The sequence below is a fragment of the Schistocerca serialis genome, chromosome 4, assembly GCF_023864345.2.
Source record: "Schistocerca serialis cubense isolate TAMUIC-IGC-003099 chromosome 4, iqSchSeri2.2, whole genome shotgun sequence".
Lineage (NCBI taxonomy): Eukaryota > Metazoa > Arthropoda > Insecta > Orthoptera > Acrididae > Schistocerca > Schistocerca serialis.
Genome location: NC_064641.1, coordinates 174,867,468 through 174,939,556, shown reverse-complemented (window position 1 = coordinate 174,939,556; position 72,089 = coordinate 174,867,468).

Genomic DNA, 72,089 nt, shown 5'->3' with positions numbered 1-72,089 from the left:
GTGTGTGTGTGTGTGTGTGTGTGTGGGTGGGTGGGTGGGTGGGTGGGTGGGAGGGTGGGTAGGTGGGTGGGTGTGAGTGAATATGTGTGCGTATATGTGTGTGCATGTGGAATTGGAAGACAGAAGATAGATGAAGTGAATGTGTGTGAATGGATACACAATATGCTTGCTCACAAATTGTATATTATTATGTGTATTACTTACACATTTTTGCATACTATGTTTGCTTCTGAATAGTGTGTGTGAATGCGTTTATGTATGGTTCTTTTTTTCGCATCTGTGACAGTTAGTCCCTAAACACAGTAAAGATTGTGTATGAAAAATATCAGTATCAGCTATGATGTACCACAGCTGCTGTATTAAGATTCTACGCACAATCATTCTCCTCCTCTGTTAGTATGATGTAAGTTCATATCTGCAACTCTATTGAAAAATGCAATGTTAGTGCAAATAAAATGTTTTAATTTTTTATATCACTGTTATTATTTTTAAAAGGCTCTGATTGCTTCACCATTAAAGTTGTGTAGGGTGGAAACAATTATGAACAATTTTTCTATAGAAAAGTTTATATACATATTCAGTTTTACTTATGGGCCAAAAATTAATTTTCCATGCATCTAGAACATTGTCTTAATGGTACAATTACATACATAGGTAATCCGCCAGTAAATTCATGCTCCTCAGATTTTACACTTTTCAAGTGCATATTTTGGAGTTTGAGGAACACAGCCATTTGCACAGTGTTCTAATTGATTTATAATCGTACTACGCACATTGTAGTAGGCAATAAAGGAACAATGTGCAGCAGCTTGGTTCAGTCCATCTGCCACATTCAGTAAAGCGTAGCCAACCTCTTCATCGCAGAGTAGCACTTGAAACCTATGTCATCAATTATTTGCTGGCTGTATTCCAGTCTCACTCTTCCACCATATTTTTTGCTCTCTACAGCTCCCGCTAATACCATGGAAGTCATTCCCTGATGTCCTATCATCATTCCCCTTCTTCTTGTCAGTGTTTTCCACATAATACTTTTCTCCCCGATTCTGCACAGTACCTCCTCATTCCTTACCTTATCAGTCCACCCAATTTTCAAAATTTGTCTGTAGCACCATATCTCAAATGCTTCGTTCGATTCTCTTCTGGTCCGGTTTTCCAACAGTCCATGTTTCGCTACCATACAATGCTGTACTCTATACGTACTTTCTCAGAAATTTCTTCCTCAAATTAAGACCTACGTTTGAAACTAGTAGACTTCTCTTGCCTAGTAGTACCCTTTTTGCCATTGATAGGCTGCTTTTGATGTCCTACTTGCTCTGTCCGTCATTGGTTATTTTACTACCTAAGTAGCGGAATTCCTTGACTTCATCTGCTTCATGACCATCAATTCTGATGTTCAGTTTCTCGCTGTTCTCATTTCTGCTCCTTCTCATTACTTTCCTCTTTCTTCGATTTAGTCTCAGTCCATATTCTGTACTCATTAGACTGTTCATCCCGTTCAGCAAATCATGTAATTTTTCTTCACATTCACTCAGGATAGCAATGTCATTAGCGAATCGTGTCTTTGATATCCTTTCATCTTGAATTTTACTTCCCCTCCTGAACCTTTCTTTTATTTCCATCATTGCTTCTTTGACGTACAGATTTAACAGCAGGGAGGGGGGGGGGGGGGGGGGGAAGACACATCCCTGTCTTACACCCTTTTTAATCCGAGCACTTCACTCTTGTTCGTCCACTCTTATTATTCCCTCTTGGTTCTTGCACATATTGCACATTGCCCGTCTCTCCCTATAGCTTACCCCTATTCTTCGCAGGATATCGAACATCTTGCACCATTTTTATATTTTCGAACACTTTTTCCAGGCCGATAAATCCTATGAACGTATCTTGATTTTTCTTTAGTCTTGCTCCCATTAGTAACCGCAACGCCAGAGTTGAGTCTCTCGTGTCTTTACCTTTTCTAAATCCAAACTGATCGTCATCTAGCACATCCTCAATTTTCTTTTCCATTCTTCAGTATATATCATTCTCGTCAGCAACTTGCATGCATGAGCTGTTAAGCTGATCGTGCGATAATTCTTGCAACTGTTAACTCTTGAAATCTTCGGAAGTGTGTGGATGATATTTTTCCGTAAGTAAGCCAGACTCATACATTCCACACACCAACGTGAATCGTCGTTTTGTTGTCACTTCCCCCAATGATTTTAGAAATTCTGAGTGAATGTTATCTACCCTTTCTGCCGTATTTGATCTTTACAAGGCTCTCTTAAATTCTGATTCTATTACTGGATCCCCTATCTTTTCTAAATCGACTCCTGTTTCCTCTTCTATCACTTCACACAAATTCTCCCCCTCATAGAGGCTTTCAATGTATTCTTTCCACCTATCCGCTCTCTCCTTTACATTTAACAGTGAAATTCCGGTTGCACTCTTAATGTGACCACCTTTGCTTTTAATGTCACCGTAGGTTGTTTTGACTTTCCTGTATGCTGAATCTGTCCTCCCGACAACCATTTCTTTTTGGATTGCTTCACTTTTATCATGCAGCCATTTCGTCTTAGCTTCCATGCACTCTCTATTTATTTCATTCCTCAGCGACTTGTATTTCTGTGTTCCTGAGTTTTTCTTTCCGACTTCTGCGATGGCCCTTTTTAGAAATGTCTATTCCTCTTCAACTGTACTGCCTACTGAGGTATTCCTTATTGTCGTATCTATAGCCTTAGCTAACTTTAAGTATATCTCGTCATGCCTTAGTACTTCTGTATCCCATTTCTTTGCGTGTCGACTCATTCTGACTAATGTTTAAACTTCAGCCTAGTCTTCACCACTACTACGTTGTGATCGGAGTCTGTATCTGCTTCTGGATACGCCTTACAATCCAGTATCTGATTTCGGAATCTCAGTCTCACGATGATGTAATTTAACTGAAATCTAAACATGGCAGCTCGATTCTAAGCACTGTTGTTAGACGAGGTCTGTTTGCGAGAGTGGAAAAAGCAGTGCGATCGAGAGCTCAGAGACAGTAGAGGTGTCACGCTGCCCTCACATCGGTGATGGCAGATCTTAACACACTGAAGGCCTGGTTTCATTTATATAGCCAAGAAGATTTAAATGGCTTAACTACACTTGAAGATGGAATTCAGGGTAAAATTCGCAAGCATAGCGCAAAAGCAATTGCAGGATTAGGCTCGTGATTGTTAGTCCGAGTTTGCAAAAATCCGCCTAGCGGTTCTAGGAGGTACAGTCTGGAACGCCTCTTTATAGACACTGTTCCAAAAACCGGAAATGTTGGCAGCTACTACAGTTACGTCAAATTTCAAACCGTGTCCCTCTTTTAAGCAGTGTTCTGCTACTGCCGATTTTTCCGGCTGTTGTAGCCTCGTATGACGTTGATGTTCCATACACCTGTCATGACCTGTGCGAATCGAACGGCCAATGTAAACCTACCCACATTGACACCGAATTTTGTATACACCTGGTTTCCTAAGCCCTAAATCATCTTTCACAGAGCCGAGTAAAGTCCTAATCTTAGAAGGTGGGATCGCGCGGGATTAGCCTAGTGGTCTGAGGCGCTGCAGTCGTGGACTGTGCGGCTGATCCCGGACAAGTTTCGAGTCCTCCCTCGGGCATGGGTGTGTGTGTTTGTCCATAGGATAATTTAGGTCAAGTAGTGTGTAAGCTTAGGGACTGATGACCTTAGCAGTTAAGTCCCATAAGATTTCACACACATTTGAACATTTTTAGAAGGTGGACGGAAAACACTCTTAATGTTGAAATTCCTTAAAATTCGTCCAGTCTTAAACGAAATGCCTCCAGCATAAGGAAGAAAGACCACCGACCTATGTTCCTCTTCATGCATCTCCAGTGATGGTCCAAACTCCATAGCCCGACGAATCTGCTTCTCGGAGTATCCATTTTCCTTAAAACAGCCATCAAATGCGCAAGTTCTTGGGTTAAGCTGTCCGCGTCGGAAATGGCATATGCTCTGCATACCAAAGTCGTAAGGACGCCACTGCGTCTGTGTGCATCGGTTTTCGGTGAACATTGTGTTCCAAAGTATCATCTGGTATTTTTTTATAAACCACAACGTCTAAAAATGGAAGCATCCCATCACTTTCAACCTCCATGGTAAATTTAATGCGGGGATTAAGACTGTTGAAGTGGTCCAAAAATCTATTAAGAGGTTCACGTCCATGCGGCCAGACGAAAAAGGTATCATCCACATATCTCCAGAGGCACGTTGGTTGCAAAGCCGAAGTCCTCAGTGCCATATCCTCGAAGTCTTCCATACATAAAGTGTTTATAAAAAGACGATTGAAATAAGTAGTCGTGTGACTAGGGCCGCCCGTCTGCAGACTGTTCGCCTGGTGCAAGTGTTTCGATTTGACGCCACTTCGGCGGCTTGCTCGTCGATGGGGATGAAATGATGATGATTAGGACAACACAACACCCAGTCCCTGAGCGGAGAAAATCTCCGACCCAGACGGGAATCGAACCCAGGCCCTTAGGATTGACATTCCGTCGCGCTGACCACTCAGCTACCGGGGGCGGACACGATTGAAATAAGGTTGGCGGATGATTTAATTAACAGAGACAAAAGGTTTCCTTTTAGCAGGACGTAGAATCCTGTACTATCCCGCATCTAAATTGAACGTTCTTCGGTGTGGCCCTGAGTGCGATATATCGTTGCCGCGCCGGCCATTGTGCACGTACGCTACACCCTCTAGTCAGGCGTGCAGAATTACGTGCAATTTCAGTCTCATAGTTATTCGAACACATGTATGCGTAAACATTGGAGCGGTTCAAATGGTTCAAATGGCTCTGAGCACTATGGGACTTAACTTCTGAGGTCATCAGTCCCCTAGAACTTAGAACTACTTAAACGTAACTAACCTAATGACATCAAACACATCCATGCCCGAGGCAGGATTCGAACCTGCGACCGTAGCGGTCTCGCGGTTCCAGACTGCAGCGCCAGAACCGCGCGGCCACTTCGGCCGGCGATTGAAATTAGGTTGGCGGATAATTTAATTAACAGAGACAATGGGTTTCCTCTTAGCAGGACGTGGAATCCTGTACTATCCTGCATCAAAATTGAACGCTCTTCGGTGCGGCCCTGAGGGCGATATATCGTTGCCGCCAGTGTCCTACTAAGGACGGCGCCACCTCCCTGTCTTGGAGGGCAGCAACCGTGATGGGCGGCGCACGCGCCGTGTACTGTACGGTGGCCGGTACAGGACGTCGATTTGCAGCCTGGCGTCAGTTCTCAGCGGGACTCATCAGCGAAGCAACAGTCTCCTGAAGTTGGTGACCAGTTGGATCGCTGAAATATCAACTTTATTTTAGGATCCGGCAGCAAACCAGAAGAGACTTTCATGACTTATTACGCCGGGAAAGCCTACGAAGTCACTTCATCTATAGTTCTCAGAATATCGTGCGAGAAAAGGGCAAACTGAGTTTCACACTGGTGATGCTTTCTAAATCCATGCTAATTCGTGCACATAAACTTCTCAGTCTCAAGAAAGCTTATTAAATTCAAATTGATAATATGTTCAAGGATTCTGCAACAAACTGAAGTTAGGGATATTGACCTGTAACTTTGCTGGTCTACCATTTTACCTTTCATATATACTTCGGCACCTGCGCTTTTTCCAATCGCTTGGGACTTTGAGCTGGCGGAGAGATTCATGATAAATGCATGCTAGGTAAGGAGCCAATGCGTAGAGCACTTCTTATAAAAGTAAATCACCAGGTCCGCGTGGAAATCCAGACCTAGTGACTTACTTTCCTTCAAATCCTTCAATTGTTTCTCCAAGCCAGATATGCTTATTACTATGTATCCATACGGGAGTCTGTCCGATGGTATATGACGGTATGTTTGTCGTCATTACATCCGATATATTTCCACCTTTATTGTACTTATTCACAAGCTTTTGTAGATAGTTGTTAAAGAAGGCAGTTAGTAATGTTATAAAAGATGTCTTGTCACATCGACCACTTACGAAACTAGTTTTCCTAACTGACTGTCGGATGATTAAAGTTTCTTCCACTGATGACAGTATGACTGGGGAAATTACGTGCCGTTAACAAAGGCTCTCTCTTGAGTTTTCGGTGACACCTGGAGATTAGCCTGATGGTCAAAAGAAGGCTCCGACCATAAGTTTATACCCACCCTTAATTAGTCTTGCACTTCGACCTGTGAATGGATGGATTTGAGTTTCAAAATACACCATTTTCAATTATCCTGTCCACTTGATATACATTTAAATGTTCTCCAAAAATCTGACCACTATCAATTTCAGGTTTTAAGCAGATTTCTGTATCTATTAGCATGTGAACCCCTCACCTTCACCTTTTTAGGAGAGCTTCAAACTCTGGCGCATTGTTGCGAATGGTCCGGCAGTTAATCACTAGTTTTAAAGGTCTCAACTGTAGAGGGCTTTTCGATGGATCTTATATTGAAACTTGTGGTCCTCTACAACTGTCTTTACCTGGTGCGGATTGAGGGTAGCCCAGTCTAAATTATTCTTATGTGCATCCCCACACACAGTCAGCTACCTGGATAGCACCTCAGAACACATTTACAGTGGCCTACAGTTCAACCCTCTGACGTAAGTCCATGAAGTCGCAGGCTAGCTCGTCAGAGGACCTTTGTTGTGTGTGGTTCAATCCTTCAACTCGACTCTGGACCAGGGCAATGTTCTCGGGGCAATGCTGCAAACCCTGTGACTAAGGCTGGTGGACTTCTCTGTCAGTCTCTGGAACGACCCAACTATGTTTGGATAGCACATATGACAGGCATCACTTGTTCCAATATTCACCACAGTCTGCAATTGGTTGTACACCTTTTCCTCAACGGCTGCTGTACAGTGAGACCCCAGGGCATACACACTAAGTGCATCTCATGTCCCTTCCAATCCCTTGCTTCCATTTCTCCAAGGGATACCATTATTCTCCATACATTTGAATTACCAACGATTAATGCACCCCCACCCTTCCGCGTTTGACTCTTCCTGACAGGTAAAGTGAGTCTCACTGCCTCAGTTTTTATTTCAGTCAGCACCTAGAACTTGTTGGTTGGAGGGGGGGGGGGGGGGAAGGATACATCACAGTGAGTTCTCCATGGTCTGTGTCTCCCTTGTATAGTGCGGATGTCCCCCCGACTCACATGCCACTTAGAGTCAGTGGAATATTATTGATAGGTACTGCACTTCTTGTAGAAACTACGGGATCCACAGGACATGATAGTAGTTGAGGTACCTTTGATATCCCTGGTATACGACTCTTCGGAGCCTCGCAACACATTTGTTGGCCGCAGCAATGGTCAGCTACATTCCACGCTCGGGAACAACATTTATAGTGGGGCTGCAATGTGGCTGGTGCAAAATTTTGCAGAACAGTAAATAAAATTTGAAAATGAAGTACTTAGAACACTAAAGAGATTTTTCTTAGGACAACAGAAAAACTTTGGACAAAAGTTAATAATTTCCCAAAACATTTTTGTAGTTATAGTCTGCAAAAACCCGAAAACAGCGTAAATTTACGATAAGTGTAGACAATATACAGTCGTGTTGAAAGGGGAAATTAAAAGGAACACGATATGTTAGCTACAGTACGTGCTACATTAGACACAAACCGCCGTTTTACTACCAAATATGTCATTGTATACGTTATGCTCGTAACTTCCCAAAGGCATCAGAAATGTATGTTTATTCTTGTTAATGTATGTCAAAATTCAGGGTGAGGGATTCTTTGAACGAAGATACTTCTGCCAAAATTGTATAAAGCACAAATGTTGATTGCAACTGTTGCTACAGCACAAAGTACGTGTATCTCAGCGCACAGCGTGTGAAGATACTCAGTATACGATGAGCATTGGAACAAGCATCATGAGAAGTGCATTCAGATTTCACTTTCTTAGATCTAAGTTTTCGACGAGGATCTATCAGATACATGTGATTTTACATTGACGCGAAATCCCATAAAAGTAAGTAAACAAACGTTCAAATTGCACAATTTTGGCACTTAGCTGATTGCATGACACCTTTTACACTAGTGTGCCATAGATGAACGCTACAGCATCAGTTTATCAGGTCAATACCGTGAACATTCTGGAGCGCCAACGAAGCGCGTACTTCGCTCACTTGTTCGCTGATGTCTTAAGTCCACCAACTCAGAAACATAATATCGTATTAACATCAAGCAGAGACTATTGTGAATGTACCAATAAAATCGACATTTTTACAGAAAATGTGTTAATAAACAGCATACTACAATTATCATATACATATCTAAACAACATTTTAGAATTGTGATATACATATCTAGTGTTACTTCAAAGGAACTAATTCTGAGGAAATTTCTTGGACCACCTCTCAGGATTGACCGTTTTAACGTCGTACTCTCAGAAACAAAATGGTTTGTAACCAACATGGAGAGGTTATCTACGCTGGGTTTCAGGAACAAACAACACCGGCCGCCTTATCTTGTAAAGTCAACATATAGAAGATGGTAGTTAAGTGGATACCACACAAACTTGGTTTTGTGATCTAAATAAACATAAAATAATTTCTCTGAATCAGAAATCGTGCCTAGTGTATGTTCAAAGTGGCAGAATCGGTATTAAGTTATTGTCAAAAGTCAAAAGGAAAGAATAATTTTCTTTCAAGATTAAATCTTGGTCTATTCAATACTTTGGGACACAACCAGAGTTTGTTTACTGGTTTGTTCACCTACCGGTTTCCTCTTAATATGGCAAGGAATGTCATTATCATTTTCTGATAAATCTATTGTTAAAACGTTACTTCACTGTAGGGTACGTCATTTGCTCATAACTAAATCATTGGGAAACACAGGAAAATAGGTCATATAAATGTACACAAAGTTAATATTGCTTGAAGGACAACGATGGGTTTTTTTCTTGTAACTTCACCTACTTAATACAGAAACATTGTCTCAGCCAGATTTCAGTAGGTTCGGTAACGGAAAACTATTTATTGTTAAAATGTGTTTTATTTCTTTTATCTTCATTCCTGTTAGCTTTCAAACAGAAATATTTGATAGTAGAGATATGTTCCTAGCTCTGTGTACAACCAACAGTAATACGTAACAGTTTTTACTTACCAATTATTAAACAGTTCTTGAATGCTTGAGACTCTACAAACAATGGTTTTACTTTGCTTTATACAATAATAGCGGCAAGCTGTCATCAAGTTTGTGGTGTTCTGTAGGATATCGAATCATGCAGCACATTACACAAATGTAATAATAATCAAAGTAAATTAATTGACATAAACTGATCTGGTAATTGCTTTTATCCGAGAAACAAATATCCTAATGCAATATGGCATTAAACAAGGCAGACTGGTTTCCATTAGAACTGCTCAAAGCCATATCAAAACAGCACAACGCTGGGAAAAAATAATCTTTCCTGCATACCTTGAATTCTCATCAACAGCTGTGATGATTAAGCTTTCTAACCACGTTTTTAAGTGTTTACTCGACTATCCTTTGTCTTTACTATAAATACCAACGGTCTGCCATAAACTAGTAAAGTCAGTACTTTCAAGTACGAAATTTCAGTCGAGTCAGAAATACAGAAATAGAATATCCCAATATAAATACTACAAACGAATTCGGATGTACCTGTAGAGAAAGATACATCGATGATTATAAACATATGTTTGTTCACACTACAGCACAGTCACCAAAACTAATGCAGTGGCTCACACATCCCAAATATCACGCTTAGGAAGACGTAACTCAACACAAACGCACTTGATAATGCAAATCAGTTCGCAAATCTCGTCGGTTCTGTGATCGGCAGCAACAAATGCTTAGGGCAACAAAAACAAACAAACAATCTAGGACAAAAAAAGAACGACGCACCACGAAGGAATTATTCGAATGGGACGGACATCGCTAGATGTGATGTACATGTACAGACAAACAAATGATTACAATTTCAGAAAAATTGGACGAATAAATGAGCTTCACATGTTGAGCAAGTCAATAACGCATTGGTCTACCTCTGGCACTTATGCAAGTAGTTATTCCGATGGGCATTTATTGCGAGAATTGTTGGTGTCCTCCTGAGGTATATCGTGCAAGATTCTAGCCAATTGGCGTCTTAAATTGTCAGAATACCGAGCTGTTTGGAGGGCCCTGCCCATAATACGCCATACATTCTCAATTGGGAAAAGATCCGGCGACCGTGCTACCCAAGATAGGGTTTGGCAAGCACACAGACAATCAGTAGGAACTCTCGTCGTGTGCAGGCGGGCATTATCTTGCTGAAATGTATGCCCACGATGGCTTACTACGAACGGTAACAAAACGGGGCGTAAAATATCGTCGACGTTGAAACACGTATGTATTCAGTAGCAGCGATGGCGAGGCATGACAGAATCTCTGACCAGAGAGTTGCTAGTCTGCGCTTGACCGCTCGAGAGTGCAGTAGTTGTACGTAGCGAGTCGCGAGAGCATGTAGTTCAGTTGCGAGTTAGCAGTTGCGAGTCGGAGTTGTGTGTGAGGAGTCGGCGGGCGTCGACATGGAGCTCTGGTCACGATTCGGGACGAGGTATATTGTTATCTAAGGTAATGAAGCAGCATTGCGCTCAGCCAATAATATCTGTTAATTGTAATTAATTTGTTCAAGAAATGCCCAATAATAATTTTGTTTTCAAAGCAATCGTTTTTAAGAAAAGAATCATTCCAATTGAAACAATATTTCCTATGCTTTTCCTCCCAGAATCAATTTATCAGATTAATTATTGCACAGGGCCTAAGGTCAGCGCAGCTGCCCTTATAAAATTTATCTGGCTTATCTTAACGTTAAGTTTTGCACATTTTTATTATCATAGAGTTTTATTACTGTGGGAAGCTAACATTTGGCACTATTAGCAATTCTATTCAATTCTTTTCATTTTCATATTTTTACGGGGAGGTTACACTTAGCACGATGACCAATTCACATTTAAATATTTCCTTTTTAAATTTTTGTGGGGAGGTTACACTTGGCGACATCCGGTCCAGGATCGTATTTCTTTGAGAATCTTCTGAAAAGTAGCCAGATATCTGCTCTTATTTACTTAAATATAATTAGGATTTGGCGCAACGCTTTTACTAATTTTGTGACTTTCTTTCCTCAGATCATCGGCAAATTCGTTGCTCTGTTGTATTTGTGTTTGTTGCTTTTTGCACTGTGCTTATTTCATCTGTGAATAATTGTGACTATTGTAAAAATGCCGTGAAAGACTATTAATAGTGCATCACGAGGTATAATGAGTGAAATAACCGAATTAAACAACTTGACCGATAGTAATTGTGACACGCAGTGTGATGATGACAATCCTGCGTTCACTGACAATCAGTGCGTTCCTACCACTAATGATGATTTTTATCTTAATGATGAACAAACGAACTCAATTGTCTCCTCTGCTAATTTGACGACAATTGATGACGCGGGGCGCTCTATTGTAATGAGCGCTGCCCAGCTTAACACAACCGGTTTGCTAAATTCACATGACGAACAGACAAATTTGCCTAATGAAAATGAACAGGATACACAAAGTTGGACGGATTTATTTAATTCCGAAATAGTGACCGACAGTGTACATTTGACGGGCAAACAATTTTGTAAATTACAGAATGACCAAATGGTCACACAGAACGCGACAATCGCAGGTACGGCACTAAACAGCACAGAGAATAGAAATGCTAATTTTGATTTGGAACAAATTATGGCAAAATTGCTACAACAACAATTTAGTGAAAATTTGAAACAACTTAATAAAATTAATGAAAAACTAGACAACAATGACGAAAATTTCAAACAACTTAGAGTACAGAACAAACAAGATAATGAAAATCTCAAACAACACTTTAATGAAAAATTAGACAACAATTCCAGACAGTTAAATGAAAAATTAGACAACAATTCCAGACAGTTAAATGAAAAATTAGACAACAATTCCAGACAGCTTAGCGAGCAGATTACAGCCGTTGCCGCGCAGTGTCATGACACTAAGGAACAGTTACGCGAGGAAATTGAGGCTTGTTCAAGAAAAAGTAGCGAAGAAATTAGATCTGTTGCTCAAGAATTAAGGGATATGCAAACAGCTACAACAGAAACACTTAGAGAGGAAATTAGCGCAGTCGGTAAACAATGCTCAGAAAAAGCTACACAATTACGCGACGAGTTTAAACTAATGACAGCAGAACTTTCGCGCACAATGGATGCAAAGATAGACACGAAATTCGACCAACAAAACACTCAGATTGACGAACGTTTTAATCACCACATACAAAACAGTGATACGCGTTTCCGCAAATTTATTCAGGATCAAAATAAAGTAAAACGTCAAGTCATGGAAACAATCACTGCACGGAGACAGGAAGACAAACGTAAATTGTTCGCGAAAGCAAAGACATACGTAGACAACAATATTGCTACAGTGTCCGACGAAATTAATACCATCAAACAGTTGAACACAGAATTACGTGATGAAATTTTCGATCTCAAATCAAAAACAGATACACACACAGCAGATATTCAGACAGTGACAGACAGATTTGAACAATTAGAACTAACACAGGATTGCGATGTCATCAAAGCTGACGTTAAAAAATTGAACGAAACCACAGTAAATTACAAAAACAGATTAATACTTCTGACACTAAAAACGATGATCAGGTAAAAATACTGACTGAAAAATATGATGAATTGGCCAGTCGTATTGATGTTATTGAAACCAATAATGACAACAAATCAGACGATACTGCACCAATTTCATTTAACCAAACACCTGAATTCCAAAATTTACAGCAGACAATCAATGAGATCGATTTGTCTAATAACACATTGCGTAGAAAATTGTCAAGTATACAGCAAGAGGTAACAGAGATGAAAAGTATTTCAGTTAATAACACATCACAGCAGACGCCACTTTGCGAACATTTGTCAGACTCACGCAGCGCGTATAATTTAGGTAATCTACAGAGAGTACGCAACTTAGATTCTGAGCAGACACAGACAAATAGATTCTCTTACAATCGTGAACCTGTTCCATCATACAGAGACGATAATTTTGACTACAAACATTTTCTGTCAGTGAGAAAATTTAAATTGTTTAAAAATGACAGAACACAGATTCACCCACTAGATTGGATACAACAGTTTAGCTTTGCTTTTCCACCGACTTGGCCCGTAACACATAAACTTGAATTTATTTGTAGTTTTTTGGAAGGCGAACCGGCAACTCGTATGAGACCGATCGCGAGACAATGTTATTCGGTAGAAGAGTTTCAGAATGCTTTTCTGTCAGCGTATTGGTCGAAGACGACACAGTGCGGAATTAAAGATCAGTTAATTAGCTTACCAAATTACGAGAACTCAAATTTTCTCAGTGTGACGCAATTTTTTGAGCACATGGTGCAACAAAACCAGTACCTAAGTGAACTGTACAGTGAATCTGCACTTACTCAATTATGTGTCTCTAAGTTACCACAATAATTAAGAGTGTCATTTCTAACGGGTCAGCAAAAGGAAAACATTTCAGCGTTCAGAGATCTGTTACAGCTCTTGGAAGTACAACAATCTGATTATTCCTTTGTAAACAAAAATTTTTCATATAATAACCAAGGTCAACAAACTTACAGTAATTACGATCAGTCACGTAATTTTAATAGTAAAGGTAATAGACGCTATAGGAATGATAACCAACAGAACTTTAATAACAGACGAAATTCTAATTATCAATGTCGTCAAAATTATCAGCAGCAGGAACCATATTTTAGTAACAATAGAGCTTTTTTCACAACAACAGCAACAAAACCAGCCGGTTAGCATACCTAGCCAACAATATAATGCACAAGGTCAACCTAACTTTAATGTTTCGCCGCGTGGACGTACAGTCCCTGGTACAACAAGTAGTAACGCACGCCAGCAAGGAAATAACTACGTGCAGAAAACACAGTAGTTCAATTCCTATCGCAATGCACCGTATAGGAATGACTATCACGACAGACGTAAAAACAATGAGCACAATTATCAGCGTACGTATAATGACAGTCGGTCCTACGAGCAGCAAAATGATCAGCAACAACATATTCTCATGAATGAACCTGACAGTAGGTATCATCCCGAGCGTAATACGTCTGGAAGAAATAACAGAACGGTTCAAATAGTCGAAATGCCACAACATCCTCCAGAAAATAACAACACGCCAGATAGAATCTGACTAGATACTGTACAGGTCGCATCTTCCAGTAACACAAGCACTACTTTAGACACGCAGAATGTTATTCACGAAAATGTTATTACTTTCGACGATATCAGAGACACTCTTTTGCAGGAAAGACCAGTTGTTCAAAAAACCATTTCACATCCTGTCATCATAATTAAAAATTGGTTCATCGAAATTTTCAACAGTAATCGATTCCGGATCACCTATGTCAGTAATAAATGAAGAAACTTTCAACGAGTGTAACAAAGAGAATACCTATCCTACATTACCATTAGGCAAAACGAAAGTAAAAGGAGCAGTATCGAGTAAAGGAGTAGACGTTAAATTACAGACACATTTATCATTTTGTATTGCAGGTCATACTTTTCACTCAAATTTTTGGATTGTTCCTTTATTGACAACAGACGTTATTTTAGGTACTAATTTTCTGGTACAACACGACGCAGTTATTGATTTTCAAAATTCCTATTTAATGCTAAAGGATGAAAATGTACAATTGGCGCTAGAATTTCAGCACTCACTATCTGCGGAAGAACAGACAATTAATCGCACAGAGGTCATTTCCGTATCACGTAGCATAAACTGTGATTCCACATTGTTCACGGATACGTACATACATAACTATAACACTCCAGACGAAGCTGACTACGACGTAATGCAGATGATTTCTGATAAAGTTAAACAAAGCAGTGCAAATACAGACGACGAACGCACGCAACTACACAAAATTCTTTTACAGCAAGCTCCAGTTTTCGACAACATTCCTGGTACTATGTCCGGTTTTATGTATGAATTTCAAGTCAAACAGCACGACACATTTAAAGCCAAGCACTATCCCATTCAATATATCCACAGAGAACAGGTTAAGAAAGAATTGCAGGATATGCTTGACCAAGGTATTATTGAACCGGCAGTTAGTCCGTACATAAACCCGCCACATATTCTTAAGAAAAATGATGGCTCACTTCGCCTCGTACTTGATTCACGTCACATCAGTGACATAATTATTAATGAAACAGGTCGACCACAGACATTAGAGGAACTTCTACAAAAATTTCACGGTACTGCTATTTATTCTACATTAGATCTAAAATCGGGATTTTGGCAAATTCAGCTCCATCCGAACTGCAGAAAGTACACAGCATTCCTCTGTTTTGGCGACTGTTATCAATTTTGCAAATTACCATTCGGTTTAACTATTTCTTCTGCAGCCTTTATTCGCGGTTTGAACACAATACTTCCGACAGAACTTAAAGACAGAATCACAACGTACGTAGACGACATTCTTATCGCAGAAGCTAACTGGTCTGAACACAATTTGATTCTTGAACAACTGTTACAAACTTTTCATGCACAAGGACTCACAGTTAATCTCAGTAAATCGCACTTTGGTAAAACTTCTATAAAATTTCTAGGACATGTAATTTCAGCAGAAAGCATTGCGCCTGATCCGGAAAAACTTCAAGCTTTACGTGACATTACTGTTCCTACAACGAAGAAGCAACTACGCAGTTTTTTGGGCTCAATTAACTTTTTTCGTAAATTTATTCATCACTCTGCTTTAGACACACCTAGATTATGCCAATTGACAGGTAAAAACACTATTTGGTCTTGGGATAAGCAAGCACATTCTGAATTTATGAACCTGAAACATGCTCTGTTGAATGCACCACTTTTATCGCACCCAGATCTTACCAGAAATTTTTCCGTTGCCACCGACAGTTCCAACACTGCTTTAGGCGTACATATTTTTCAGGAAATTTAAGAAGATGGCTCTACAATAATTAAAAACATCGCATTTGCAAGCCGCATTCTGTCACATGCTGAACGAAATTATTCTGTTACAGAACTGGAAACGTTATGTGTTGTATGGGCTTTTACGAGATTTGGGCACTTTCTTTATGGAAGACATACCACCGTATACACAGATCACAGAGCGATACAATTTTTACTTTCGGCTAAATTTACACACGACAGACTCAGTAGATGGAAACTTTATTTACAGGAATTTAATTTCACAATTGTTCACATTCCTGGCACACAAAATGTTATAGCAGACGCACTATCTCGTTCTCTCAGCAACAATCAGCAAGAAATCGCAACCAACTTCTGCAAAGCAAATTTCAGCGTTATGTACATTCAACAAGTTGCATTTGAAAATTTTATTTCGTCGTCATTACAGGACATAGCTAGAGCAAAGTAAAGACAACGTGTGGAAAGAAATTAAATACCTTTGGCAAGATAAGAATAATGTTACGATTAGAAACCATTACACTGTACGCAATGACATTCTATTTCGCCGCTCTCATCCTGACAGCAACAATTGGTTATTATGCATTCCTGACGCGCTTGTTAACAAATTAATCTGGTATACTCATTTAAGTTACGCACATTACGGAGCTAGAAAATGTTTTCTTATACTGAGACAGAACTGTTATTTTGCCAACATGGAGAAACGTATACGACGAGTAAATGTAAAATCTGCCAGAAAGCTAAGTCAGACACAACTTCACATATTCCTCCATTACATACAATTGCACCTGTTAAATTGAGACATATGGCCGCTGTAGACATTTTTGGTCCGATTCCCAGAACTAATAGAGGTTTTTGCTACATCTTTGTTGCTGTTGAACTCACTTCAAAATTTGTTACCTTCACTCCGTTACGCAAAGCTACTGCTAAAACTGTTTCAAAAGCATTTGTAAAACATTTTCTATTTCATGTAGGGCATGTGTTGAAATTAATTTCCGATAATGGACCACAGTTTCGATCTACTATATGGACACGTATGTTACAAGCTAGAAACATTTCTCCGATCTATATATCGAAGTACCATGCTTCTTCGAACCCTTGTGAACGATTAATGAAAGAAATTGGTAAACTGTGTAGAATATACTGCCACAAAAGACATATTGATTGGGACACACACATATTCTCATTCCAAGATGTAATTAATTCCATACCAAATGAATCTACTATGCTAACTCCGTCTGTTATACTGAAAAATGTTGAACCACCTAACAAAATTACAGAATTAGTAAACTTTCCTACATCGCGTCGAGTACGACACCATGAAATACTTAACATTGCACTGAACAACATCAAACGTGCCGCAGAGCGCCGGAGAAGACGGCAAAAACAAGTTTGTATACGCCGTGACTTTCACATTGGACAGAAGATATTAGTACGTACACACTATTTATCCAGCAGAATAAAACGTAAGTGCAGTAAATTTAAACTTCTATACGCAGGTCCATATCGGATTCGCAGCATTCCTCACCCCAATGTTGTACACGTCGAAACTCTGAGAACCAGAAAAAGTAAAGGCAACCACCATGTCTCCAATATTAAACCCTTTATTGAATGAAGACACTTTATGATTTAACATACTATGATGCCATTTACTAATTTTTATGATCACTTATGCAATTATATTCACATGACTAATTATTGATGATTATCGTATTTTTTCTTGGCAAGTGCCCGGCAAGGTAACGTTAGCAGATCGCTCTTCTTGTCGTTACATATCAGACTGTACACATTTTTTCCAGAGAAACTTACGTATCTTATGAATAATTGTGCAATTTTATCTAGTGACATATTAATTTTATTAAATTCTCTCTCCATTAAAGTCTTTAATTCTCGCCTCTACTAACTACACAACATACAAGGTGAACTCACAGAAGGTCACATTTCTTGTCATCATTTTTTTTATGTATGTACGATTGTTTTCATATTTTGTTTATATGTACTGTGAAATAATTAAGATATAACACACACCAGTTGACTTTGACATTTTTGCCCTATGATATCTCAACATCGTGACTGTTTTACATTTTTTGCTGCTGCATTGTGATATTCCGTGTACATTTTTGCATTTGAACACTTTCTATTTTTTTTCTGTCATGGTATGCTGTATGCTTAATTATGTTATCATAAACCAGTCATTATTTAGTGAGTATATGATGTAAATGCAAGACATTAATCTTTGTTCATCAATTTCAGGAAGAAATGATGCGTAAAAGAAATAAATTAAACAGAAATGGGAATTTCACCTTCGGAATGAACGAAAGAAGATGCAAACCTCGTGATGAAGAGTAAATGGATCAGGATTAACAAGCATTAACAAGAATATACTATACACATCGTAGAATAGCAGTCTTAACTAATTTTTTCTTTCAGAATACAAGGCGATTGATGCAGGCTGTCAGACAGAACTACACGTCATAGTTTTAGTGATGGAATATGCTAGAGATAAGGAATAGTTATGTAATGAGCAATGAAATGATTTTTTTGGCGATTATAATGAATGCTGATGAATAATGATGAAGAATATGCTACTATGGATAATGAAGTTTTTCTTTACAGGTGATGATAATAATGGAGTTATGATAATGAAGTGATGGATAATGAAGTTTTTTCTTTGCAGATGATATTGTTGAAGTTATGTATTTATGCTATGTAGTTATTTAAGTATTTGTTGCAGTTTGCTTTGACAGCAGGTGTTACATTTCATAGTATAATGACGGAAGGTTTTGGAAAGGACAGCTATGGAACACATTTTTATACACATTTCACTACCTGTTAATTCGAAGTTCACTACTTTTCAGCATAAAATGCATTTCTTCTTTCAGCTTAATAATTCATTTTTTGTATATTTTTGCAGGAGAAATTATTTATGAAATTAATGTGCTATAAGCAGTTGTTCATTAAATCTATGTCATTTATGAATGTGATTACATATACTCTACTTGTTTCATAATCTTGCAACAGCGGACTCATGACGAATGACGTTACACATTTTCATTTACACAAACAACGAGAAGCAAATATTTCTCTCTTGCTTTCCCCTATAATTATCCAACGCAATGCATTGCTAACAAAAAATGTATTACCAGTCCCAAATAATGGTACCAGTTTAAGAGAGTTCTGAGTAACGCTGATCAGCTATGAATAATATGTCACTTGAATAATGAATGCTACTGATTATGCTTTGTAACTTGAATAATGAATGCTACTGATTACTGTATTGAAATGACCAATGATTATTTAATAATGCTTTGTAAGTAGGAAATGAATGCTACTGATTATGCTTTGTAACTGGGAAAAGAATGCTACTGATTACTGTATTGAGATGATTACTGTATTTGTAACTAGGAAATGAATGCTACTGATTATGCTTTGTAACTTGAATAATGAATGCTACTGATTATGGTATTGAAATGACCAATGATTAATAATGCTTTGTAACTAGGAAATGATTGCTACGAATTATGCTTTGTAACAAGGAAATGAATGCTACTGATTATGCTTTGTAACTAGGAAATGAATGCTACTGATTATGCTTTGTAACTTGAATAATGAATGCTACTGATTACAGTATTGAAATGACCAATGATTAATAATGCTTTGTAACTAGGAAATGAATGCTACGAATTATGCTTTGTAACAAGGAAATGAATGCTACTGATTATGCTTTGTAATTAGGAAATGAATGCTACTGATTACTGTATTGAAACGATTACTGTATTGAAATGACCAATGATTATTTAATTATGCTTTGTAACTAGGAAATGAATGCTACTGATTATGCTTTGTAACTGGAAAATGAATGCTACTGATTACTGTATAGAAATGACCAATGATTAATAATGCTTTATAACTGGGAAATGAATGCTACTGATTATGCTTTGTAACTGGGAAAAGAATGTTACTGATTACTGTATTGAGATGATTACTGTATTGAAATGACCAATGGTTATTTAATAATGCTTTGTAACTAGGAAATGAATGCTACTGATTACTGTATTGAAATGACCAATGCCAATGTCGTCTGTAAAACAATTAATGAACATTTTTCTGTGATACTATATCCATGGTACAGAAATGTTCAATAACTGGGCTATGAATGCCGCAAACTACTAATGTAATTCCCAATGAAGACTAGTATGTGACTTAATGTCCTTCAGATTCTGACCTAACTACCCTGAATTACTGCTATATCCATTTGTCCTGTATATCCTCTTGATCATGGAGCACTATATTTGGTTTTTGCACTAATTCTACGTTGGTGTGCCTTGTAAGAGCGCGGTGTTGACACGACATGCTGTCCACCACCGTGAGCGATGGAGACGTTACTATGGTCCCACTGTTTGGTGTACCTGATGTACTGCCAAAATGATAACATGGAATATTACTACGACATTTCAGTGTCTTGGGTACGCTGGTTAATACTCTTGGGAAAAGAACTTCAGATTGTCTCACTTGGTGTTGTACTTCTGTGGAAAGATATGGACTTTCAGTGCAGCTGCGTGCAACCTAAAGTGCTACAACCATGATGCAATCCTTTCCTTTCCTATCCTAATTCTTGTAACATAGTGAAAATCATTTTTTTGCTAACATCATTTGTATTCATGGCCTATACATTTTTTTCGACATATTGTAAATTTCAGTACGTGTGCACTTTTGTCATTTTCTTACATGATTACTACTCGTGGTATGTACATTTTGATTTGCTGATACGTTCTGAACTGCAGTGCATGTGCACTTATGTCACTTGTCAACATGATTTTTTGCCATTATGTTTATTTGTTGTGAAAATGCTAAAGAGTTTTTCAGTGTGTGTGCACTTACGTCATTTGTTTTGTACTCATTGTATATATATTTTGTACTCGGTGCATGTGCACCACATTTACTTCATGATCTACATCTGAATATTCTGTGATTGTAAAGCTAATTAGTTAAGAAAAAAATTGTTGCTCATGGCAAGTCCAAATGACTCACCATCGCTGCCAAATTTTTGCCCTCCCCAGTGGAGGGTTATGAAACACGTATGTATTCAGTAGCAGCGATGGCGAGGCATGACAGAATCTCTGACCAGAGAGTTATTTATCGTTGCTAGTCTGCGCTTGACCGCGCGAGAGTGCAGTAGTTGTACGTAGCGAGTCACGAGACCATGTAGTTCACTTGCGAGTTAGCAGTTGCGAGTCGGAGTTGTGTGTGAGGAGTCGGCGGGCGTCGACATGGGTCTCTGGTCACGATTCAGGACGAGGTATATTGTTATCTAAGGTAATGAAGCAGCATTGCGCTCAGCCAATAATATCTGTTAATTGTAATTAATGTGTTCAAGAAATGCCCCAATAATAACTTTGTTTTCAAAGCAATCGTTTTTAAGAAAAGAATCATTCCAATTGAAACAATATTTCCTATGCTTTTCCTCCCAGAACCAATTTATCAGATTAATTATTTCACAGGGCCTAAGGTCAGCGCAGCTGGCCTTATAAAATTTATTAGGTTGATCTTAACGTTAATTTTGTGTGGACTTAATAACATTTTTGCACATTTTTATTATAATTGAGTTTTATTACTGTGGGAAGCTAACATTTGGCACTATTTGCAATTCTATTCAATTCTTTTCATTTTCATATTTTTATGGGGAGGTTACACTTAGCACGATGACCAATTCACATTTAAATATTTCCTTTTTAAATTTTTGTGGGGAGTTTACAACGTACCGGTGTGCTGCAAGGGTATTGCAGACGACAACCAAAGGGGTCCCAGTGTGAAAATTAATAGTTTCCCTGATCATCACTCCCGGTTTTCAGGCCATATGGTGGGTGACAGCCAGACTGGTATCCCACCCTTGTCCTACAGTGGCGGACTCACAGTAATTTATTCTACTATGATTCCTGGTCCTAACAACGAATGGCGTATTAGACATGAAATCGATATTTTACAATGATTCCTAGTCCTTACAACGAACGGCATATTATTGGTGAAATGTGACCGACCCATGCCCCGGTTGTACATATCGTTTACTTGAAATGCATGATAAGTAATGATATCTCTGCTATTAAAAGCCTCCAGTCCTGCAGCTGCCCTCACTGAGTATCCAGGATACCGCACAATTGCAGCAGTCACCCAACCATTATAATGTTGAGCTGTGTCTTTCTGCTCCAGTGTAAAGTGAACACACAGACAGGCCTTGCTGAACAACTTGCCCTCCAACATTACTAGCCGTAGTAACTTATTTATTATCAGTGGCTTTCTAGACCGTCTGGCGAGAACGCTTAAATCTGCTTCTATAGCTTCAGTTATCGGAGCTGAGTTCGAAGCTGGACTCATCACTGTAGTTCTACTCCAGTCAACAGAATTCCAAGCCAAAGCCACCACGACTAAGTTCCCAGTTGGCTTCAAATGTGGCAGCACCTTGGCTGGCCTATGTTGTTCACATAAGCCGCTCGTAAGAAGTCTAGAAGTAGATGTGTTACTCTAAGGGAGTGACAGTTTCAACCTCATATGAGAGCGTGATGGTTTTAGGACCGCTTTTGGAACGGACCCCTTTCTGCTCATTCATTTATTCTCCGACTCCACGTATAAACAAATACGCCACCACTGTTATTCTACTCGCAGGCATAAACGCAGAGTGATGACGTCATGACAAGTGCTCGTTGTCTGTGAGCGCCGCGCCGGCAGGTAAGTGGGTAGCTGGGAGCGGAACAGTGGCCGTGGCTGTATACTGTGGTGCGTACACCGCAGAGGCAGAGCGTAGCACACAGTCCCCGTCTTCCTTTGTACTCGCTGCTCGTTAACGCGACGCACGACGACACAGGGATGCGAGCCGCGCTCGTTAAGAGCAACCAACCCCCTCCCCACGCCGTAGCAAAGTGGTTGCCGCCTGCAGGCAGAGCGCACACTGTGTAGTGGGAGGCCCGTCTGTTTTGGCCTCATTAGGCAGCGGAAGGCCCTCGGGCCACATACTGCCTAATTTTCGTCCCTTCCGTTTACTGCCGATTATTTCAATTTGTACCGCGGTGTGGGTGCTTGTTTCCCGACAAAAGCCTCCAAAATTCATATTATCCTCTCCGTAGTGGTCGTTGACTATTTTTAATAACGAATGACCCGAGAAAATTGTGAAAAAGGAGGCTGCGTTAAAATAACCTGCACGTGTACTTCAATGAACTATAACAGCACCGAAGACTAATCCGTGAATAATTAACTATGTGCGATAAACGGTAACAAAGCAAGTGGTATGCGTCTAGCAGATATGCTTAAAAATGTACTGCACAGGTAGTGGAATGAACCGGAATAGTGTAGGAGTGTTTGTTTCACATACAATTTGAAACAGAATATCTAATTGGAGCAATAGCTTCTGGATATATGATGATGAGTATTTAATTCCGAATCGCATCATATGAGCAGTAAAGTCATATTTCTTTTGTCAAAAATGACAAAAGAAATATTTTTTGTTATATAATTCTGTTTTCTTTTCCTTTATTGGTACTGTAAACCTTGTTTCTGGCCAAATTTCATGATTCTAGGTCAACGGGAAATACCCTACAGGTTTTGATGAGTATTTGACATAAATGGTTGTATCTTTTGGTTTCATTGACTTAGAAGCTTACATTTGGTTTACCGTCAACGATCTATAGATCTAAGTGTGTGACATAACTTTCGACTTGATACGTCTCAACAGACGGACGAACACACAAGCAGATGAGAAACAGGGAAAGAAAAGTGTGATATAATAAATAACAAATATAAAGTTTTAGCATTTTTTTCCTTTGGCTGTCCTGTGAATTCTTCCTTTTTGTCAAATTTCATGATTCTAGGCCAACGAGAAGTACCCTAAAGGTTTGTTTGAGTGAGTTTGCGAGCGCAAATTGTGTGACATAAATGGCCGTATCTTTTGATTGCAGTGACATAGAAGCTTAAATTTTGTATACCGGCAAGGGACCATAGACCTCAGTATGTGAAATAAATTTGAGCTTAATCCGTCTACCTGTTCTTCAGAAAAAAGACATCTTACAGGTGGACAGACAGACAGGCAGATGGACGGACAACAAAGTGATTCCGTTTTTACCGACTGAGGAACAATAAAAATCACCTCAGCTGCATTATTACACTTTAACTGTGTATTGCCCTACAAAGTAGACAGCACTTCCGCAAAGTTTAGAATGTAGCACATGAGGTACTGCCGAAAATAAAAGTGTGAAGCCAAGTTATGAATCCTTTTGGATAGCTCAATTGGTAGACTACTTGGCCGCGAAATGAAAGGTCCCAGGTTCGACTACCAGCCCTTAACAAAGTTTTAATCTGGCAGAAAGCTTCAGATCAGTTCATACTCCACAGCAGACTGAAAATTCATGACAGCTTTAAAGCAGTTTTTTGCTTCATTGTTTTATTTTATTTCTTATATTTCACTGAGTAACTCCACCGAGCAAAGTCAACCCGTTATGTATTATGAACAGTTCACGCAGTTGGCCGTCAGATGAACACGCTGTGCAAGCCTATGGTCACAAGAGGATCGACTCCACTGACTACAATGTTGTTGCATGTTCTTCTTTGATTGCCAATAAATGAAATACATTATTGGACCTGAATTCAAGATTGGTTGCGATTTTGCGTTTCAGATGTGTACTCAGTGTTCTGACTTTGTGTTGCTGTAATTGAAATTATAATACACACATCGACAAAAGCTTTGCATCAACCCAATATTTCGTGCCGGTGTGTTGCTATTTTTCCAACGGCCTTCACGTCAGATCTCCGAAGTCAAGCGCTTTCGGGCTGGGCTCAACTATTCGCAGATGGCTGCATGATGTGAATCGCCATTCTCTACAACCGTGGCCAGTATCACTTCATACACCACAACATCATCGACTCCATTATAAAGAGGAAGAAAGCATGCAGAATGGACGCCTGGGATTAGCATAAGGTGCTGTTTACTGACGAAACTCGGATCTGTTTGTAGCTTGCTAATGACATACAACTTGTTTGGAGACAACTCGGTAACACTGAACGCCCCCAGCATTACGTCCCACATGTGCAACAAGGTGGTGGTGGAGTGATGCTCTGCGGTGGCCTTAAATGGGGCCACTGTAGGCCTGCAGAGATTGTTGAGGGCAGCCTCACTGCCCTACGTCCCAGGGACAAGGTTCTGCAACCAACAGTGGGACCGTATATGTCGTAGCGGCCCCTTATCGGTTAGAGGGCCCGCACAACAGACAAGAAAGGCGGCTGTCGACCTCCTTTCAAGAGCTCAGATCAAAACATAGCCAGTGGATGTAAACATCAACAGATTTGCTGCATAAACACGGCACTACTTCGTGAAAAGCCATGTGACAGAGATCCACCAATTGGAACTAATGTTATTACGTGTAGCACTCCGCCGAATTGGTGTTATAGGCACGCCGCCAGTGTGTACCTACAGTTAGGAAAGCTCTGGACAATACCTACGCTGGCTCTAGCCTAGTAGGTACTCGCCGTAGTCTTCAGTACAAATTTGTATTTTGTTGGACGTAACGCGACTTTGTAATTGTGTAGAGTAGTGTTTTGGTTATTATTTCTTTTCATTGTCTTGTACCCCATATCTGGCTTTTCTCACCACAAGAATTGTTGTGCTTCTTGTTGTTCTTGCGTTTGGAGATTATTGTACGCCAAGAAGGTGTTTTAGTTAAATAAAGTCTGTACAAACTTGATCGTTACTTCTTTCCTGCCGACTGCAGGACACTACAGTATAGCCAACATTTCGGTAACAATTCCATCTTGATGGATGATAACTCAAGTGTTCATAGTGTTTTTCTCGTGAACACGTTCCTTCAGCGTGCTAGGTTCACCAGAATGGTGTGGCCTTTCTGTTGTCCCAATCGAACATGTGTGGGATCGATTTCAACGAACCGTTGTTGGACGTCGACAACGACTCATGGAGATTCGCCGTTGAAGAGGGAGACAATTTGGACCAAGGCAGGCTTGGTAATCTCATCGATAGTATGCCACAACGGATACGGCAAACGGGGCGTTCCACCACGTATCGCCGTTGCTTAGGAAAGCTCTGAGAAACCTCCCACAGTAAACAGACGATTTTGTCGCTAGGCAAATATTTGTTGTTTTCATCTGGCGATCTGAACACACGGCAGCTGAATATACACGAAGCCAATTTCTGTTTTCTGTGCCATGCATTCTGAAATAAAGGCGTGATGTAAAACGGTTGTGGTTGGGCAAGATTACTGAAACTTCGGCTGGAACTTCTTTCAGTAGAAGTGAATATCACATTCTGCGTAAAATTTATGTGGTACAGTTCAAGAACAGAGTGAACGGATCATAATATAGTAGAATAATTATTTGTGAAGTACATTTTCATGAAATAAAAAGTCGTTTCAGAGATAGTACAAAAAGTACGCTAACGCATAAAAAGCGGTGTTAAACATAGAACTGACTTAATGGAAATATAAGTATTACCAACTCCGTCCTTTATAGCAAGGTTCTATTTCGATCCTGGACAAATAATTCATTGAAATTGAAATTTTCAATCTGTTAAAATAAAGAAAAAGTTGCCACAGGACAAATCGACACATTGTGATTTATGGTCACCGTAATTATTTCCTAGATTTTATACATGATCCCTGATCAAGAAAAAAACGCAATTAACTGCTGCGAAAAAATGATTGTTAATATTTCAATACTAACTTTTGTATTCACGTTGGTGGAAGAAGGAACTCATTAATTAAAAGTTTTTAATTAAATCTGTGCGGATATGTGGTGGATTATACGCTTAAAGCAGCTTCGTAAAGTTTTTCTTTGCTATAACCGTTGACTAATCAAACACAGACGTCACATAGCTCTTGCTTCACGGCGTCAAGCGCTACGTAGCTGTACTAGGACCACTACTCTATATGTAAGGACAACGTACCGACAAGGAGCGTTTCAAATGACAGCGATGAGGCTTGTACTTTCCACAATGACAACAACCCCATGACATACAGCTGACGGAGTGTTACAAGCCAGCGGATGTACTTTGGTGAGTGCTGTAGTCCGGAAATATCCCGTAGTGAGCCAGCTCATCTCACACAGTGCGTTACCTCCTTTGGCGTGGACAAGCCTGTACCAAACATGGCCTGCGTCTTCTGCAATACAGTGGCAGACTGATAATGGTGTTGTTCTTAAAGTTCGTGGTAGAGCACTTTGATAACCAGGTATCTATCTAAAGACATAATTTCTGGGTTCCACTTTCAACCTTGCATTACGGCAATGCTGCTTGTACATCAAGATGCCATCACGTGTGAAATTTAAATTTTTGGATACGAGTAGCGTCCAATTGTACTCATCACCATCAGGAACTGAGATTACAATGAGAATGTCAGTATTTAAGATGGGAAGCACACAGTTGGCTAATAAGTGGGTTTGTCCGATTTTGTTATTGTAATAAATGCTTTGGCTCTATTACCAATAGCAATCTCATAAACACTGTTCACTGTTTCATCATATACAGTTTATCAACAATGGAGTAAAGCTTAAACAATTTCAGCATCAGTAATAGATCATGTTTTACAAACATAAATAGAGAAAATTGCGTTGTACATTTAAAGAGCCTTCACTCCCTATCGTTTCTGCCTATTAATAAAAGTAAAAACTGTATTGGATAAGCCCACCAGATTGCAGGCCTGCAATAGACATCTTCAAAACCCAAAATTTAAGATTTTGCTATGGTACTGTTAAACTAAACCCTGGAAGTGGTGCATACAGAAAACGATTTACATGTAATATTCTCTGCATTTTGTAGAATATTTAAACTACACTTCGAGTAGTCATTTCCCAAAGCATTTACATCAATATTAATGCAGAATCAAAACAAGTTGATAACAGCTGGTGCAGGAAAGACCTTGCAGACCATGAAATGTTTCCATAAGAGAAACGCCTAGTGAGCCAGAGTTCACGAACTGTTATCAAAGATACAAAAAGATTTACCGAGAAACTACAATATACAGCCCCAAAACCAAATCTTGTTCCAGTAAAAAATTACGTGATAAGTACAATAATATTATTGCCTAACACAAAGTATGAAATCAGGAAAACAGCATAAAAATTTAGAAAATAAGAAGTCAGCAGGTATAATTCAAGAGCCAATTTGTGTACTTAAAGAATGCATGGACGCTATACAAGCCGGGTTAACTAACATAGTAAACGAGCCTTTCAGCTCAGATAAGTTTCTGGATTATCTTAAACAGGCTCCAGTTGTGATTCTTCTAAAGAAAGGTGACGTAAAAACACAGAAAATTACAGGCTCATACCTCTGCTGTCTTCATCCTCAAAAATAACGCAGTCCATAATGAAAAACAGACCAATGAATTAGTCAAATAATTATAATCCATTCAATGAAGCACAGTTCTGTTTCCAGAATAGAAGACATCCAGAATAACGTACATTACCGTTCACGAAAGTGGTACTCGATGCGCTAGTCAGAGAGGCATGTACCAGAGGCTTTCGACACTGTCGCCCATAAAATTCTTCTAAAAAATAGAATCATTAGGAATAGGAGGGAATGTTAATGACTGCCTGCGATTATATGTGCAAAACGGGGTGCAAAGGGTGTAGGTAGCACAGGCTTCAAACAAAGCGAAATCTTTAGTGAAACATTCATCAGATCCCAAGCATATTTAGACAGTAGTCCTTAGGGCAACGTCTTAGTGGTACTATGGTTTTGATGCAGAGTATAACAGTGACCTTCTTGACAGTGCTATACGTAGACAAAAAAATTTTTTTGTGACAGCAACATTGTAATTACAGCTAAAATACGCGAACTCCTAGCGGCGAAAGCAAATGAGAACCAAGGATGTTTATAACTGGTCATCACATAACAAACTTACACAGAACATAAAGAAAACAGAAAAATGAACTTCTGTTTAAAGAGAGAAAATAATTCTCTTAAATTAAATGTGGATGAATACTTCATAGCTTGTGCAGCCAAAGGAAAATTTTTGAGAATTATCAGGGACTGTCGCCTGAGGCGGAATGAACACTGAAATACAATAACAAAGAAAAAATCATAAGAACACATCGCATTAGAGTCTTGTCATCAATGAGTAACTATGCCTTATATTAATTCTTATACTCATTCCATCTTTACATTCCATCTTTAGCTTCCATCTTTAGCATTTTCGGGAGTCCCATACACAAAACAAGGGCAAAGTCTTAAAAATACAGAAAAGAGTCACTAGACTAATAACTAAAAATAGTAACCGATCTCCCTGCAAATATCTGTTTAAACGTTTGTGATGAAATCACACGAGAAGACATGATTTTATAACTGATCTGTGTATGAATAAACAGGAACTAACTAGTTACTTCGGATCATCCGTCAGACGAACTTGCACGTTTTCAAAAGATTTAGCCTCAGTTGTCAAATAAACCCCTCTACATGAAGAAAATACCAGGAATACTCTGCAAGTGGATGTCGTCAGTAGCATAGATGTTAAAAAGAGCAAACGCCAATACGCCTCGGTGTGATAATCTATTTTTCAAACATTGCCATCGACTGCCCCGTTCCTGAAAGTGTACATAAAACCATCGTTTCCAAGTAACTCTTCAGTGATTTTGGTAAGCGTGTGGATCTTTTCTAATCAATATTCTCTAACATTATCATAGGTAATAGTTATTTCGTTACATCTGTAATACTGTGTGTTTCCAACACATCATCTACACTCTATTTTAGGTTAAGGATCTCAGATGTACGATTTGGAAGAAACGCCCTTCTTACCCGACAAATCCCCACAAGATCAAGATTTTAACATTTCCAAAATTTGAAGATCAGCCTGATCTGCGAGATCTGAACAATCCACTGTTCATGTGTTCCCGTTATGCAAGTCAGCCACCAAACTCTGTTGGACAATCATCTTACTTAGAATCCTTCTATCCGCAAGTGTTACGAAAACCTCTGTACAGGTTAAAGTAACGGACATTCGACTGTAAATTCCAAGGTGGAAAGTCACCTATTTATAGCCAATCTCATTATTAGATTGACTTTAATGGAACTGGACACTGGTCAAGTAGTGATGCCATTAGGAAATAGAATGATGTCGTTTAGGTATTAAATGGGCATCAAAGTAACACAATCAAGCTTTAGTCTCATTTACGTACCAAGTGATTGATAATTATGTCATTTTTCCTGCACAAGGTATTTTCCATCGCTTGCTAGAGGGCTATCTCAATGGTCATTGGGTAAGTGCTACGGGTTTCGATTCCCAGTTAAATTTGGGATTTTTATCTGTCACTTGTAGCTTTTTTCACCCCAGGTAAATTAAGGAAAATTTCAAGTTGCGCCGAGGTTCTGAGTCCACTGTAACTTCAGTAGAACCATGCCTAGCAAAGCGCTGTGGCATTCCAGCAACCTTCGAGTTGATTGTCTTTTACATATACTGAAAGAAGTAATAAGGAAGTTTATATATTGATGTAATTAAAATGACAATTGGCACTTACGAAAGTTGATAGTTATAACATTGTAGGGATGTGAGTCAACTACGTTGTTTGTAAACGTATTAAATCATTAAAGAATAGCTGGTGAGCTACATCTCATAAGAAAATAAAAACATAGAGAAGCTTTCTGTCAAGTTAAAGCCTCGTGACCGGCTCGGGTCCAAACAAGCTATTTTACTTTACATAAGTAATATTATAACAAATTTCATCTACTAGCATATTCAGCATCAATTTAAAGGCATCGATGTCTCAGTACTTATCTCGTGCCTTGAACAAACACGATAGTGTCAAGTCTGCTAACTTACTAGGAAACACCACCAACTCGACCTCATATTTCAAGGGAAAAAAGCACACTTACGAGATATCAGCAATCGGTCCCGCGCGAAAATTTGGGCCATAATCCTGACATTGCGCGCTAGTAACGTTCAGAACGTGCAGCTTTCAAATCGCGTGCACTCTCTCCGCGTCAAAGCAGGCACTTCACGTCCTAGCGCGAGGTGTTGTACATGGAGCGAATAAGAGCCGTGTGAAATACTATTGTGACAATGGTAAAATGCGTTGTTCATTACGTCAAAGTGCGCTGTTTCTATCCTATACCTTATGCCAGAGACCTCTTTGAACATTTTTATGTTGCGATTCACAAATTCATTGTAAATTAATGAAACGAATGCGTGTGTAAGCAGAGCGCTGTTCCTTTGTCAACACCACCGTTGCGTGTTATTTTCTTTATAATTTGAAGCTGGAAATGTAAAGTGAGGTATAGATGCAAGAGATGCGCTGTTCTTTAACTTGCCTGGCATGGGTGAATTGTAAATCGAAAAGTACTAACTTCATTTCACAATAATTCTTCAGCAGCTTAGGTTTACTCATTTTGATTTTGAGACGTATATAGTATACGTAGTTGCGGAATGTCAGTAAGAGAATATTGCTAAGTAATACTGAATGTTTATGGTTGGGATGTTCGTCTTGACTACTGGATAAATAATGCACACTGCTGAAGGCCACTTACTACCGCAACCAAAATGCAGTCGCTAAAGAAACATAATGACGCTGTCACATACCCAGAAAACATTTACTGAAGGTGCCAACGGCCGCAGAAGTCTACACTCGCCCACAGATTTCCCTAATTCAGTTGTTCGAGATTGTATTCTCACCATCTTACGGGTTTTAATATGCATATACTGCCAATTTTTATGACGTTTACTATCTGGCTAATGACCATAAAATAAGGAATAACTACAAGGTGAATACACACTTTTTCGTGCATGAACAACAAAAAATCCATTAACGTCCGGTTTTTGTCACTACTTATTCGCCCGGAACTACATCGTCCACAGCACACCTTACAAATTAAGGGTTTCGAAGGTTTATATTGGTCGATGTACGTAGCCCGGCGAAGATTATATTTGTAGGTAAACAGTATGTCGTAATATTGTGTTTATATGGTTGTTGCGGAGCAGTAAAGATAATTAAATCATAAACGTGACACCGAAGAGATGAGGACGTGATGGCCAGTTCACGAACAACCCTCATTTGACAGCAGCGCAATATCGTAGCCCATGTATGAGAATGGATATTGCTCTTGGACGTGTAGCGATGCGGAGAAGAACGAACCAATTTTCTATACAATTAGAAAAACAAGATACTTATTAAAAAATGGAAAAACATATTCGAACATTTATAATCTAATTATAACGTGACGCTATCAAATCAAGCGAATATATTGTCGGGAGGAAACTTTCAGAGACCATCATCGGTGATGAATAATGTTGCAATAACCAGCAAATAAGCTGGGAGACACAGTCAAAACCATTAACCTGAAGATATGAGAAATAAAAGCAAAGGCTTTTCGTTTCTAAAGAAAATAACATTTGTCGATGAAAGCAATTTTAAACTTTAAGGTCAGTGGGATTTACATAAAGAGAGTCTGCAGAAATAAATGCAAACCTTGTGTACTTGTACATGAATTTCATTAAGCGACAAAATGTTTCTGATCACTGCTATTCTTTTGTTGCCATAACACATGCTGTTAATGATCCTTTATTCATTGTGTTCTTTAGGGGTGTCACCCTTGTCAATGATAGAAATGGTTCAAATGGCTCTAAGCACTATGGGACATAACATCTGAGGTCATCAGTCGTCTAGGCTTAAAACAACTTAAACCTAACTAACTTAAGGACATCATACACATTCATGCCCGAGGCAGGATTCGAACCTGCGACTGTAGCAGCAGCGCGGTTCCAGACCGAAGCGCCTAGAATCGTTCGGCCACAGCAGCCAGCCCATGGTAAGATGTAGCATTCTTCTTGATATTATATGAAGCATTAAAGCAATTTTTCAAAACTTTCAGTAATTTAGTAAAAGTGCAAGCAACATTGTTTAATGGAAGATACTATAGTTTGAGGTTTATAAATCTCTCGTATCGTGCTGTCTGTTAGACCCTTCCTCCTCTCCTCTCCTAAAACAGGATTCGGTACGAATCAGAAAATTGATTTAACTGTCTGATTTATAATAACCATTTTTGTTACTGTTAGTTTGTTCCGCTGTAATCAAATTCCACTGAATACTGTGAGCCACTGCTCTTAAATGAGCTAATTAGTAATGTAATAAAATCTTAAACCATTTCGTGCGAGTAATTTTAACATCATCGACAGACGAATCATCTCTATGTCAAATTTAGAGAACCGACCAGTACAAGCATTCACTACGACCACTCTTCTCGCCAACGATTCTGACGACCGACTCCTGCCGTCGTACTGGTAGCGACCCTAAACGCAGGGGATGCAGTTTTACTTATTCTCACAGCTTATGAACACATATTAGTATTCAGACGAACACTGAGTAGCATTGCTAATTCCAAGCTTTCTTCGTTCTTCCCTACGTTACAGAAAGCTCAGTGTGGAACAAATTCTTTTAGTGATCGTTAGTTCTTAAATACAGTGACGGTTATAGATTCGAAATTTCATCTAGTTGATGCACCACTGGAAATCAAACTAGCAACAATTGAACATAAAATCGATGTTTTGTGTGAAGAGCAAGAGAAGAAAGCTGTTATATCATGCATGTTGCAAAAGAATGTTTGGGCTTTTGTATTTTCTCTAACAGCCTTATCCATGACCAAATTTGTTCGATCAGTAAAATAGTGACTAAAATATCCGTTATGACACATTTCCCTATGCTTTGTCTTGATGCCAGGATTTTAAAAAGTCCGCAAAATCTCTCAACGGTCTCTCCCTCTGTATCAAAATATCTTAACACAATAATCTGTTCCAAAGTATCTAATGAATTTTTCGTAAGTCATTACAGATACAAACTCCAATGATTCTCTATGAAATGCTTTCTCTGCTGATTTTCTGAACGCATTGGAGTAGTTGGTTATATGTCTTGGAAGTTCTTTTAAAAATACGAGTTAAATTCAAGTTTTCTTTTTTTTTAATTTGTTGGGCTTTGGTATTAACCGTTTAGCCAGAAAAGCGACTGAGTAACTACAGATTTGCTAAACAATATCATACATACAGCTTAGGCAGTTGATGTTCTAAGATCTCCGATTCTTTTTCTCTTGACTGGAAACAGACATAAATATGCGGGTTGTTTTAAATCTAGGACGTCTTAGCTTTTTTCGTGACATGAATGCCAAACAGGGGCTTCGGTGAACCCGCAGGTATTAAAATAGCCTACTGATAAAAAATTACAACTGTCCAAAAGGTTTATGTAGTTTAACTATGAAAATAACTTATAAATGTTTTAATAGTTATAAATCTCGGACTGAGCCAATAAAAATCAGCATATTACACTACAAGAAGCAAATGTGTTGGTTTATTACACAATCTGCTCAGAATCCACAACATCAAGGCAAGAGACGCACTTCGTAGTTCTTTCTCAATGTGTTTTATGTACGTGATTGTGACTTTGTCCACAATACTGTTTTGGTTTACTTAGATTGATCTACTTCTGCTTCTTTGTTTTAGCTTCTTTTACACAAACGTGGAACCGAAAATTCCATGTAGTAGTCTGGTTTGCATGTGTTGTCACTGCTTTGATTTTCGTTTGTACGATACTTTTCATAGACTGAAAAGATAACCATCTTACATTAGCACTTTTTTCTGTTACCTGCGGTTCCACTAGTTCAGACCCAGGCAGCAGAAGAAAAAGTTTACGTTTGTTGTGTTTCCTCTCATTCCATCTTGGATGTTGCTGGATGAATACTGTGGTTGATTTGATAGCACAGATATCAATGAGAGAGTGAAATACTGATAGAGGCAATCTCCTTGTTGCTGTCTTGCTGCCATTTGGTCAATAGTATTAATGCCACCTTTAATGGAATTATAATACGTACTTATATGGACTTTATTCTCCTCTCCTTCTTCAGTGCCTTTGGCTTGGTGCATTGTTGATAACATCAGCAGCTTTTAACTTGATTTGTTTTTACTATGTAGGATACGAAAGTAACTGGTGGCCTACCTGTTGCAGGGCCTGTGAAGAATATTGACAAATGTTGGTCTCGATTAGACATGTTTTTCAGTACGTCTGTAATGTGGTTCCTGTTTGACTAGAGCGGTTTGACGTGTTCTTCACTACGTCTGGAATATTGTTCCTGTTTGACTAGAGAATTCATACTGTAGTAACTTTGTAGTCAATGTATAGCTCTTCCGTCAAATCTACCGATGTGTAGTGTCGGTCTGCATTAATATTTCAACTAGCAGTTTTCACAGGCTCTGTCAGACGTTTAATGACAGCTGCTGAACCACATTCTTCCGTGGACAAACTCTGTACTTTACGTGCATAGGGTTCCATACTCATGACGTATGTCTATCTCGTGTGACCTCTTGCATATAATGATGCCATAGTTGCCCGGTTTCTCTTCCACAAATATTTTGAAGGGGCAGCGTACTCTAAACAAGCTGAGCATCTCATCAACGGTAAGGTGCACACCTAGTTTACACAAAAGTAGAAGCTTATAGTTCACCTGCTGTGAACTTGCCTGCCTCCTTTCTTCGCTGGCGGGTAGTGCTATCATCAGACCCAATTATTCTAATAAGCTCGTTGAAACCATATCTAGCCGTGGTACGCTTGTAAACAGGCCGACTCATTAGGTTTGGCATGAGATCGTGTACACTGACAGAATTGTCCTTATTTACATCCATAAATACCAGTATTCCTGTAAAAGCATACAATGCTTTCTCATTAGTAGAAGTAACAGTTATCTCAACCCATTAGGTTTGAATTGAGATCGTGTACACTGACAGATTTGTTACTACCTGAAGCTAGGTTACCTTCATCGTCTCCATCGTCTCTAACGTTGACATCATTTTCCTGATCTGGATCATACTCCATAACACCTCCCTCGTCTTCACTTTCACTCCCTGAGTTAGAAACTTTACCTAAAATTTCATTCAGAACTCTTTTTAAAGATGATTCGCATATTCTTTTAGACGTTTCTAAGTCTCGATATGAACAGCAGGGAACTTAACTGACTCTTTGAAATTATACAAGATAAATAGCAGAACATTCCATCAACAATAGCTTCCTCTGAAAATCAACTGATTATTGAGAACATCAAGAAGCCAACCAGCAAGAAACTTAGACTTGCATCGTTGTAGAGGTGGGAAATAAAAAATATGACATAGAAAATTTTTCGGTAGGATGGAAACCTATAGGGGGAGTTGTTGAACTCATGATAAAAATTTAATTTTTTTTCTTTCTAAGAAGAAGTTTTCTGTAAAGTGTAATGACATTAAAGGTTCATACAATATTCAGTAAACAATAACTTCAGAGAAAATGCTGTATGACAGGAAAACAAACAGCTATGGGTTCAACGAAAGCCCCCTCTCCCCCCCCCCCCCCTCCCCCGTCCACCGGCACCACCGTAGACGAGTAAAATACGGATGCACTCGCTGTGAATGATTTACAGAAGTGGCAGCACTGTACGGCCCACAGACCTCTAGCGTAAGTGAAATAGTGAGGATTGTTTTTGATAACTTGAAAAGCCGACATTTTCATTACAAGAACGGTATGCAATCACTTGTTTTCTCCATTTTCGTGGTGTGGCACCAGTGGAAATTCGCAGCCAGTTGAGAGGGACGTGGTGATGACCGTTCAAAGAGAGCGCAACAAACCAAGATATACTCGGCCTCGCACCAGCAGGTCTGACAACGCGACCGAGGGGATGCAGAAAGTTATTTTGTAAGATGGCTGAATGAGTGTGGATTACATCGTCTCCAAAGGTGGCATTTCCTTTGGATCTGTGCAGACAAAGACCTGAAAATTCGTGGTGTGTGGTAGGTGCCATGAATGCCATGAATGCTGATGGACAACTACAAGGCTGCGTGCGTGGCATTTTGCCAGGCAACGCTGATGCGCAAAGACGGCACGAATATGATTTTCTTTCCGTCGATTGTGAGAATGTATGAGAAACGTATGCTGTTTTTCAGTGGTGAAACGATGTCCCAGTCAGCTCAATGGAAGCACACGCACACACCGCCAGCAAAAAAATTTCGGCTAAGCGCCAATGCTGAGAAAGTAATGATGACCATGTTATGGGACAGCGATGGCGCAGTCCTTATTAATTGCGTGCCAAAGGTCACTATGGTCACAGGTGCAGCCTACCAAGATGTTTTGAAGAACAAGCGTCTTCAGGCATTGCGCCAAAAACGGCCGGGAAACGCAGCATGTGTACTTATTCGCTAAAACAACGCACCAGGCCTTCGGGCGAAAGTGACGCTGTAGTTTCTTCGTGACAACGTCTTTGATTTTTCATGTTCCCTGTTAAGCTGACATGGCTCCTAGCGACTTTTGGCTTTTTCAACGATGAAAGAAACTCTCCTTAGTCACACATTCACTAGGCATGCCGCCATTACGTCAGCAATTTTTCCAGTGGTAAAACCAGGGTGCAAAAGAAGCGTCCGCGTGGTATCGCTTTTTTTTTTGGGGGGGGGGGGGGGGAGGGGGGGTCATCAGACTTCTGACTGGTCTAATGCGATCCTCATGAATTCTTCTCCTGTGCCAATCCCTTCATCGCAGAGTAGCACTTGCTACCTATGTCCTCAATTATTTGCTGAATGTATTCCAACCTCAGTTTTCCTCTACAGTTTTTTCCTTCTACAGTTCCCTCTAGTACCATGGAAGTCATTTCCTCATGACTTCACAGGTCCTACCACCGTGTCCCTTCTCCTTATCAGTGTTTTCCACGTATCATTTCCCTCTCCGATTGTTCTCAGACCCTCCTCATTCCTTACTTTATCAGTCCACCTAATTTTCAACATTCGTCTGTCGCACCACATCTCAAATGCTTCGATTCTCTTATGTTCCGGTTTTCCCACAGTCCATGTTTCACTACCATACAATGCTGTACTCCAGACGTACATTCTCAGAAATTTCTTTCTCAGATTAAGGCCTATAATTGATACGAGTAGATTTCTCTTGTCCACGAATGCCCTTTATGCCACTGCTAGTAACCACGCGGAGTGGCCGTGCGGTTTGAGGCGTCATATCACGGACTGCGCGGCCCCTCACGCCGGAGGTTCGAGTCCTCCCTCCGGCATGGTCGTGTGTGTGTTGTTCTTAGCGTAAGTTAGTTTAAGTAGTGTGTAAGTCTAGGGACCGATGACATAAGCAGTTTGGTCCCTTAGGAATTCCCACACATTTGAGCATTTTGAGCCACTGCTAGTCTGCTTTTGATGTCCTCCTTGCTCCGGCCGTCATTGGTTATTTTGCTGCCTTTTTTTTTGGTCATCAGTCTACTGACTGGTTTGATGCGGCCCGCCACGAATTCCTTTCCTGTGCTAACCTCTTCATCTCAGAGTAGCACTTGCAACCTACGTCCTCAATTATTTGCTTGACGTATTCCAATCTCTGTCTTCCTCTACAGTTTTTGCACTCTACAGCTCCCTCTAGTACCTTGGAAGTTATTCCCTCATGTCTTAGCAGATGTCCTATCATCCTGTCCCTTCTCCTTATCAGTGTTTTCCACATATTCCTTTCCTCTCCGATTCTGCGTAGAACCTCCTCATTCCTTACCTTATCAGTCCACCTAATTTTCAACATTCGTCTATAGCACCACATCTCAAATGCTTCGATTCTCTTCTGTTCCGGTTTTCCAACAGTCCATGTTTCACTACCATACAATGCTGTACTCCAGACGTACATCCTCAGAAATTTCTTCCTCAAATTAAGGCCGGTATTTGATATTAGTAGACTTCTCTTGGTCAGAAATGCCTTTTTTGCCATAGCGAGTCGGCTTTTGATGTCCTCCTTGCTCCGTCCGTCATTGGTTATTTTACTGCCTAGGTAGCAGAATTCCTTAACTTCATTCGTGACCATCAGTTCTAATGTTAAGTTTCTCGCTGTTCTCATTTCTACTACTTCTCATTACCTTCGTCTTTCTCCGATTTACTCTCAAACCAAACTGTGTACTCATTAGACTGTTCATTCCGTTCAGCAGATCATTTAATTCTTCTTCACTTTCACTCAGGATAGCAATGTCATCAGCGAATCGTATCATTGATATCCTTTCACCTTGTATTTTAAATCCACTCCTGAACCTTTCTTTTATTTCCGTCACTACTTCCTCGATATACAGATTGAAGAGTAGGGGCGAAAGGCTACAGCCTTGTCTTACACCATTCTTAATACGAGCACTTCGTTCCTGATCGTCCACTCTTATTATTCCCTCTTGGTTGTTGTACATATTGTATATGACCCGTCTCTCCCTATAGCTTACCCCTACTTTTTTCAGAATCTCGAACAGCTTGCACCATTTTATACTGTCGAACGCTTTTTCCAGTTCGACAAATCCTATGAAAGTGTCTTGAGTATTCTTTAGCCTTGCTTCCATTATTAGCCGTAACGTCAGAATTGCCTCTCTCGTCCCTTTACTTTTCCTAAAGCCAAACTGATCGTCACCTAGCGCATTCCCAATTTTCTTTTCCATTCTTCTGTACATTATTCCTGTAAGCAGCTTCGATGCATGAGATGTTAAGCTGATTGTGCGATAATTCTCGCACTTGTCAGCTCTTGCCGTCTTCGGAATTGTGTGGATGATGCTTTTCCGAAAGTCAGATGGTATATCGTCAGACTCATATATTCTACACACCAAGGTGAATAGTCGTTTTCTTGCCACTTCCCCCAATGATTTTAGAAATTCTGATGGAATGTTACCTATGCCTTCTGCCTTATTTGACCGTAAGTCCTCCAAAGCTCTTTTAAATTCCGATTCTAATACTGGATCCCCTATCTCTTCTAAATCGACTCCTGTTTCTTCTTCTATCACATCAGACAAATCTTCACCCTCATAGAGGCTTTCAATGTATTCTTTCCACCTATCTGCTCTCTCCTCTGCCTTTAACAGTGGAATTCCCGTTGCACTCTTAATGTTACCACCGTTGCTTTTAATGTTACCAAAGGTTGTTTTGACTGTCCTGTATGCTGAGTCTGTCCTTACAGTCATATCTTTTTCGATGTCTTCACATTTTTCCTCCAGCCATTTCGTCTTAGCTTCCCTGCACTTCCTATTTCTTTCATTCCTCAGCGACTTGTATTTCTGTATTCCTGATTTTCCCGGAATATATTTGTACTTCCTCCTTTCATCAATCAACTGAAGTATTTCTTCTGTTACCCATGGTTTCTTCGCAGCTACCTTCTTTGTACCTATGGTTTCCTTCGCAACTTCTGTGATGGACCTTTTTAGAGATGTCCATTCCTCTTCAACTGTACTGCCTACTGCGCTATTCCTTATTGCTGTATCTATAGCGTTAGAGAACTTCAAACGTATCTCGTCATTCCTTAGTACTTCCGTATCCCACTTCTTTGTGTATTGATTCTTCCTGACTAATGTCTTGAACTTCATGCTACTCTTCATCACAACTATATTGTGATCTGAGTCTATATCTGCTCCTGGGTACGCCTTACAATCCAGTATCTGATTTCGGAATCTCTGTCTGACCATGATGTAATCTAATTGAAATCTTCCCGTATCTCCCGGCCTTTTCCAGGTATACCTCATCCTCTTGTGATTCTTGAACAGGGTATTCGCTATTACTAGCTGAAACTTGTTACAGAACTCAATAAGTCTTTCTCCTCTTTCATTCCTTGTCCCAAGCCCATATTCTCCTGTAACCTTTTCTTCTACTACTTCCCCTACAACTGCATTCCAGTCGCCCATGACTATTAGATTTTCGTCCCCCCTTACATACTGCATTACCCTTTCAATATCCTCATACACTTTCTCTATCTGTTCATCTTCAGCTTGCGACGTCGGCATGTATACCTGAACTATCGTTGTCGGTGTTGGTCTGCTGTCGATTCTGATTAGAACAACCCGGTCACTGAACTGTTCACAGTAACACACCCTCTGCCTACCTTCTTACGCATACCGAATCCTACACCTGTTATACCATTTTCTGCTGCTGTTGATATTACCCGATACTCATCTGACCAGAAATCCTTGTCTTCATTCCACTTCACTTCACTGACCCCTACTATATCTAGATTGAGCCTTTGCATTTCCCTTTTCAGATTTTCTAGTTTCCCTACCACGTTCAAGCTTCTGACATTCCACGCCCCGACTCGTAGAACGTTATCCTTTCGTTGATTATTCAATCTTTTTCCCATGGTAACCTCCCCCTTGGCAGTCCCCTCCCGGAGATCCGAATGGGGGACTATTCCGGAATCTTTTGCCAATGGAGAGATCATCATGACACTTCTTCAATTACAGGCCACATGTCCTGTGGATACACGTTACGTGTCTTTAATGCAGTGGTTTCCATTGCCTTCTGCATCCTCATGTCGTTGATCATTGCTGATTCTTCCACCTTTAGGGGCAATTTCCCAATCCTAGGACAAGAGAGTGCCCTGAACCTCTATCCGCTCCTCCGCCCTCTTTGACAAGGCCGTTGGCAGAATGAGGCTGACTTCTTATGCCGGAAGTCTTCGGCCGCCAATGCTGATTATTTATCAAAATTTAGGCAGTCGCGGGGCTCGAACCCGGGACCGAAGATGTTTTGATTATGAGTCAAAGACGATACCCCTAGACCACGGGCCCAATCGTTTGCTGTTTAGGTAGGAGAATTCCTTAACTTCATCTACTTCGTGACCATCCATCCTGATGTCAAGTTTCTCACTGTTCTCATTTCGGCTACTTCGAGTTACTTTCGTCTTTCTTCTATTTACTCTCAGTCCATATTCTGCACTCATTAGATTGTTCATTCCATTCAGCAGACAATCTAATTACTCTTCACTTTCACTCAGGGTAGCAATGTCATCAGAGAATTGTATAGTTGTTGTCGTTTCACCTTGAATTTTAATTTCATTCCTGAACCTTTTATTTCCATCATCGCTTCTTCGACGTACAGATTCAACAGGGGCCAAAGACTACATCCGTGTCTTACACACCTTTTAATCTTAGCATTTCGTTCTTGGTCGACCACTTTTATTATTCCCTCTTGGTTCTTTTACATATAGCATATTAATAGTCTCTCCCTATAGCTTACCCCTATTCTTCTCAGAATTTCGAACATCTTGCACCATTATACATTGTCGAAGACTTTTGCCAGGTAAATAAATCCTATGAACGTGACTTGATTTTTCTTAAGTCTTGCTTCCATTATCAACCGCAACGTCAGAATTGCCTCTCTCGTGCCTTTACCTTTTCTAAAGCCAAACTGATCGACATCGAACACATCCTCAATTTCCTTCTCCATTCTTCTGTATACTATTCTTGTCAGCAACTTCGTTGCATGTGCTGTTAAGCTGACTGTACGATAATTCTCGCACCTGTCAGCTCTTGCAGCTTTTGGAATTGTGTGAATAATATTTTCCCGAAAGTCGTGTAGTGTCGCCATATTCATACATTCCACACATCAACTGAATAGCCGTTTTGTTGTCACTTCCCCTAATGATTTTCGAAATTCTGGTGGAATGTTATGTCTCGCTTCTGCCTTATTTGACCTTAAGTCCTCTAAAGATCTTTTAAATTCTGATTCTAATACTGGATCCCCTATCTCTTCTAAATCGACTCCTCTTTCCTCTTCTATCACATCGTTGAAATTTTCCCCCTCATAGTGGCCTTCAACGTACTCTTTCCACCTATCCGCTATCTCCTTTGCATTTATCAGTGGAATTCCGGTTGCACTCTTAATGTTACCACCCTTGCTTTTAATGTCACCGAAGATTGTTTTGACTTTCCTGTATGCTGAGCCTGTTTTTCCGGCAATCATTTCTTTTTCGATTTCTTCACATTCATCATGCAGAAATTTCGTCTTAGCTTCCCTGCGCTTCCTATTTATTTCATTCTTCAGCGACTTGTATTTCTATATTCCTGTTTTGTTTCCCAGAAAATTTTTGTACTTCCTCCTTTCATCGATCAAATGAAGTATTTCTTCTGTTACCCACTGCTTTTTCGCATCTTTGTACCTATGTTTCTTTTTCCAACTTCAGTGATGGCCATTTTTAGAGAGGTCCGTTCCTCTTCAACTGTATTGCCTACTAAGGTATTCTTTACTGCTGGATCTATAGCCTTAGGGAACTTCAACCGTATCTTGTCTTTCCTTAGTACTTCTGTATCCCACTTCTTTGCACATTGAATCTCCTGAAATGTCTTAAACTTCAGCCAACTCTCCATCACTGCTGTATTGGGAGCTGAGTATACATCTACTCATGGGTACGCCTTACAATCTAGTATCTAATTTCGGTATCTTTGTCTGGCCATGTAACCTAACTGCAATCTCCCCGTATCACCTAGCCTTTCACAAGTATACCTCCTCCTCTTGTGATTCTTGAAAAGAGTATTCGCTATTACTAGCTGAAACCCTTTACAGAACTCAATTCGTCTTTTTCCTCTCCCATTCCATGTCCCAAGCCCATATTCTCCTGTAACCGTTTCTTCTATTCCCTCCCCTACAGCTGCATTCCAGTCGCCAATGACTATTAGATTTTCGTCTCCCTTTATGTACTGTATCTCTCTTTCAGTATCGTCATATACTTCCTTATCTCTTCATCTTCAGCTTGCGATGTCGGTTTCAGTGGTACCTACTTTGTGAAAAATGCGTAAGCCAAGAGGTTGATTACATCGAAGAGTGACCAAAATTTCACAGTTTCGTGTGCTTAGTTTATGGCAAAATATCAGAGGTTTCGTAGCTTGAATCGGCATTTTCTTGGTGGAACTTCATTACCTAGTCGACTTTGCGGCACATTTTACTAAACCCATAAAATGTCATGGATCATGTGAGCCTTCACTTTCATAACGCTTCCTAAAAGCCATTTCAAAGAAACTACAAAATGTAAAACAATTCATAGAGTAAGATAGTCTTTACCTGGCCTACTTATGTATCATTATTATGCTGCTCCATCATGACAGTCCCTGGCTCTGTGAGGTGGATAAAAGCTCCAGGTATAAAGAAATACCTCAGAGGAAAGGAAATAAACAACTAATCTAAATGTGGAAGGCGTTGGAAGTGACCACCAGTCATCTCTTGGCACTTTTTGGCCGTGGTCAACAAATTACTGAAGGCGGATCGAAGCTGGACTGTTGAATTGCTGCAGTCTCATCAAAAATGTTCTGCTGCAGTTTATCAAGATTACGAGGGTTGTTGCTTTATACCATATACTTGAGGGCTCCCCACACAAAGTAATCGGATGCTGGCACACCAGGTGACACTGTTGGCCATCTATGTCCGGCTGTATGGGCAGTTGCCCCACAGTGTTGGAAGTAACTGTAGGTCTTTTCCTCCTCGGTTAATGCTGCCAAAAATGGTTTCAAAATGTTGGCGATGCAACGCGCCGAAGTTAGCGTGTGATGAAAGAAGACGGGACCACCAATGCGGCGTGCAGACACCATATGACAAACCCCAAACTTCCGATCATGCAACAGTGTTTCGTGAAGTTACGTGGATTCTCCGCTGCACAGAACCTCTGAGTTTAGGAACCGGCAAAACAACTCAGTTGAAGCCATGCTTCATCAGACACAAAGAACGGATCCATGTCCAAGTCATTCATTGTTGTCTCAAAGAACAACCACTCACAAAAACTGAGATGCTGAAGAGCATCTGCTGGCTTTATTGCACGAACAACAGAGACTCGGTAGGGATACATTGCGGGTCCAGGTAGAATATTCGTCCGCATGCTCGAAGTGATATGCAGTCTCTGGCGACAGACATCGGGTTGATTTGATAGGACTCTGCAGCATTTTCTGGTCTGCGGACACGTTTCTGAATTGTTTTTTACTTCGTCAAAACAGATCCTCTCTGATGCCATTTTCGGATTAAGCATTGCACGGCACGCTTTTCTGGCGCTCCGACAGCATTAAACTTCTCAGCATGGTATACGTATAACGGGGTGTGGTTATACGCAAGCATTCATGTCCAAATGTATTGTAGTGTCGCGGAATAGTAAAGAGTTGGAAACATGGTTCAAATGGCTCTGAGCACTATGGGACTTAACATCTTAGGTCATCAGTCCCCTAGAACTTAGAACTACTTAAACCTAACCAACCTAAGCACATCACACACATCCATGCCCGAGGCAGGATTCGAACCTGCGACCGTAGCAGTCACGCGGTTCGGGACTGAAGCGCCTAGAACCTCACGGCCACCGCGGCCGGCTGGAAACAAGGAATATTGTCAAAGTTTCGTTGCCTATGCCGAGAGCCAGAGGCAGTAGATTAGGCTAGAGGTAAGAGGATTGCACATGTTTCAGAATGTGTCGTCACGCATGGGCAATGGCCTGGTTACACGCAACAGGCGAGAGAGAATTGCTTAGCACGCGAGTTTGTGTTAGATGGAGACTTTCGTAGAGTGTAAGATAGAGGTATAGTGTCAGCTGTACTGCATTTCACAACTTCACATAAGTCTATAGTAACAACACGTAACTCTGTCACAAGAACACCTAAGGGGCGAGTACAACAAATAAGTCAGCAATATAAGTGGAACGAATGCGTTCATTACAAACGAGCATGTCGTCAGGACGTCGCTCGTGCTTCCTTTAAATATGCCAGCTTTGATAGCAATAGGACACTCGCAGTTAGACTTGCAGTTAGATGTGTACTGGGACGCTGCGTAGCGCTCAGCTCAGTGATCGACATGTTAATCTTTATTAAGGAGATGTTGCAGTAAGGGCGGCCCATCCAGCAACAGACGTGAGGGGACAGTACCAGCTCTGGTCCTCTCTGCTGCCGCTGTCAATCATCAACCCAGCATTAGCAGACATCGCGGCAGACTCGCTCGCCGCCAATGCTGACCACATCAGTGAGCCGTCGTCGAGATCGTGCGGGGCCTAGGCCCTGTGCATCCGCTGTCACAACTGGGTGAGCCGATGACGCTGGGGGACTGCAGCCCGTTCTGCCCGTTCACCGCGGACGAGCCACCAGGAGGAGCCGGGAAGAAGATGGGGTGGGATAGAGTATCCACTCATCCGGGTCACTTTTATTTTGCCCATTCTGTGGTTCAAGTCTTTGCGTTTCTGTCCTCGGTTTTCAGATATGTTTTGACGTATGTGTCACCTTGGAATTGAATCTCGTTGCCTTTGTTACAGAAGTGATCATCCACAGTAAAAGGGGAATGACACGTGCAGAATCATTATATAGGGTGATTCAGATAAGTCGGAACTGATATATTTATTTATCATATCTTTATCAGTATGATTTAAAGCATTTAAATACCTTTACAATAACTGTGGAACAGAATTTATGGATCGCTTTTCTGAAACCCCATACTTGCCATCCGCTACGACGCTTAAGTTTGGTATTTGGCTCAAAGATGCATTCAACCTTCATCTGTGCTGGTACAAAAGCGTAGCACCCTGCTACATTACCTTCGGGATCGATAACGCTGTAAACAGCAAGGAGTCGACACTTGCGAAAGAAGGGCAGAGCTCAGAAGTTCGTGTGACGTGTAACACTGGTTAAAGTTGTCACGTCAGCACCAAATTGCGCCACAATTTTGCACAACGGCTCAATGGGCGTGTCACACGATAGTTCAGACACCCTCTTATCCACATTTCGCCGCTTCTTTTGACGCCTCCGCGATGGAGGTCAGAACAGCGACACCCTGCCTTGAAATCGGTTTTCTTATCAGTCTTCCAGGAAAACATTCCAGACACAGTGCCACTCAGAATCGGCACGGAAAGGCCGCAGGGGGTAGCATAAAAGAGATCAATAGAGCCACCCCTTTCCTTGGAGCGTTGATACCCACACAATAGAAAAGCAATTGGAATCACTCAACAGAGGAAAGTCCACTGGACCTGACGGGATACCAATTCGATTCCACACAGATGACGCGAAAGAACTTGCCCCCCTTCTAACAGCCGTGTACCGCAAGTCTCTAGAGGAACGGAAGGTTCCAAATGATTGGAAAAGAGCACAGGTAGTCACAGTTTTCAAGAAGGGTCGTCGAGCAGATGCGCAAAATATAGACCTATATCTCTGACGTCGATCTGTCGTAGAATTTTAGAACATGTTTTTTGCTCGCGTATCATGTCGTTCCTGGAAACCCAGAATCTACTGTGTAGGGATCAACATGGATTCCGGAAACAGCGATCGTGTGAGACCCAACTCGCTTTATTTGTTCATGAGACCCAGAAAATATTAGATACAGGCTCCCAGGTAGATGCTATTTTCCTTGACTTCCGGAAGGCGTTCGATACAGTTCCGCACTGTCGCCTGATAAACAAAGTAAGAGCCCACGGAATACCAGACCAGCCGTGTGGCTGGATTGAAGAGTTTTTAGCAAACAGAACACAGCATGTTGTTCTCAATGGAGCGACGTCTACAGACGTTAAAGTAACCTCTGGCGTGCCACAGGGGAGTGTTATGGGACCATTGCTTTGCACAATATATATATAAATGACCTAGTAGGTAGTGTCGGAAGTTCCATGCGGCTTTTCGCGGATGATGCTGTAGTATACAGAAAAGTTGCAGCATTAGAAAATTGCAGCGAAATGCAGGAAGATCTGCAGCGGATAGGCACTTGGTACTGGGAGTGGCAACTTACCCTTAACATAGACAAATGTAATGTATAGCGAATACATAGAAAGAAGGATCTTTTATTGTATGAATATATGATAGCGGAAAAAACACTGGTAGCAGTTACTTCTGTAAAATATCTGGGAGTAAGTGTGCGGAACGGTTTGAAGTGGAATGATCATATAAAATTAATTGTTAGTAAGGCGAGTACCAGGTTGAGATTCATTGGGAGAGTCCTTAGAATATGTAGTCCATCAGCAAAGGAGGCGGCTTACAAAACACTCGTTCGACCTATACTTGAGTATTGCTCATCAGTGTGGACCCGTACCAGATCGGGTCGACGGAGGAGATAGAGAAGATCCAAAGAAGAGCGGCGCGTTTCGTCACAGGGTTATTTGGTAAGCGTGATAGCGTTACGGAGATATTTAGCAAACTCAAGTGGCAGACTCTGCAAGAGAGGCGCTCTGCATTGCGGTGTAGCTTGCTGTCCAGGTTTCGACAGGGTGCGTTTCTGGATGAAGTATCGAATATATTGCTTCCCTCTACTTATACCTCCCGAGGGGATCACGAATGTAAAATTAGAGAGATTCGAGCGCGCACGGAGACTTTCCGGCAGTCGTTCTTCCCGCGAACCATACGCGACTGGAACAGGAAAGGGAGGTAATGACAGTGGCAAGTAAAGTGCACTCCGCCACACACCGTTGGGTGGCTTGCGGAGTATAAATATATATGTAGATGTAGATTTCGCGCTCGAAAACGGCAGTTTGTATTGCGATGTGCAACAAGAAGACGTTCTTCACAACCTTTGACACTGCCCAGACCCTTTGGCGTTTTAACCCTTCTCTAAGGATATCGTGGTGCTGCATCCACGCCGAAAGTGATCTCACCAGTTTCGAGCGCCGTGCGACTGCAGGATTTGCTCTCGTGTGCCAGTAGGGGCCGTTCAAAACCATTCGACGAAATTTGAATCTGACCTGAAGTAAGAAAAGATGTTTATGCTGTTTTGTTGCCTCCTGTGAGGTGATCATAGGGAGATGCGATATTGACACAAGCTTAAGTAAAGCAGCAAAGGGTCTCTCTAAGGGTCGCCCAGCCCCTCTCCCCTTCGTCGCACCCTGCCGCCAGTTCCGCAAACCCTTTGGTGGTACCTATCCACCGAGAATTTTAAAAATTTGCCTGTACAGACAGAACCCATAACGGGAGTCCCAGGCGCCTGTATGAAGGCTTCGCTGCTGCTCTTTCGCCGCCAGACTGCTGCTCTCGCGCCTGGTGGTTGGCCATTGGGTTCAGGCGAGTGCCGAACGGGTTACCGGTCGGAGCCCTGCCGTTTGAAGCGCCGTAGAGACCGAAGGTGACGTGGCAGAGTGACGCACTTTTGCATCATAACGGAGGAAGGTTTTACGCACCTTTAGCCCAAATTTTAAACGTAAGTGCCGCAAAGCGTGAGAACTAAGGGGTTTCTAAAATGTGGTCCTTTAATTTTGTTGCGCAGTGTAGATGCTGAAATTGTCCTCCAGTTTGTAGTCATCACACATCGCCTCGGCGGCACATGTTTGCAGATACCCGTCTCAGTACATCGACTGTGACTTCCCTTAAAGCAGCGGTAAAGTTAGCACTTAAATCTTGCAGCGTTCTCGGATTACTGAAGTACACCTTCTTCTCAAGACGACACCATAGAAAGAAATCTGGGGGAGTCACGTCGGCTGAGCGTGGGGGCCATAGATTTTTAGAGATTAATCGATCATCGAAGAACTCATTAAGCATTATCATCGTTACATTGGATGTGTAATGTGATTCACCGTCGTAATGAAACTAGCAATAACGTTCATTGACTTCCAGTATGGATATATATTGATTTAGGATGTCTGTATAAACAACTGAAGTAACAATTGTGTTAAAAACATTGGTCCAACAATTCGCTGTCTAGGATACGACAAACCACGCTCCGATTTTTTGTGGGTGAAGTTGTGTCTCACACAATGTGTGAGGATTATTGACAGTCCAAATGAGAGTGTTTTGGCTGTTAACATATCTATTTAAATAGAACCATATTTCGTCACTGAAAACGTATTGTTCAGCTTGTTATTCACATCGCTAACTGTGAATTTCTTAAATCACTGACAACAGGCGAGAGACACGCTTTTGTGAATCCAAAGGACGCAGCCTTCAAACAACTCGAACTCTGTATGGTTCAATAAGATGATGGTTCAATAAGATGTTGCAATCTCTTGAGACAACCGATGAACTACTTTACTGAGAGATTACAGCAGAGACTGTTGAACACGCTCCGTAGGTTCCGGCGTTAACACATCACTAACGGCTTTGAAATCTTTCATTCATAGATCCTGTTTCACGAAAACCTTTTCAAAATGTCATAAACTGTTGTTTTCCCTGGAATAGAGACATAAGGGGAGCTCTCGTGGAACAACTCAACACACGGCTTGTAAGAAAGTCCCGCAAAGTAAGCTTCCTTCAGTGCGACCCTCAACACTTGCATGAGCGTCTTGGCGGACTGTGTATAGCCGCCACCTTACACCAGCGGCATCAGCAGTTGCGTACAGGTTGGGAGAATGATGCATTACTACAGAACGTTTCCCAAGGTCAACGCTTAGAACAATGATGTAACTATCAACAACACAAAGAAATAATCACTATTTCTAAAACGAATTGCATAAATACACATATCTCCTCCATGTCCGCTTTGGTTCACTACGGGACGCCTGGACACTTCCCTTGTTGAGAGCCCATCCTGGCACAAAGTAACAATACGGACGCTATTGAACCGCGGTATCGACCGTCTAGGCATGGTTAACTACAGACAACACGAGTCGTGTACTTCCTTCCTGGTGGAATAACAAACAGATCGGCTGTCGGACCCCCTCCGTCTAATAGGCGCTGCTCATGCATGGTTGTGTACGTCTTTGGGCGGGTTTAGTGACATCTCTGAACAGTCAAAGGGAACTATGTCTGTGATACAATATCCACATTCAACGTCTATCTTCAGGAGTTCTGGGAATCGGGGCGATGCAAAACATTTTTTGATGTGTGTATATCATTGTCCGAAAAAAAAATCGTCGTTACAGTCTCATACAAAGAACGTTACTCTTCTTCTTTTTCTTCTTCAGAGTTTGTTTCACCTGTGGCACGATCCACTGATGAGAAGTATTCAACCACGAACGATTCCGTTCACGCTTCAAATTCACTCAAGATTTATTGTTGCAAGAGTGTATATGGATTACATGAAATGGTTACATTTACAGAGCAATATCACAAGTTGTTCTGAGATACCAGGTATCGAACCATGCTGAAACACCGAAATCAGTGCATAGTATAACCTTCACAGGCGGCAGTGCAGGCGCTGATTCTGGCATCCAGTCCATCATCCAGATATAGAATACTGTCCTGGGATACATTATTCCACGCCTGCTCGGCCTGTTCTGTAAGTTGTTGGTAGACGAGTTGCACGAGTCACTGCAACACGTGCTCGAGTGGAGATAAGACCGGGTATCGTGCTGGCCAGGGAAGTTGCTGCACATCTGACAGACCACGTTGAGTTTCACAGACGATGTGTGAGCGAGCATTATCCTGTTGGAACAACACACCACTTACCGTTTGCAAGAACGGCAAAAGAACGAGTCTAATAACATTCGGCACATACCAAGTGCTTCTTAGCGTCCCCTCCAGAATCACCAAAGGTGAACGAGAGTTGTAGCTTATCGCACACCAGACCATAAGGCCTGGTTTGGGGTCAGTGTGACTTGGACGAACTCACTATGCGAAACAACTCCCACCAGGTCTACATCGTACGCGCAAACGACCATCACTTGCGTGCAGGCAGAATCTGCTTTCATCGCTGAAGACCACAGCGCTCCATTCCATCTTCCAAGTGATCCTCTAACGGCACCAGTCACGCAGCGCACTTCGATGCTGTAACGTGAGTGGAGCACGGGCTAGAGGTATGCGTGCCTATAGTCGCACTGTTAAAAACCGGTTCGCAACAATTCGCGTTGACATCACTGTGATTACAAGCACTCTCATCAGTGCTGTTGTAGCGGTAAGATCTGCCACTGCTGCCCACACAATACGACGATCCTGGCAGGCGTCTGTGCTGCGTGGATATCCAGAACCTCGTCTACGTGTGTGAGAATGTTTACATGATTCGTTGACAAATGACGCAACAAGTCCAGCCGGTAAGCTGGTTCTCCGAAAGGACCATCCCGCCACTCACAGATCCACAATTTGACCCTTTTCCAGCTCTCTCACTTGGCTGTTAGAAGCACGAATGCGTCTCTGTGGCATGGCCAGCTGCTTGTTTCAGACGTTTGCTTCACACAGAGCCTTCTGGCTGTTACAATTCCCCATTAAAGGGTAAACACAGATGGTTCTCTGATAATTAGTCACTGGCTTTCAACTGTATAGAAAGTCAGTCTAGAGCGCCGGCACGGTAGCTCAGCGTGTTCGGTCATACAGGCACTAGCCCTCTGTAATAAAAAACTGGGTAAAGGGATCAACGACCAACTTGAACGGGTGTCTTGTGGCGTCAGCCCAGACCAAATGCAACGAACGGTACCGAACAAAAAAAAGGGGAGGGGGGTATTGTCTTTGATTCAGAAGCAAAACGTCGTCGGTCCCGGGTTCGAATCCCGCCGGTGCTTAAATTTTGATTAATAATAAGCATTTGCGGCTAAAGACTTCCAGCATAAGAAGTCACCCTTATATTGCCAACGACCTTGTCAAAAATGGCAGAGGAGCGGACAGAGGTTCAGGGCGCTCTCTTGCCCTTGGAGTGGGAAACTGCCCGCAAGGTGGAAGAATCAGCAACGATTAACGGCATGAAGATGCAGAAGGTAATGAACACCACTGTATTAAAGACACATAACGTGTATCCACAGGACATGGGGCCTCTAACTGAAAAAGTGTCATCATGATGTCTCCATTGGCTAAAGATTACGGAATAGTCCCTGGAGGGGACTGCCAAGATGGAGGTGGCCATGAGAAAAAGCGTGAATGTGGTAGGGAAGCTAGAAAATTTGGAAAGGGAAATGCAAAGGGTCAATCTAGATATAGTAGGGGTTAGTAAAATGAAATGTAAAGAAGACAAGGATTCCTGGTCAGATGAGTATACAGTGATATCAACAGCAGCAGAAAATGGTATAACAGGAGTAGGATTCGTTATGAATGGGAAGGTGGGGCAGAAAATGTGTTACTGTGAACAGTTCAGTGACAGAGTTAATGTTATCAGAATCGACAGGAAACCAACACCGACAACGATACTACAGGTATACATGCCGACGTCGTAAGCTGAAAATGAGGAGATAGAGAAAGTATACGAGTATATTGAAAGAGTGATATAGTATCCAAAGGGAGATGGAAACGTAATAGTCATGGGGGCTGGAATGCAGTTGTAGGGAAAGGAGTGGAGGAAAAGGTTACAGGAGAATACGGGCTTCTGACAAGCAATGAGAGTTCTGTAATAAATTTCAACTAGTAACAGCTAATATTCTGCTCACGAATCACAAGAGGAGGACGTATACTTCGAAAAGGCCTAGTGATACAGGAACATTTCAGTTAAATTACGTCATGGTCAGACAGGGATTCCGAAAACAGATTCTGGATGTAATTCGTACCCAGGAGCAGATATAGACTCAAGTCACAATGTAATAGTGATGAAGAGTAGGCTGAAGTTTAAGACAACAGTCAGGAAGGAAACACACGCAAAAAATTGGGATAAGAAAGTACTAAGGAATGACGAGACACGCTTGAAGTTCTCTAAGGCTGTAGATACAGCCCTAAAGAATAGTTCAGTAGGCAGTACAGTTAAAGAAGAATGGACATCTCTGAAAAGGGCAATCACAGAAACTGGAAAGAAAAACATAGGTACAAAAGAAGATAACTGTAAAGAAATACAGAAGAAATACTTCAGCTGATCGATGAAAGAAGGAAGTACAAAAATGTTCAGGGAAATTCAGGAATACAAAAATACAAGTCGCTGAGGAATGACATAAATACGATGTGCAGGGAAGCTAAAATGACGTGACTGCATGAGAAATATGAAGAAATCGAAAAAGAAATTATAGTCGGAAGGACTGATTCAGAATATAGGAAAGACAAAACAATCTTCGGTGAAATTAAAAGCAAGGGTGGTAATATTAAGTGTGCAGCCGGAATTCCATTGTTAAATGCAGAAGAGAGACCGGATAGGTGGAAAGAGTACATTGAAGGCCTCTGTGAGGGAGAAGATTTGTCTGGTGTAATAAAAGAAGAAACAGAAGTCGATTTAGAAGAGATAGGGGATCCAGTATTAGAATCAGAATTTAAAAGATCTTTGAAGTACTTAAGATCAAATAAGGCAGAAGCGATCGATAACATTCCATCAGAATTTCTTAAATCATTAGGATAAGTGGCAACAAAACGGCTATTCAGTTGGTGTGTAGAATGTCTTTCCGAAAAATATCATCCACACAATTCCGAAGAGTGCAAGAACTGACAAGTGCGAGAACAATCGCACAATCACCTTAACAGCTCATGCATCCAAATTGCTGACAAGAATAATACACAGAAAGATGGAAAAGAAAACTGAGGATGTGTTAAATGACGATCAGTTTGGCTTCAGGAAAGGCAAAGGCACCAGAGAGGCAATTCAAACGTTGCGGTTGATAATGGAAGCAAGACTAAAGAAAAATCAAGACACGTTCATAGGATTTGTCGGCCTGGAAAAATTGCTCGACTGTGTAAAATGGTACAAGATGTTCGAAATTCAGAGAAAAATAGGGGTGAGCTTTAGGGAGAGACAGTTCAAGAACCAAGATGGAATAAGAAGAGTGGACGACCAACAACGAAATGCTCGGATTAAAAAGGGTGTAAGACAGGGATGTAGTCTTTCGCCCCTACTGCTCAATCTGTACATCGAAGAAGCAATTATGGAAATAAAAGAAAGGTTCAGGAGTGGGGTTCAATTCTGCTGAATGGAATGAACCGTCTAATGTGTACAGAATATGGATTGAGAGTACGAAGAAAGACAAGAGTAAAGAGAAGTAGCAGAAATGAGAACAGGGAAAAACTTAACATCATTATTGATGGTCACGAAGTACTTGAGGTTAAGGAATTCTGCTACCTACGCAGTAAAATAACCCGTGACGGACGGAGCAATGAGGACGTCAAAAGCAGACTAGCACTGGAAAAAATGGCATTCCTGGCCAAGAGAAGTCTACTAGCATCAAATGTAGGCCTTAATTTGAGGAAGAAACTTCTGAGAATATACGTTTAGAGCACAGCATTGTATCGAAGTGAAACATGGACTGTGGGGAAACCGGAACGGAAGAGAATCGAAGCATTTGAGATGTGCTGCTACAGACGAATGTTGAAAATTACGTGGACTGATAAGGTAAGGAATGAGGAGGTCCTGCGCAGAATCGTAGGGGAAAGGAATATGTGGAAAGCACTGACAAGGAGAAGGGACAGGATGATAGGACATCTGTTAAGACATCAGGGACTGACTTCCATTGTACTAGAGGGAGCTGTAGAGGCCAAAAACTAGAGGAAGGCAGAGACTGAAATACATCCAACAGGTAATTGAGGACGTAGGTTGCAAGTGGAACTCTGAGATGAAGAGGTTGGCACAGAAGAGAAATTAGTGGCAGGCCGCATCAAACCAGTCGGTAGACTGATGATTAAAAAGAAAATGAATATAAAAGACGACCGAAAAATGCAGCGAAATTTGGCAAACAGAACACTAATACATTTTTAACAAAAAGCACTGTGAAAAGCGGAGCCTTGAAGTGACATGTGTTCGCAAATACCAAAAATTGGACATCCTGGTGGAAGTGGGATAACGTTGTCTATGGCGACACATAAGTGATATAAGATCTCAAAAATCGTAAGTAAAACCAAATAGTAATATACCCTTAGAAACTTGACCAGCAGATAGCAATAAGAGAATAACGAAAAAATTCTAATGTATTAACCTATCTAGAAACATACATTATGAACCAAAACCTGCGCTCGAAGACCGCAGCGCGATTTCTTGCAAACTGATAGTACAAAAATATCAGCATTAAAATTTCGAGTCGTGCACTTTTTCGGTGGAAATTCACTCCAAGATAGGCAATTTGGTAACACTGTAATCGCAACACCTATCTTTATTCTGTACGCTGAGGTGAGAAAGGTCATGAGATACCTCCCGATATCGTCTCGGACCTCCTTTTGCCCGGCGTGGCGTGTACTCAACAAGACGTTAGAAGTTCTCTGCAGAACTATTGAGCAATGCTTCCTGTACAACAGTCTAATTCCGAAAATGCTGTCGGTGCAGGATTTTGTACACTGACCACTCGAATATGTCCCATTAATGTTCGACGGGATTCGTGTGGGGCGATCTGTGTGGCTAAACTATTCGCTCGAACTGTCAAGGAAGTTCTTCAGAACAATCGCGAACAATTGTGGCCAGGCGAAATGGAACATTGTCATCCATAAAAATTCCATCGTTGTTGGGGAACATGAAGTCCATGAATAACTGCAATGGTCTCCGAGTACCCGAACATAACCATTTCCAGTAAGTGATCGGTTTAGTTGGACCAGTAGACCCAGTCAATTCCATGTAAATACAGCCCATTCCATTACGGAACCAACAGCAGATTGCACAGTGCCTTGTTGACAACTTGGGCCCATGGCTTCGTGGGGACTGCGCCACACTCGAACCTTACCATCAGCTCTTACCAACTGAAATAGGGACTCATCTGACCAGGCGACGGTTTTCCAGTTCTCTAAGCTCCAATCGATACGGTCACAAAAATAATTTTCAAATGTGTGTGAAATCTTATGGGACTTAACTGCTAAGGTCATCTGTCCCTAAGCTTACACACTACTTAACCTAAATTATCCTAAGGACAAACGCACACACACCCATGCCCGAGGGAGGACTCGAACCTCCGCCGGGACCAGCGGCACAGTCTATGACTGCACCGCCTCAGACCGCTCGGCTAATCCCGCGCGGCGATATGGTCACGAGCCGAACAAAGACGCTGCAGGTGACGTCGTGCTTTTAGCAAAGGCACTCCCGTCGGTTGTCTGCTGCCATAGCCCATTAACGCCGGGCTTCGCCGCATTGCCCTAACGCATACGTTCGTCGCGCGTCCCACATTGATTTCTGCGGTCATTTCACGCAGAGTTGCTTGTCTGTTAGCAATGACAACCCTACGTAAACGCCGCTGCTCTCGGTCGTCAAGTGAAGGACGTCAGCCACCGCGCTGTCCGTGGTGGGCCATAATCACGTCGGAAACTTTTTCACGTGAATCGCCTGAGCACAAATAACAGCTCAGCCAGTTCGCTGCCCTTTTATAGTTCGTGTACGCGATACCACGGCCATCTGTGTTTGTGCATATGACTTCTGTCACCTCGTTGTACTGTATAGCTGCGCTGCGCGGTTCGTGCAGTGGAGAGAGCTTCCCGTTATACAGGGTGTTACAAAAATGTACGGCCAAACTTTCAGGAAACATTCCTTACACACAAATAAAGAAAAGATCTCATGTGGACATGTGTCCGGAAACGCTTAATTTTAATGTTAGAGCTCATTTTAGTTTCGTCAGTATGTACTTCCACCTACGCTCAATGGAGCACGTTTTCATGATTTCATACGGGATACTCTACTGTGCTGCTAGAACATGTGCCTTTACAAGTACGACACAACATGTGGCTCATGCACGATGGAGCTCCTGCACATTTCAGTAGAAGTGTTCGTACGCTTCTCAACAACAGATGGGGGTTGGTAGAGGCGGACCAATTCCATGGCCTCCACTCTCTCCTGACCTCAACCCTATTGACTTTCATTTATTGGGGCATTTGAAAGATCTTGTCTACGCAACCCAGGTACCAAATGTAGAGACTCTTCGTGCTCGTATTGCGGACGGCTGTGATACAATACGCCATTCTCCAGGGCTGCATCAGCGCATCAGAGATTCCATGTGACGGAGGGGGGATTCATGTATCCTCGCTAACGGAGGACATTTTGAACATTTCCTGTAACAAAGTGTTTGACGTCACGCTGGTACGTTCTGTTGCTGTGTGTTTCCATTCCATGATTAATGTGATTTGAAGAGAAGTAATAAAATGAGCTCTAACATGGAAAGTAAGCGTTTCCGGACACATGTCCACATAACATATTTCCTTTCTTTGTGTGTGAGGAATGTTTCCTGAAAGTTTGGTAGTACCTTTTTGTAACACCCTGTAGTATTCGGTCTCGCACCTAAGTGCAATCTCTACTTTTATCTTCTAATTTAAATCTGTCCACCATTGCTGTAGCATACACTGTATCTTAAACGAAGCACATTCTACAACTACGTAGCTTAAACGAAGCATACTCTACAACGACGAACCAATGGTGGGATGTACACTGGAAAGGACGTTCAAATGTAGTTGATGAAATAGCGCGAGGAGATAAATTTTATATATGTGGCTGTGTGATTTGCCTGGTTGCATGATAACTAGTTAGGATAGAAGAAGTAGGAACAGACCAAGAAGGGGAGGAATGGAGTCTGTCTTTTTTTTTAAAAAAAAATGGCTCTGAGCACTATGGGATTTAACTTCTGAGGTCATAAGTCCCCTAGAACTTAGAACCACTTAAGCCTAACTAACCTAAGGACATCACACACATCCATGCCCGAGGCAGGATTCGAACCTGCGACCGTAGCGGTCGCGCGGTTCCAGACTGTAGCGCCTAGAACCGCTCGGCCACCCCGTCTGGCTGTCATTATTTCATTAAACATATTTATTTATTTTTCCGTGGAGGGAAGAGCTCTAACTGAAGAATAGTGAAGCAATGCTGTGCACCGAGAAGCATGAAGAAGTGTAGTGTATGGAAGAGAATAGAGGTTAAAAGACAAAAATACGCCTTTAAAAGTGGAATAGTATTAAGGACTGTAGTCTCGTTTCTGCGCTGGTATGAAGTAATTGCACATGTTTTAGGAACGTACACAACCAACGCAGGAGGGAGGGCACTTTATACACATAAAAAAAATTTAATAAGACACAAATTTCGTAAATTCGTTTGTGATCATTATTAACATAATTTTTAGAGAGATACTGATGTCTAAGTAGGAACCTGAAAATATTTAATATAAGGTTTGTCGTAAAGGCTAATTATAGTATCTGCTAGAAAAAATAATTTAAAGCAAGGAATGACTTTTTCAAAATTTTCCAACGTTAAGTACACGACTAGGTGCAGTACATATAGAAGTGATCATAAAGTACCCCCTACTGGTGTTGCTAGTGATAAGAAGCCAGATACTGTACCAAGGAGGCCTAAAATTATAGGATATAAAAAAAAATTACGCCTACACTGTAACCTCCCCGCAATATTTGAAAGACAATGATAATGAACCAAAAATCTAAACTCCCCACAAAATATCGTTAAATATGAAAATGGAGCCAAGCGTAACCTCCCAACAGAATTAATGAATAATAATGGCGCAGATGTAAACTCCACACAAAAGTTAAAGAATAATAATTGACCGCTAAACCCACAATAATATTAATTAAATAATGATCTATGAACTGAATGTAACATCTCAACAGCAATAATTAAACCTGATAAATTTTATAAGGGCAGCGGCGCTGACCTTCGGCCCTGCGAAATAATGAAACCTGAACACAAAAACCAAAATTCTTACCTCAGTAAACTGCATCTATATCTGCTCTTATTTTATGGCACAGCTCCGTGCAATGCTGGCCCATATTTAATTTTGATTCTTGGAGGGAATGCATGGGAAATATTATCTAACTTGAAATGAATCTTTTTCTTAAAAACAGTTAGTTTATAAAAAAAATATTATTGGGGCAATTCTTGAACAAATTAATTACAATTAACATACATTATGGATGTGCGCAATGCTGCTTCATTACCTTATATAACAATATACCTCGTCCTGAATCGTGACCAGAGATGCAAGGAGAGCACGCCGCCGACGCATGCCGACGCCCGCTCAGTACAACCGTCCACTCGCTACAACTACTGCCGACTGAGTGCAACTCGCAACTGACTACTCGCAACTGAACTACTCTCTCTGCCCACTCGCCTCACACTACTGAACTCTCGCGCGGTCAAGCGCAGACTAGCAACGATAAATAACTCTCTGGTCAGAGATTCTGTCATGCCTCGCCATCGCTGTTAATGAATACATACGTGTTTCATAACCCTCCACTGGGGGGGAGGGGGGGGGGCAAAAATTTGGTAGCGATGGTGAGTCATTTGGACTTGCCATGAGCAACAAATTTTTTCTTAACTAATTAACTTTACAAACAGAGAATATACAGATGTAGAACATGAAGTAAATATGGTGCACATGCACCGAGTACACAACATATTAGGCAATAACAAAATGACCCAGCGAGGTGGCGCAGTGGTTAGCACACTGGAGTCGCATTCGGGAGGACGACGGTTCAATCCTGTCTCCGGCCATCCTGATTTAGGTTCTCCGTGATTTCCCTAAATCGCTTCAGGCAAATGCCGGGATGGTTCCTTTGAAAGGGCACGGCCGATTTCCTTCCCCATCCTTCCCTCACCCGAGCTTGCGCTCCGTCTCTAATGACCTCGTTGTCGACATGACGTTAAACACTAATCTCTATCTATCTATATAATAACAAAATGTGAGTACAAAACATATTAACAAATGACATAAGTGCACATGCACTGTAGTTCAGAACATATCAGCAAATCAAAAAATAATGTACATACAATGAGTAGAAATCATGTTAGAAAAATGACAAAGGTGCACACGCACTGAAGTAGTGAACATATCAGGAAATCACAAATGTATAGGCAACAAGTACAAATCATATTGAGAAATGATAAAAGTGCACAGGCACTGAAGTTCAGTACAAAACATATTAACAAATGGCAGAAGTGCGCACACACTGAAAAATTCTTCAAAGTTTTCACAACAAATAGACATAATGAGTACAAATCTCATTGACAAATGACATTAGTGCACATGTACTGTAGTTCAGAACATATCAGCAAAAAAAAAAAAAAAATTTATTGGTCATGAATACAAATCATATTAGCAAAACTGATTTTCACTATGTTACAAGAATTAGGATAGGAAAGGGAAGGATTGCATCATGGTTGTAGCACTTTAGGTTGCACGCAGCTGCACTGAAAGTCCATATCTTTCTACTGTAGCACAACACCAAGTGAAACAATCTGAAGATCTTTTCCCAGAAGTATTTATCAGCGTACCCAAGACACTGAAATGTCGTAGTAATATTCCATGTTATCATTTTGGCAGTACATTAGGTACACCAAACAGTGGGACCATAATAACATCTCCATCGCTCAAGGTGGTGGACAGCATGTCGTGTCAACACCACGTCCTTGTAAGGTACACCAATGTAGAATTAGTGCAAAAACCAAATATAGTGCTCCATTATCAAGAGGATATAGAGGACAAACGGATATTGCAGTAATTCAAGGTAGTTAGGTCAGAAGGTGAAGGACATTAAGTCACATACTAGTCTTCACTGAGAATTACATTAGTAGTTTGCGACATTCATTGCCCAGTTATTGAACATTTCTGTACCATGTATGTAGTATTACAGAATAATGTTCATAGATTGGCGTTTTACAGAGAACATTGGCACTCATTGCCTAATTATATTACATAATAATATTCATGTGGCGTATTACAGAGAACATTGGCACTCATTGCCTAATTATAAATCATCAGAAGTCATTACATAATTACATTCATGTGGTGTTTTACAGAGAACATTGGCACTCATTTCCTAATTACAAATCATCAGAAGTCATTACTTAAAACGGGAGGTAGTCAATAACATAGTATTACAGAGTAATGTTCATAATTAATCATTAGTCATCTCAATACAGTAATCACTAGCATTCATTTCCCAGTTACAAAGCATAAAACAGGAGGTAGTCAATAACATAGTATTACAGAATAATGTTCATAATTAATCATTGGTCATCTCAATACAGTAATCAGTAGCATTCATTTCCCAGTTACAAAGAATTATTATTATACTGTAACTATCACTCAAAGTCTGTGGTTGGAAAACATCATTCAGTATTACTCATAACTCTTTTAAATTGGTAGCATTATTTGGGACTGGTAATACTTTCCTTTTTTTCCTTTTTTTTGTGTTAGCTATGCATTGCGTTGGGTAATTACAGGGGAAAGAAAAAAAATTGCTTTTGGGTTGTTGCTGTAAATGAAAATGTTTAACGTCATTCGTCATGAGTCAGCTGTAGCAAGATTATGAAACAAGTAGAGTATATGTAATAACCTTCATAAATGACATAGACTTAATGAACAACTGCTTATAGCACATTAATTTCATAAATAATTTCTACTGCAAAATATACAAAAGTTGATTATTAAACTGAAAGAAGAAACGCATTTTATGCTGAAAAGTAGTGAACTTCGAATTAACAGGTAATGAAATGTGTATAAAATTGTGTTCCATAGCTGTCCCTTCCAAAACCTTCAGTCATCATACTATGCAATATAATACCTACTGTCAAAACGAACTGCAACAAATACTTAAATAATTACATAGCATAAATACATAACTTCAACAATATCCTCATCTGTAAAGAAAAACTTCATTATCCATCACTTCATTATCTATATTATCATAACTCCATTCTTATCATCACCTGTAAAGAAAAACTTCATTATCAATAGTAGCATATTCTTCATCATTATTCATCAGCATTCATTATCATCTGCAAAAAATCACTTCATTTCTCATTATACAACTATTCCTTATTTCTATCATATTTCATCACTAAAACTAAGATGTGTAGTTCTGTCTGACAGCCTGCATCAATCGCCTCGTATTCTGAAAGAAAAAATTAGTTAAGACTGCTATTCTAAGATGTGTATAGTATATTCGTGTTAATGCTTGTTAATTCTGATCCATTTACTCTTCCTCATAAGGTTTTTGCATATTCTGTCGTTTATTCCGTAGGTGAAATTCCCATTTCTGTTTAATTTATTTCCTTTACACGTTATTTCTTTCTGAAAATGATGAACAAAGATTAATGTCTTGCATTTAATTCATATACCCATTAGATAAAAACTGGTTTATGGTAACATAATTAAGCATACAGCATAACATGACAAAAAAACGTAATATGTGAAAAAATATAGATAGTGTTCAGAGGCAAAAATGTACCCAGTGTATCACAATGTAACAGTAAAGTAGTCACGATGTTGAGATATCATAAGGCAAAATGTCAAAGTCAATTGGTGTTCGCTATATCTTGACTTTTTCATAGTGCATACAAACAAAATATGAAAACAATCGTACAAACATAAAAAAATGATGACAAGAAATGTGACCTTCTTTGTGTTCAGCTTGTATGTTGTGTAGTTAACAGAGGCGAGAATTGAAGACTTTAATAGGGAAAAAATTTGATAAAATTAATATATAACTAGATAGAATTGCATAATTATTCGTAACATACGTAATTTTATCTGGAAAATGTGCACTGTCTAATGTGTAACGACAAGAAGAGCGACCTGCTAACCTTACCTTGCCGGGCACTTGCCAAGAAAAAATACGATAATCATCAGCAAGTATTCATGTGAATATAATTGCATAAGTGATCATAAAATTAGCAAATGGTATTATAGCATGTTAAATCATAAAGTATCTTCATTCAATAAAAGGTTTGACGTTTGACCAGTGGTGGTTTCCTTTGGTTTTTCTGGTTCTCAAAGTTTCGACGTGTAGAACATTAGGGTGAGGAATGCTGCGAATTCGATATGGAGCTGCGTATAGAAGTTCAAATTTACTGCATCTACTCTTTCCTTTGTTGGATAAATAGTGTGTACGTACTAATATCTTCTGTCCAATGTGAAAGTCACGGCGTGTACAAACCTGTTTTTGCTGTCTTCTCCGGCGCTCTGCGGCACGTTTGATGTTGTTCAGCGCAATGTCAATTATTTCATGGTGTCGTAGTCGACGAGATGTAGGAAATGTTACTAACTCTTTAATTTTGTTAGGTGGTTCAGCATTTTTCAGTATAACAGACGGAGATAGCATAGTGGATTCATTTGGTATGGAATTAATTACATACTGGAATGAGTGTATGTGTGTGTCCCAATCAATATGTCTTTTGTGGCAGTATATTCTACACAGTTTACCAATTTCTTTCATTAATCGTTCACAAGGGTTCGAAGAAGCATGGTACCTGGATATGTAGATCGGAGAAATGTTTCTAGCTCGTAACATACGTGTTCCATATAGCAGATCGAAATTGTGATCAATTGTCGGAAATTACTTTCATCACATGCCTTACATGAAATAGAAAATGTTTTACAAATGCTTTCGAAACAGTTTTAGCAGTAGCTTTGTGTAACGGAGTGAAGGTAACAAATTTTGAAGTGAGTTCAACAGAGACAAAAATGTAGCAAAAACCTTATATTAGTTCTGGGAATCGGACCAAAAATGCCTACAGCGGCCATATGTCTCAATTTAACAGGCACAATGGGATGTAATGGAGGAATATGTGAAGTCGTATCTGATTTAGCTTTCTGGCAGATTTTACATGACGCTAAAACTCGTCGTATACGTTTCTCCATGTTCGTAAAATAACAGTTCTGTCTCAGTATAAGAAAACATTTTCTAGCTCCGTAATCTGCATAACTTAAATGAGTATACCAGATTAATTTGTTAACAAGTTCGTCAGGAATACATAATAACCAATTGTTGCTGTCAGGATGAGAACGGCGAAACAGAATGTCATTGCGTACAGTGTAATGGTTTCTAATCGTAACATTATTCCTATCTTGCCAAAGGTGTTTAATCTCTTTCCACACGTTGTCTTTACTCTGCTCTTGTGCTATGTCTTGTAATGACGACGAAATAAAATTTTCAAATGCAACTTGTTGAATGTACATGACGCTGAAATTTGCTTTGCAGAAGTTGGTTGCGATTTCTTGCTGATTGTTGCTGAGAGAACGGGATAGTGCGTCTGCTACAACACTTTGTGTGCCGGGAATGTGAACTATTGTAAAATTAAATTCCTGTAGATAAAGTTTCCATCTGCTTAATCTGTCGTGTGTAAATTTAGCCGAAAGTAAAAATTGTATCGCTCTGTGGTCTGTGTAAACGGTCGTATGTCTTCCATAAAGAAAATGCCGAAATCTCGTAAAAGCCCAAACAACACATAATGTATCCAGTTCTGTAACAGAATAACTTCGTTCAGCAGGTGACAGAATGCGACTTGCAAATGCGATGATTTTAATTACTGTAGAACCATCTTCTTCAATTACCTGGAAAATATGTACGCCCAATGCGGTGCTAGAACTGTCGGTGGCAATGGAAAATGTTTTAGTAAGATCTGGGTACGATAAAAGTGGTGCATTCAACAAGGCGTGTTTCAAATAACATTCTCGTGAACAAGATTCTGCGTGTCAAAAGTATTGCTTACGTTACTCGAAAATGCAACCTGTACTGTATCTAGTCAAATTCTATCTGACGTGTTATTATTTTCGGGAGGATGCTGTGGCATTTCGACTATTTGAACTGTTCTGTTATTTCTTCCAGACGTATTACGCTCTGGATAATACCTACTGTCGGGTTCATTCATAAGAATATGTTGTTGCTGATCATTTTGTTGCTCGTAAGACCGACTGTTATTGAACGTACGCTGAAAATTGTGCTCATTATGTTTACGTCTGTCGTGATAGTCATTCCTATACGGTGCATTGCGATAGGAATTGAAATACTGTGTTTTCTGCACGTAGTTATTTCCTTGTTGGCGTGCTTACTATTTGTTAGAGCGGAGACTATACGTGCACGCGGCGAAACATTAAAGATTGGTTGACCTTGTAGACTGCATTGTTGGTTAGGTATGCTAACCGGCTGGCTTTGATGCTATTGCGGTGAAAAACCTCTGTTGTTACCAAAATGTGTTTACGACTGCTGAAAATTTTGTACATACTGATGATTAAAATTTTCACTGATATTAAAGTTCTCGTGGTTGTCATTTCTGGAGCGTCTAATAAAAAATGTCACTTTCGGTAGAACTTGTCATTTCGGGTTTTCTTTACTCACTTTTCTTAATACTAGGTAGAGCAATAGTTAAAGAGCTGTTTTGATAGATATAAAGGATAGTAGAAGAAAAGGCAGCAGTGCAGAAAACTAAAGATGAAACAGCACTACTACAGCTCGGGGCCCTATGCACGCTACGGCGCATATTCATTAAAGCGTAATGAATCCCCTGAGGTCAATTACGCGCTACAAATAAATTTCAGCTTTTGCGTTACAGGCAATGGCGGTAAAAATTCAGAAGCGAATTGCTGTATCCATGCTAATTTTAGTTTCTGCATTAAAGGCAATGCTATTGAAAATACAAAAATAAATCGACGTAACCAGTTCAAAACGTGTACCTGTGCTCTGTCATTTTCAACTACCTTAGATTTTCTTACAGATAAAAATTGCTCGTAATCAACGTTATCGTCTCTGAGTTTGTGAACACGTTCAGGTTTGTGTGAGAATCTGTTTGTCTGTGTCATTTCGGATTTCAGGTTGCTAGCTTTTCAGATTTTAAGTCGCGTAGCTTTTCGGATTTTAAGTCGCGTAGTCTCTGTAAATTGCTTAAGTTACACTGGCTGTGTGAGTGCGACAAACGTTCAGAATATACCGCACCCTGTGACGCGTTAGCAACTGAAACATTTTTCATTTCTGTTACTTTAATACGTTCGTCAATTTGGCTGATCTGTTGTTCAAATTTCTTATCGTTTTCCGTATCCAGCGTGTGTGACAGTTCTGGTGACTTTATATTAAACTCGTCGTGTACCTGTGTTGCGTTTTTAGGACATTGTTCAGTGACTGCATTAATTTCGTCTTTATGTGATTCTGTTGTGCCTACACGTGTACTACTTATTTCTTGTGCAACAGTTCCAACTTCTTCATTACTGTTATTATCACAAGCCTTAGTATCCTCACGTAATTGTTCTTTCGTATCGTGACGTTGCACGGTAACAGCTGTAATCTGTTCACTAACTTGTTTGCTCTGTTCGTTAAGGTTTCCTTGTTTTTCATTCGTCAGTTTGAAACTTTCATTAATTTGTTCATTAAGTTGTTTATAATGGTTGTCGAAGCTTTCATTAAGTTGTTTGTAATGGTTATCTAGCATTTCATTCCGCTGTTTGAAATGGTTGTTAAGTTGTTGTTTCAAATCTTCACTAATTTGTTTGGAATTTTCTTTAAATTCTTGTCTGAGATTCTCGTTAAGTTGTATCATTAATGCCATGAATCGATCCATGTCAATACTACTTACTCTATTCTCTGTGCTGTTCGATGGCGAACCCGCATTTGTCACGTTTTGTGTGACCATTTGGTCATTCTGTAAGTTCTGAAAGGGTTTGCCAATCGGATGTGCACTGTCGGTCACTAAACCGGAATTAAATAAATCTGTCGTACTTTCAGTACACTGTTCATTTTCATTAGAAAAATTTGTCTGTTCGTCACGTGAATTTTGCAAACCGGTTGTGTTAAGCTGGGCAGCGCTCATTGCAACAGAACGCCCCGCGTCATCAATTGTCGTTAAAGTAACAGACGACGCAATTGAATTTATCTGTTCATCAATAAGATCAAAATCAACATTGGTGGTCGGTACACACTGATTGTCACTAAATGGAGGATTGTCATCATTACATTGCGTGTCACGATTACTATCGGTCAAGTTGTTTAATTCGGTTATTTCACTCATTATACCTCGCGATGTACTATTAACAGTTTTTCGCGGCATTTTTACACAAATCACAATTATTCAATAATGAAACAAAGACAATACAAAATGCAACAAACACAAATACAACAAAGAGCAACGAATTGCCGATGACCTGTGAGAGAAAGTCACAAAATTAGTAAAAGCGTTGCGCCAAATGCTAATTACATTTAAGTAAATAAGAGCAGATATATGACTACTTCTCAAAACATTCTCAAAGAAATACGATCCTGGTCCAGATGTCGCCAAGTGTAACCTCCCCGCAATATTTTAAAGACAATGATAATGAACCAAAAATCTAAACTCCCCACAAAATATCGTTAAATATGAAAATGGAGCCAAGCGTAACCTCCCAACAGAATTAATGAATAATAATGGCGCAGATGTAAACTCCACATAAAAGTTAAAGAATAATAATTGACCGCTAAACCCACAATAATATTAATTAAATAATGATCTATGAACTGAATGTAACATCTCAACAGCAATAATTAAACCTGATAAATTTTATAAGGGCAGCGGCGCTGACCTTCGGCCCTGTGAAATAATGAAACCTGAACACAAAAACCAAAATTCTTACCTCGGTAAACTGCATCTGTATCTGCTCTTATTTTATGGCACAGCTCCGTGCAATGCTGGCCCATATTTAATTTTGATTCTTGGAGGGAATGCATGGGAAATATTGTCTAACTTGAAATGAATCTTTTTCTTAAAAACAGTTACTTTATAAAAAAAATATTATTGGGGCAATTCTTGAACAAATTAATTACAATTAACATACATTATGGATGTGCGCAATGCTGCTTCATTACCTTATATAACAATATACCTCGTCCTGAATCGTGACCAGAGATGCAAGGAGAGCACGCCGCCGACGCATGCCGACGCCCGCTCAGTACAACCGTCCACTCGCTACAACTACTGCCGACTGAGTGCAACTCGCAACTGACTACTCGCAACTGAACTACTCTCTCTGCCCACTCGCCTCACACTACTGAACTCTCGCACGGTCAAGCGCAGACTAGCAACGATAAATAACTCTCTGGTCCGTGATTCTGTCATGCCTCGCCATCGCTGTTAATGAATACATACGTGTTTCAACACCCAGAACAAAACTCTCGAACGCGAAAATTGCAAGTGAAACTTTATCCACTATACTAACTGGGCAGCACGATTTCACACTTTTCACTGAAGATACTTGTCATGGACGGGATTACGGTGTTACCAGATTGCCAAATCTGACGTTGATTTCCTACCGAAAATAGGCATAGGACGAAATTCTCTTAGGTACAGTTTTGAGACGTTAGTAGGCAAGGAACCGCACTGAGGCATCCGAGTGTGCTAATTTTCGTTCACCCAGTATATCTATTACTATAAACTATATCTATTACTATAAACTTAGAACAATTTTAGCATGAGTTTTTACTCTACAACTGACTATCATTAGTATCGGGATCGCTATAACTAACAGTGATCCACATCTATTATACAGCTTACGCGCATTCCAGAAGCATCAATTGGAAGTGTTCACACTATTTTAAAGGAACGTTAGCAAATGTGTATAGTGTATGCAAGCTGGGTCCCATAGTAGCTACATCTGGAAGAAAATCAAAAACGTGGTGACCTGAAAATAGTGTATTGATGATGAGAATGAAGCACAGTGACTAAAATTCGTCACTACAGACGAAACGTTGGTGTGTAGTTACGACCTAGAAATTAAATGCGGCAGCAAAGAGTTGGTACAAAATGGTTGACCACCCCCAAGAGAAATCTCGTGTACAGAAATTTGCGAATATGGCCAGGGTTATCACAGTCTGCGATTATAGCGACTTGGTGTACGCCCATACTGTTTTAGGATTTACTACAATCACTGCAGCTTGTATCGACAGACCCTGAGTCAATTGATGGAAGGCCACATTGCAAAGAAGGGGAAAGAACCTTTTCGGCCATGGAAGCTTCGTCATGATAATGCTAGGCTTCACGTTGCCCAGACTGTGGTAGAGTTTTTGACTAGAAAAGTCATTGCTATGGTACCCCATCAACCTTACAGTCCAGATCTGTCAACGTGATTCCTCGACCCCACTGCTAATAAGAAGCGACTTAGGGACGTTGTTAGAGTAATTTACTCGTACATGTGTTATAACAAGTTATTTACAACATTTTCAATAAAAATATTCTAAGCCTTTCTGAGTTATTCCACAACCATGAGGTCTTCTTCACCTAGGATCTGTGAAAGGTATATTAGCATTTCGTTTTTCTTTGTAAACATTTATTACGTATTTTTGTTTTTCTGACTGAATTAGGTACGTGCATAAGTTCGCAGCGTTTTTCCGTAAGTTTCATAAACACAACAGATACACATAATAGATACTTTACTAATCAATAATATATTCTCCTTCACCATTAAAAACAGTCCGCCAACGCTGGTCTAACTTTTCGATTCCGTGACTGTACGAATCACGGGGTTATCAGATGAAGAACACGTCGAGCCACGTTCGGAGAGCATCTTCATCCGCAAATTAAGTTCCTTGAACGCCGTTCAACAGAGAGCGGAAAAGGCGAAAATCTAAAGGCGCAAGATCACGTGAATAAGGTGGATGTGGAATGACTTCCCAAGAGAACTCCTGTAGAGTTGTTTTGTCAATCTAGTACAATGGGAGCAGGAGTTATAGTGGAGTAGCATCACTTGACGCAGTCTTCCTGGTCGTTGTCCTTCGACTGAGGCTGCAAGAAATCTCAGTTGCTGACAGTAAACGTCAGCAGCGATGGGTGGTTCAAATGGTTCAAATGGCTCTGAGCACTATGCGACTTAACATTGAGGTCAACAGTCCCCTAGAGCCCGCATCTCGTGGTCGTGCGGTAGCGTTCTCGCTTCCGACGCCCGGGTTCCCGGGTTCGATTCCCGGCGGGGTCAGGGATTTTCTCTGCCTCGTGATGGCTGGGTGTTGTGTGCTGTCCTTAGGTTAGTTAGGTTTAAGTAGTTCTAAGTTCTAGGGGACTTATGACCACAGCAGTTGAGTCCCATAGTGCTCAGAGCCATTTGAACCATTTGAAGTCCCCTAGAACTTAGAACTACTTAAACCTAACTAGCCTAAGGACATCACACATATCCATGCCCGAGGCAGGATTCGAACCTGCGACCGTAGTGGTCGCGCGGTTCCAGATTGAAGCGCCTAGAACCGCTCGGCCACACCGGCCGCCGCAGTGACGGAATTCGTAGTACACCACTCTGCCGGTGCTCACCAGATGCAGAACATTATCTTTTGTGGATGCACGCAGCTCTTTGTATGGGGAGTTGCTGTTTTGCTTGAGGCTCACCCGTTGCTTTCTTTTCCTTCCGTTAGCATAGGAACACGATTTTTCGTCATCAGTAACGATACAGGATAGAAATGGTCGTTATTGTTCACGAGCCAATTGACGACGAGAAGCAGAGATGCTCATACGGCCACTCCCTGATTTCCGTTATTTTGGTTTAGAGCATATCGTATCCATACACCCCATTTTTGAACTTTTCCCGTTGGATGGAAATGTCGCACTATGGTGGAATGATCACACTTCACCACATTTGACAGTTCTCGAGTAACCTGATATGGATCATTGTGGATTAATGCGTTTAAACTATCTCCATCAAACCCAGGGTCTTCCAGAACGTGGAGAGTCACTAATGTCAAAATGATCCTCTTTAGAATGTGGAAACCATTTTCTTGCCGCGCTCTGTCGACTGGCATTGTCTCCGTGCACGACAAAAATGTTTGTGGTGCGTCCGCTGCTGACACTCTTTTACTGAACTCAAACAGAAGAATATGTCGGAAATGTTCCGATTTCTCCACTTGGCACTCCACTTCGTAGCGTCCACAGCTCCACTCACTATCTCCAGATGAGGAAATGACAAACCGCAACACTGCAGCAAGAAAACAAGAAAACGACAACAATCGATAAATAAACCCATAGCAACCACAATCCCAACATGTAAAACAAAGACACTACGAATTTATGTTCCAACATAATACTTCTTGGAGGATTCCTCACTATGGATCCACTGGAACGAAAAGTACATATAATCTCAATGAAATTCTAGCAGGCAAAGCTTTAGACGCGACGTTCGGCCTTCACCATGTATTCCACGAGTGAAAACAGCTATGAGACAAGCGCCTCACATTGGACAGGGATGCACTGGTGATGAAGAAAAATTGGTCTTTACATTTCTTCCCACTTCTTTAGTAAGGATGGAGAGCTATCAACCAGGCGAAAGATTGATATGAAGGGAAAAAGAACATAGTATATATATATAGGGTGGTACATTGATCGTGACCGGGCCAAATATCTCACGAAATAAGCGCCAAACGAAAAAACTACAAAGAACGAAGCTTGTCTAGCTTGAAGGCGGAAACCAAATGGCGCTATGATTGGCCCACTAGACAGCGCTGACATAGATCAAACGGATATCAACTAAGTTTTTTTAAAATAGGAACCCCTATTTTTATTACATATTCGTGTAGTACGTAAAGAAATATGAATGATTTAGTTGGACCACTTTTTTCGCTTTGTAATAGATGGCTCTGTAATAGTCACAAACGTATAAATACGTAGTATCACGTAACATTCCGCCAGTGCGGACGGTATTTGCTTCGTGATACATTACCCGTGTTAAACTGGACCGTTTAGCAATTGCGTAAAAGGTCGATATCATGTTGATGTATGGCTATTGTGATCAAAATGCCCAACGGGCGCGTGCTACGTATGCTGCTCGGTATTCTGGACGACATCATCCAAGTGTCCGGGCCGTTCGCCGGATAGTTACGTTATTTAAGGAAACAGGAAGTGTTCAGCCACATGTGAAACGTCAACCACGACCTGCAACAAATGATGATGCCCAAGTAGGTGTTTTAGCTGC